We start from the raw sequence: 72,089 nt of genomic DNA on the forward strand, positions 1-72,089 counted from the left end.
GTCCCATTTTGGATTTCACATGCTTTCCTATTGGGCCTTTGCTTCCAACAGGACCTGGCATGATGCCCAGACACAACCCAATTGGCCAATACAGCACCACCCACCTGTGGGAACTGGTGCTACACACCAATTTGGTCAAATGTTGAGTTCTGGGCCCAAATGTGGTGAGGCTGAGTTGCTAAAGGAGGCCAATCTGACCCATGAATTTTGGTCACGTTTGGTGACATTAAGTATTGGCACCCCTATTTGAGGCACTTCCCAGTACAGGATTTGGACCAAACTCCCAGAGTACAATCACCCGGTGATCCTGAGCACAACCATGTTAGCGGCTAATGGTTAGCATGTTGCTAATTGGAAGTAGCTCTAGGAAGCTCGGACAAATTTCTGCTTTACAGAGTCTGTACCTCCTTTATACAGAATGCTCCACAATAAGTTTGGGCCTCGTCACGTAAAGCATCTCCAAGTTAGGAGGTGTCAAACATCCAATGCTTTTCAATAGGGGCGAAACCCCTTATACTCCCTAGAAATGCAGGCCCACATATGGCTACAGTATATTAAAGTTTGAAATTCTACTTCTGCTTTGTTAAACGATTCAGTGTTTAGAATGAGTTAGGAAATGTTTGGTGCCTTTCCCTCAGTTTTTTCTTTCTACTAATCATTCAGCTATTGTTCTTTCATGTTCAAATTCTTCAGCTCTTTCAAATTCTTCAACTTTTTCAACTTCTTCAACTTTTTCAACTTCTTCAATGCTTTTCAGCTATTTTTTCTCTTCTTCAAAGATCTTCTGCATCTTTTGCTTAATCATTCAGCTATCTGCATTCACAGTGCATTTTCGCAGGAAATGCAAATTTTTCTAGTTCTTTATTCTTCTTCTTCTTAGTGTTTATTCTTCCTAATGCGTTTTTACTGTTTAAAGTTTGATTCGCTTCTCCTCCTACAATTTTTCTCCGATTTCAACCATTCAACTTTTAAACTATTCAGCTTCTTCTGGAATGGATGGCTATGTCTTTTTGTACTTTTAACTCTTCAACTTTTTAAAATATTCAGCTTTTTCTGCAAATTTTCAGCTTTTTTTTCTCCCATAGGAAATGAATGTAATTCACTAAAATTCCGCTCATTTCAGCTGCTTTTTGACAGCTTACTGCTTCAGCCTACTTTCAGCTAGAAACGCCATTCAACTTTTAAAATGTAGTGATATCTTTCAGCTATTATGGTCTATTTCAGCTTTTTCATATCTTTTACCATTTTCATATAGTACCTCCTTCAAATAATTTTGGCTTTTCAAGAAATTCAGCAAATAACATGCGTTGCTATGGTCGTCAAGGAGGCAGTTATAGAGTGCGCACTCTAGAAATTCAACAAATTCTTCTTCTCCGAACAACTTCTTCTCACTCGCTCAATTTTCAACCTATCCACATAAATTATACATCAAAACGTAGGAATTTTTGTCTGGATTCAGGAAATGTAACCCTCATTGGTGTAGCATTTATAGATTTTTCGCAAATCACCTCAGAGCGACACAAACCCGAAATCTCCCCCATTCATTTCCTATGGAGCGGTTTTGAAAAATGACGTCTGAAAATCCAAAACATCACACGTTTTTACATCGTCGCTACTCCTAAACCGTTTGATGTACAGGCATGAGACTTTCACATATGAATGTCCGAACCCTTCTGGCACTCACAAAAAAGGAATTTTGTGGATAACTGTTACGGTTTTTCCGTAGGAACAATTTGTTCGGGAGTAGCGAATTTGCAAAATCCTGAAGACGCTTTGGACCTCCATCACCCCAAATGATCCACTTTTTTACATCGTCGCTGTGCCTACACCAATTTTTGTACAAACATAAAAATGAGCAACATAGTCCTCAAAAGCCTGCTGATACTCACAGTGAAAGAATTAATTTGATATCTGTTATACTTTTTCAGCTAGAGCGATTTGTTCGGGACCGTTTTTAGAGGATTTTGGAAATTTCTTAAAAATTTCCTTTAGATCATAATTTTTTACGCCTTTATTAAACTTTTTCCAGCAAAAAACGATAGCTTTTCTTCTTCCCCTATCCGTTACGAACTAAACGCAGAAAAAATTAAGTCTCTACCATTTAGGGATCAGGAGATATGGAGCGTTGTGCGAGGCAAAGTTCTCCATTATAACCCAATGGGACTTATTGTGAACAAAGTGTCTGCACTTGAGTAGACTGGCCGCTGCAGGTGTGTCAGTGAGTTTCCATGACGACGGAACTCTGAGGGCCAGAGGGAGAGGATCAATTGAGATAGAATGGCAACTTTCGACGCTCACCGCAGTTGCTGTGATTAATGTAGGAATCTGAAATTCGCACAGTCACTTCCTCTTGACATTTTAAAATTTTCAAGTGACTTTCAGCTATGTGTCATTTTTCTGTCCAATTTTGGATTTCACATGCTTTCCTATTGGGCCTTTGCTTCCAACAGGACCTGGCATGATGCCCAGACACGACCCAATTGGCCAATACAGCACCACCCACCTGTGGGAAATGGCGCTACACGCCATTTTGGTCAAATGTTGAGTTCTGGGCCCAGATGTGGTGAGACTGAGTTGCTAAAGGAGGCCGATCTGACCCATGAACTTTGGTGACCTTTGGTGACATTAAGTATTGGCACCCCTTTTTGAGGCACTTCCTAGTACAGGATTTGGACCAAACTGACAGAGTACAATCCCCCGGTGATACTGAACACAACCATGTTAGCGGCTAACGGTTAGCATGTTGCTAATCGGAAGTAGCTCTAGGAAGGTCGGACAAACTTCTGCTTTACAGAGTCTGTACCTCCTTTATACAGAATGCTCCACAATAAGTTTGGGCCTCGTCACGTAAAGCATCTCCAAGTTAGGAGGTGTCAAACATCCAATGCTTTTCAATGGGGGCGAAACCCCTTAAACTCCCTAGAAATGCAGGCCCACATATGGCTACAGTATATTCAAGTTTGAAATTCTACTTATGCTTTGTTAAACGATTCAGTGTTTAGAATGACTTAGGAAATGTTTGGTGCCTTTCCCTCAGTTTTTTCTTCTTCTAATCATTCAGCTATTGTTCTTTCATGTTCAAATTCTTCAACTCTTTCAAATTCTTCAACTTTTTCAACTTCTAACACTTTTTCAACTTCTTCAATGCTTTTCAGCTATTTTTTCTCTTCTTCAAAGATCTTCTGCATCTTTTGCTCAATCATTCAGCAATCTGCATTCACAGTGCATTTTCGCAGGAAATGCAAATTTTTCTAGTTTTTCTAGTTCTTCTTCTTAGTGTTTATTCTTCCTAATGCGTTTTTACTGTTTAAAGTTTGATTCGCTTCTCCTCCTACAATTTTTCTCCGATTTCAACCAGTCAACTTTTAAACTATTCAGCTTCTTCTGGAATGGATGGCTATGTCTTTTTGTACTTTTAACTCTTCAACTTTTTAAAATATTCAGCTTTTTCTGCAAATTTTCAGCTTTTTTTCTCCCATAGGAAATTAATGTAATTCACTAAAATTCCGCTCATTTCAGCTGCTTTTTGACAGCTTACTGCTTCAGCCTACTTTCAACTAGAAACGTCATTCAACTTTTAAAATGTAGTGATATCTTTCAGCTATTATGGTATATTTCAGCTTTTTCAAATCTTTTACCATTTTCATATAGTACCTCCTTAAAATAATTTTGGCTTTTCAAGAAATTCAGCAAATAACATGCGTTGCTATGGTCGTCGAGTGGCAGTTGGTAGAGTGCGCACTCTAGAAATTCAACTAATTCTTCTACTCCGAACAACTTCTTCTCACTTGCTCAATTTTTAACCTATCCACATAAATTATACATCAAAACGTAGGATTTTTTTTCTGGATTCAGGAAATGTAACCCTCATTGGTGTGGCATTTATAGATTTTTCGCAAATCACCTCAGAGCGACACAAACCCGAAACCTCCCCCATTCATTTCCTATGGAGCGGTTTTGAAAAATGACGTCTGAAAATCCAAAACATCACACGTTTTCGCATCGTCGCTACTCCTAAACCGTTTTATGTACAGACATGAGACTTTCACACATGAATGTCCCACCCCTTCTGGCACTCACAAAACAAGGAATTTTGTGGATAACTGTTACGGTTTTTCCGCAGAAACAATTTGTTCGGGAGTAGTGAATGTGCAAAATCCTGAAAATGCTTTAGAGCTGCATTTTTCCACATGATCCACTTTTTTACATCATCGCTGTGCCTACACCGATTTTTGTACAAACATAAAAATGAGCAGCATAGTCCTCAAAAGCCTGCTGATACTCACAGTGAAAGAATTATTTTGATATATCTTATACTTTTTCAGCTAGAGCGATTTGTTCGGGACCGTTTTAAGAGGATTTTTGAAATTCCTTAAAAATCCCCTTTACATCATAATTTTTTACGCCTTTAGTAAAATATTTCCAGCAAAAAACCGATAGCAAGTCTTCTTCTCCAATTCGTGAAGAAATAAACACAGAAAGAATTACGTCTCTACCATTTACGGATCAGGCGATATGGAGTGTTGTGCGAGGCAAAGTTCTCCATTATAACCCAATGGGACATATTTTGAGCAAAGTGTCTGCACTTCTGTAGACGGGCAGCTGCAGATGTGTGAGTGAGTTTCCATGACGACGGAACTCTGAGGGCCAGAGGGAGACGCTCCATTGAGAAAGAATGGCAACTTTCGACACTCACCGCAGTTGCTGCGATTAATGTAGGAATCTGAAGTTCGCACAGTCACTTCCTCTTGACATTTTAAAATTTTCAAGTGACTTTCAGCCATGTGTCACTTTTCTGTCCAATTTTGGATTTCACATGCTTTCCTATTGGGCCTTTGCTTCCAACAGGACCTGGCATGATGCCCAGACACGACCCAATTGGCCAATACAGCACCACCCACCTGTGGGAAATCGTGCTATTGACCATTTTGGTCAAATGTTGAGTTCTGGGCCCAGATGTGGTGAGGCTGAGTTGCTAAAGGAGGCCAATCTGACCCATGAACTTTGGTCACGTTTGGTGACATTAAGTATTGGCACCCCTTTTTGAGGCACTTCCCAGTACAGGATTTGGACCAAACTGACAGAGTACAATCACCCGGTGATACTGAACACAACCATGTTAGCGGCTAACGGTTAGCATGTTTCTAATCGGAAAAGCTCTAGGAAGCTCGGACAAACTTCTGCTTTACAGAGTCTGTACCTCCTTTATACAGAATGCTCCACAATACGTTTGGGCCTCGTCACGTAAAGCATCTCCAAGTTAGGAGGTGTCAAACATCCAATGCTTTTCAATGGGGGCGAAACCCCTTATACTCCCTAGAAATGCAGGCCCACATATGGCTACAGTATATTAAAGTTTGAAAATCTACTTTTGCTTTGTTAAACGATTCAGTGTTTAGAATGAGTTAGGAAATGTTTGGTGCCTTTCCCTCAGTTTTTTCTTCTTCTAATCATTCAGCTATTGTTCTTTCATGTTCAAATTCTTCAACTCTTTCAAATTCTTCAACTTTTTCAACTTCTTCAACTTTTTAAAATTCTTCAATGCTTTTCAGCAATTTTTTCTCTTCTTCAAAGATCTTCTGCATATTTTGCTTAATAATTCAGCTATCTGCATTCACAGTGCATTTTCGCAGGAAATGCAAATTTTTCTAGTTATTAATGCCATCACACAACATTTAAATAAATTATATCATGATATTATTTTTGGGTGATTTAACACACTCATAATGTAGAGAAATACTTTCTCTTACCTGAGAGTACTGATGTGTGGAAGTGCCTGTAACAGGAATTCATACAGACTGCTGCAGACCGTACCTCCTTGAGCCCAGTAGAGACAGACATTGACCTTTGCAGCAGCTCTCTGTGTGATTTTCACAGCGCGTTCAAAAAGCTGTTTTTTACCGACAACTGGAAGATGCAGGTTGTTTTTACACAGATGAAGTAATGTTATATATTCTCTCTGCACTTCACTGAGAAGGACAACCATCCACAACTGCTGAGGCAGACTGTCATGCCTGTAATAAAAATGAAAAACAGTATATAAGACAATATCATTTTAGTATTGTATTAAAAAACAGATCATGTATAACTTTCACTTTGAGTATAGGTCTTAATCATGGGGAGTGAATATAAAACAAAACCTGTTAGGTCATACCATTCAACATTTTGAAGGCATCCAAAGAACCGTTTCATTCCTTGTTCTGATACAGTCACATCTTCAAGGTTCAGAGTTATCTTCCGTTCTTTTGACTGAGTGACTACAAAGGCCACAGCACAGCAAGAATGAGGGTCCAGATCCTCTCCACTGAGGTCCAGATAGAAGTCCAGTTTGTTCAGAAAGTAAATACAGGCTTTAGAGTTTTGGGACTCATACAAACACTGGCATAGAAACAAGGTGTCGACATAAACCTCACTGTCATCAGCTTTGGTGGAAAATTTGTCAATCATCTCTTCCATGAACCAATTAGGTGTTTCCTGGAGCTGCTCAGCTGGAGTCAGACAGCTCATCAAACATGGACTCTTCTCAATCAACAAACGACACATGAAAGGGATCAGATGTTTCATGTGTTTCATCTCCTCAGTGAGGCAATGCTGGAAAACCTCCCTGATCTTATCAGAATTCTTTAACAGCCATAGAGCTGCAAAAAACTCCTGCATGGTGTAATGGAGAAAAGCATAGACAGTTCTGGTTTCAGTAAGAGCCACTTTTATATCAAGTTGTTTCAGGAAGGAAAGGATGCAGCTGTCATCACAGGAAAGTTTTTCCAGGTTTGCAGTTTTTCTTTGAGTTGCATAAAAAGCAGCTTCGGCCAGAGACAGGATTTCATTTGCCTTGGTTTTGATGAACTGATTGAGATTCTTGATCCTGGTTTTGTTGCTGTTGATCTGGAGACAAATCCGAACAATGTTGATGCATATTTCAGTTACAGTTCTGGGCTGCAGAGAGTTTCCTGATGAAAAGCTGGCAGCCACCATCAGTGCATACATTGGGACATGACAAAGAGTCATCAGCTCCACGTTACTCAAAACCTCCCTGTGATCATCACCCAGGGTTGTAGACAAATATGTTTTTATTGTCTTCTCACTGAAGCCTTTCACCTCCACTCTGAGCCAGTCTTCAGGACAGAGGTCTTCCTCATCATCTGGTCTGCAGGTAATGATGATTTTTGCATCAGGCAGCAGATCTTTCTTCACAAATTTCTGCACCACCAATGAAGAAAGTTCAGTGACTCCGTCAAAAATCAATGTAACATTATCAGAGTTGTTCTCTATATCCTGTAAGACCTCATCTTTGCCTTCATCTGGTTTAATGTATCCATTAAAAAGAAGATCCTCCAAACCCATGGTTGGTGGGATGCTGCTTATTTCCCTCATGTCAAAGTAAAACATGTAATCCAAATCCTTGTGGTCTCTTTCTGTCCACAGTCTCAATATTTCATGGCTCAGTGCTGTCTTTCCAATTCCAGGTTTACCAACCAGGAGAATATTTTTATCTGTTTTTAGAAGATCAATGGGGGAGGGTTTTGGTTTGTCCTCTGGAAGGTAAGCCCTGAACTTTTTAGGGCGACTCAGTTTGCTTTTCTTGCTTTTTAATTTCTTTATTTTGGATGGAGAACTTTTCTCTTGTGTGTCCAACACAAGTGAAGTGTACGATAGATCAGGACTCTTATTCTCCATAAATAGATTCCTGCTGGCCCTCCAGAACTCATTGGATAAGTTTTTTCCTTTTGATTTCAACTTTGATTGATATCTGTGGCACGGCCTTGGTCCTGAGATGGAAGGAACAAAAGGTACATTTATTAAAATAATTTAGCATTTGAGTTGTAGCTCTCAGAAGAAACATTTTTGATATAAACACACTAAAATACAAACATATAGACAGGTCTAAGATGATACCTGATAAAAAATATGTGTAGTGCTTAATCTTTCCAACCAGGATAATGCCCTTAGTTCAACTATATCATATTACTTCCCTTAGTAGATTGTTACTTTGTTATGGTGCAGCTTTGCCTTCTGCACCATGGACATATTCTTGGCATTCTCCACCCACCATACACCTCAGTCTCCACTCCACCTTCTAATCACCTACACCTGTCAGCCACTAATCAAGCCAGGACTCTTTCTACCTGTCATCACTCCTACTTAAACCTCCCTCAGTCAGCTCTTCCCTGTCTGTTCGTCTGCTCATTACTGCTCATCTCATCCCTTCCTTGTCCTGCCCAGTGCTCCAAGTATTCTCTCTGCCGTGCTATTGGTTTTCCTGCTACTCAAGCGTTTTCCACTCCTCCAGCTCTTGCACTCAGTATTCATCTGCTCCAGCCCGGTAAAGACCCTGGTTCTCATCCTCCAACAATTGGGTGTCTCTTTTTTTTCAGTGCATTACTGAAAAAAACCTCAGACCTTAACATGTGGATTCACTTTAATGCTAACACCAGCTGGTATTAGTAAATGGCCATAAATACATGAATAAATGAATATAAGCGCTATTTTCTGTCGACAGATTAGCATATGCAAATTAGCCCCCCTATTGCAGGCCTGTACGATACTCAGGAGCAGTGTGGCCAAAAATACTGTAACATGTTCCCTCTATTGAGCTAAAATAAAAAGATGAGGACTCATAAACTCCAGAATAATGTCCATGTCTCTAAGTGCCACCTCCCACAATAAACTGCAGAAATCCAACAGACGTAGTCGACGCGGTCAGAACAAGACGTTGCTGAATCCCTTGTTGCCAGAGGAGCTGCCAGGCTGTACCTGGTCACCTGAACCCATCTGGTGCAGCAGCGTCTTGCTTCTGTTTCTCCCTGATGTCAGCATCTCGCCCGCTTCTGTCAGATGCAGCAACGTCTCCTTTTTGCTTCTGTTTGGCTATTATACTGCTTTCAGCAGGAAACACCTTACTTAAATTTAGCGGTTTATACTCTAATTAGCTTACACAACAGTCCAACCAGTATTTACCCAAAAAGTCTTAACTTTTTTCAAGTAAAGTCGCTTTTTCTTTCCAGTATTTTCTCTTGATTCTCTCCTTCTCCTCCTCTGCCGTGTTTTTTTCTTAGACCCTCCTCCCAGGTAATCAGAATCCAAAATTGATCGGTCATTCATTTACATCTCCAATCTCTGAGAAATAATTGAGCAGTCATGGTTGCTTTTCCTATGGAGCACATGTCTTCCACCTGTATTTCAAACAATGTCTAATACTCTGCAGTACCCCCTGCTGGCATGTTCACTTACTGCATAAACTGACAGTGCAGTTCAGCACAACTACTGTATGTCCTGTTCATTACTTTGCCTGCTGACAAAAGTCTATAAAGTTTTTGTTCTTTTACGATCCTAATAAATCTAAATAGGGATACATATATTTTCAACTAAATTTAAATATAAATACCTTGCATGTATTTTGCATCCATTTCTACATCTTCTGTGAAAGAAAAGCAGCTGATCCAGTGGTTCAGGTCAAACTTTTTAGCCTCAGTTGAAGCTTCATGACTGTTCTTGAATACAGGATCGGGCCTCTCCAAGGTTCTTTTCCTCGTTTCGTAAATAATCTTCAGTAACTGATAGCAGGCTGCTTCACCTTTTTTAGTGACTGAACACAGTATTGCTCTGGTTCTATCATAGTCATCTTTCTCTGCCTTTAATTTGCTGACCTCTTCATCATGGAGGACTCCTTGCTTATACAAGTTCTCAAGAATTGTGGAGAGATTCCTTAATCCTCCAACAAGATGAACTCTAGCATTCCTCAGATACTCCAAGGAAGACTGTGATGTACAAGCCATGACTACAGATGTCTGTTTTCAGACAAACCCCGATTCACCGATCTGAAAGACAAAACAACAGTTTAAAGAGTAGTTTTGGAAGGAAACACACATGAACACAGGACAATGTATTGAAGACTGAATGTCGTTATAGACTTCTGCACCTTTGAATGCTACAAGAACAACTAAGTGGACCCTTCTTATGGTACATCCCACCAAGTAAAAGCAACATTTCTTATCTTCTGAGATCATGGATAACTTCAGTCACAGCAAGTCGTTAAAAAGGTGAAGGGAATAAAGAGCCAAACGGAACAGCAGTGTCATAAAAGTTTTTAGATATTATTTTGAAAAAAATGTGCCCTTTGATGGATTGGGACCTGTCTGGGGTGTATTCTGCATCCCACCCTCTGACGGTTGGAAATAAGCACCAACTGCCCTAAAATTGTGGTAGAACCACAGTGTTGTTAATATTGGACCAAAGTGCAGTATTTGACACTTGATAACTCTATTCTACTGGAGCGCCTGGAAAACTGGGTTGACCTTTCTGGTACAGCATGTGACTGGTTTAAATCCTATTTGAAGGACAGCGACTCTTTGGTGTCATTAGGTAACATTAATTTCCCTCTTGAGGCCCCTCCTATTTAATATCTATCAGTTCCCAGTAGCTCAAACTACAGCAAACAATATGACGCTACTATAACTATATAGACAGCCCACAGTTCTATATTACTTTGCCATCAGGAGACTATAAACACATTCATGCACTGGGTAAATGCATAGAAGAAATTAATGCATGGATCACTTATGTCAGTTACCTAAAGCCGGGCGTACACTGTACGATATATTCAATCGTGGTACTCATGTACAACTCAAACTGTACGATCAAACCGCAGGGTTTAAAATTTCACTGCTCACGATATCTGTTCTTACACTGTGCGGTCCGACTTTCTGATTCGACTTGACTGCTCACACAGTGCGTTCAAAAACTAGACGTCGGACTCATCCCCGTAGAGAGATGCCACTACTCGGACTCATCTACCCGGAAGCCAAACGTCAACAGTAGAAGAAGAAAAAAGCGGAAGTGTTAATTCTTACTGTTAAATATGAGGCTTACTAGAACGAAATGCGCTGCCTTGGCAATTCTACGAGTTGCTCCTCCGTAGTTTGACTCAATGTCACGCGTACCGCCGCCATGATTCTCTCCGCTCCTATGTTTTTGTTTCAGAATACGAAGAAGAATTTCCTTGTTTACGCATGCGCAGTGCACGAGGTTGGGAGAAATCGGCTCGTAGACGTTTGTAGCTCTGCTTTAACAGCAGGATACACTCACGATCACCTCACGAGGGCTGACTGAATTACAGACATTTTAGATTTTTATCCAACTGTCTGATTCCTGATGGGGAGGTGGCCGTGAGAGGCGAATCGCCCCTCGTTACCCCCTGCATACTTTACAACGCAGGACGCATGATCAAGCTGAAACTCGTCCCGTTCCAAAAAATTCTCGCACGACTGAAGAATTGGCCCAAAAAGGGCCCCGCTTTACAAGTCTGAGTTAATTACCTTGTATCTGCAATATGTAACCTTTTAAGGAAAGGGATTTAGGTGTCTTTTATACAGATAACATGTCCAAACAGCCATGGCTCGGCATGTTGGACATGTTACTGAGGCTGGTTGCCGAGGCAAAAACGTGGGCGTGGGAAGAGTTCGGAGAGGCCATGGGGAAAGACTTCCGTACGGCTTCGAAGCGATTCTGGTCCACTATCCGGCGTCTCAGGAGGGGGAAGCAGTGCAGTACCAACACTGTTTACAGTCGGGGTGCTGTGCTGCTGACCTCGACTCGGAACGTCGTGCTTCGGTGGGCGGAATACTTCGAAGACCTCCTTAATCCCACCAACACGTCTTCCATTGCGGAAGCAGAGCCTGATGACTCTGGGTCGGGTTCCCCCATCTCTGGTGCTGAGGTTGCTGAGGTTGTTAAAAAGCTCCTCCGTGGCAAGGCCCTGGGGGTGGGTGAGATTCGCCCTGAGTACCTTAAGGCTCTGGATGTTGTGGGGCTGTGTTGGTTAACGCGGCTCTGCAACATTGCGTGGACATTGGGGGCAGTTCCCCTGGATTGGCAGACTGGGGTGGTGGTCCCCCTATTTAAAAAGGGGGACCGGAGGGTGTGTTCCAACTACAGAGGGATCACACTCTTAAGCCTCCCTTGTAAGATCTATTTGGGGGTTCTGGAAAGGAGGGTCCGTCGGATAGTCGAATCTCGGATTCAGGAAGAGCAGTGTGGTTTTCGTCCTGGCCGTGGAACACTGGACCAGCTCTACACCCTCAGCAGGATTCTGGAGGGGGCATGGGAGTTTGCCCAACCAGTCTACATGTGCTTTGTGGATCTGGAGAAGGCATTCGACCGTGTCCCCCGGGGGATCCTGTGGGGGGTACTCCGGGAGTATGGAGTACCGGACCCTTTAATAAGGGCTGTCAGGTCTCTGTACGACCGGTGTCAGAGTCTGGTCCGCATTGCCGGCAGTAAGTCGGACTCGTTTCCGGTGAGAGTTGGACTCCGACAAGCTTGCCCTTTGTCACCGATTCTGTTCATAACTTTTTTTGGACAGAATTTCTAGGCGCAGCCAAGGTGTTGAGGGGATCCATTTTGGTGGCCTTAGAATTGCATCTCTGCTATTCGCGGATGACGTGGTCCTATTGGCTTCATCAGGGCGTGATCTACAGCTCTCACTGGAGCGGTTCGCAGCAGAGTGTGAAGTGGCCGGGATGAAAATCAGTGCCTCCAAATCCGAGACCATGGTCTTGAACCGGAAAAGGGTAGAGTGCTTCCTCCGGGTTGGGGAGGATGTCCTGCTCCTAGTGGAGGAGTTCAAGTATCTTGGGGTCTTGTTCACGAATGAGGGGAAGATGGAGCGGAAGATCGACAGGCGGATTGGTGCGGCATCTGTTGTGAAGCAGACGCCGCACCAATAGAACCAATAGAACGTAGATCGATTTACCGGCCGATCTACGTTCCTACCCTCATCTATGGTCACGAGCTTTGGGTCGTGACCGAAAGAATGAGATCCCAGATACAAGCGGCTGAAATGAGTTTTCTCCGTAGTGTGTCTGGGCTCTCCCTTAGAGATAGGGTGAGGAGCTCAGTCATCCGGGGAGGACTCAGAGTAGAGCCGCTGCTCCTCCACGTCGAGAGGAGCCAGTTGAGGTGGCTCGGGCATCTGGTCAGGATGCCTCCTGGACGCCTCCCTGGTGAGGTGTTCCGGGCACGTCCCACCAGGAGGAGGCCTAGGGAAAGACCCAAGACTTGCTGGAGGGACTATGTCTCTCTGCTGGCCCGGGAACGCCTTGGGATTCCCCCGGAGGAGCTGGCCCAAGTGGCTGGGGAGAGGGACGTCTGGGCCTCCCTACTGAAGCTGCTACCCCCGCGACCCGACCCAAGATAAGCAGAAGAAAACGGACGGATGGACAGACATGTCCAAACAGGTGTCATTAATACGGGTAACGAGTGGAGGGAAGAAGAGCTTCTTCAAAAAGTTACAGATCTCTGAGGGTCAGACATCTTGCTCATTTGTGGTTAATCAAATACTTCTTTTCCACCATAATTTACAAAAAGTCTTTAACATCTAATATCTAACTTAAAATTTAAAAATCCTACAATGTGATTTCCTTTTTTAATTTTAATAATAATTAATTTTACTTTATTGATCTCACAATGGAAAAATTCTCTTCTGCATCTTAACCCATCCCTTTGGGGAGCAGTGGGCTGCCATTGTGCGGTGCCTGGGGAGCAATCAGGGGTTAAGCGTCTTTCTCAGTGACCCAGAGTGCAGGCTGTGGGGATAGAACCGGGTACTTGCAACCTTCTCTGAGTGCAAGCGTGCTGCTCTAACCACTAGGGCACCACTCCCAAGAAGCAGGTTCTGTCAGGAGTTCTTTTGCACTCATAGTTGAGGTTTACTGATGATTAAAATTACAGCTCACCTTCTAAACAGAAGAACTTCCACAATCACTGGCTGACCAAATATTTTTGCCCAACTGTATTATTGTAACAAAAAAAACTGCTGCGGTTATACTGTATCTGCCAGAGTTAATTACAATAAAGGATTGTGACCATATAAAGGGAGTTTACTTGATACATTTTTTTTAAACCCTGAAAATTTTTTGAGAAATATCAATGTTGGATAGAAGCTTGTAGGAGAGAGGACTTTACTGTGGAAAATCTGACCAGAGACACCTCTAAATTTCATTGGTGGTAGGAAACCAACAATTGAATTTCCAACAATCGCAGCCTCTCTTCAGGTACATTTATTTGCCATTTTCTTAGCGGAATGAAAATTTCCTCATACAATTCATGACATCCCTCATCATTGTAATCGTAAACACATCATACATTGCACTCTTTTTTGGAAACTGTCTATAGCCCCATCTGCACTGCTACTCAAAAGCCTGGGGCTTTGCAAATCACAGGTAGCGTATCCATACCCATCGCCCCAACTAATTTCTCGTTCCCGGGGCTTTGGTGCCTCAACCGACCCAGTACTCGTCTGCTTTCTTGGAGCTTGTTGAGGGGACAGGTTTGTGTGCAGTAAGAAAAACTGTCCACCACAAGGGTGGAGTAAGGAGCAGTAATGAGATGGGGAGTTTACAAACCTATCAATTTTATTACCTTAGTTTATCACAAAAGTTGTTTTAAGATGATTTTAAGTTAGAAATTTCACCTCCAAACGTCTTCTGTTCAGTTTATCAGGATTATGAGCCTCTTTTAATTCTACTTGGACTTGTCGAGACAGAGCACCTTTCAAAATGGTTTACGGTTTGACAGCTTCTGTTATATTTCTTAATGTTTATCTCGGTTAACTCCTAAAAAAAACACCTGAGCTATTAATTAAAAGTTAGTTCCTGAAGTTGACACTCGAGGATCTGTTTTGCTTGTGGGAGATGGGCGCCTGAAGACTGTGTGTAGGAATTTCACCCCTACCTGAACACTCTGGGAGTGGCCGCTCAGTCACTTATCTTAAAATTAGGCTCCTGGACTGTATCGAGCAGACAGATGCTTACAATGGCCATGGAGGGGGACTTTGGTCATTTACTACATGAAGCTTTATGGTAAAGTTGTAAGTGTTTTTCTCCCTTTGGAATTACAATTGTAATAAATATATGCATGTAAGTATTTTGTCTCTGATAATTGTTTTCTTCCTTTGCTGCCAAATCTCCGAACCAGGGGAGGCGGGCCGGACTTCACCCCTCCCTGGAATATCCTGGAGGGGTCTATTAAAATTAGGCTTTAGAATTTTTGTTGGTTTACCTTTCTTCTAATTGTTATTTCAGTGCAAAGACACCTGGTCAATATAATTGAAATGTGCTAACGGAGAGATTTGTCTTTTTTTGGGCATTCTCAGGTGCTGAATGGAGTCCCAAACTGTGCAGCAATGACATGAGGGGCTGATCCTGGGGACAAAGAGGAAAGGTCATTGACTTCTGCCTAATCCAGTCTGATTAAAAATTTGGACAAATATCACAATGTTTGCAAAGGCTGCAAATAGTTTTAACGTGGACATGTGATGCTACAAGGTTTTAAAAGAAAAACTTGGTTTTATTTTTAATTGTAATTATATAAAGACGACAAATTCAGTTTTCTTTTTTAAGTATTGAAGGGATTCACACCTGGGGTAATGGTGGAAGACCTTTTTCTGACTATTGGAGGGAAAACTGTGGTTAAATTTTTTGTTTGTAACTGTTTTACAGCATTTTTTTTTTCAAAATGTATGGACACTACACTACGGATAAAGAAGATGGTCAATGTTTGTTTTAGATTATGGGATTTTGAAAGAACTTCCTTTTGCAAAAATGTCGGCAGAGTGCATTCTGCTTTCAGAGACGAAGGCTGGAGATGGGGGTTCATGGATTCTAACTCTTCCTGTAAGGTTGATGTCCAGCTGACAAGAATTCAGACACAGGGGCCAGGAAAAGAACACTAAAAATTGATAACAAATGGCAGAGGCATTGGTGAACCTTCAACTGTCCTGTCAGCTACAGAAACTAAGATGAGTTCAGCAAACACACCTTTCACTTCAGATTTTCTTGAACACGATTAAAAAAACAAAATACACAATTGCGAACACCACATTTACTAGATATCTTGAAGCTTGTAAAGGCGCAGAAAAGAAACAAATAATTGTGATGTTGCTTGTATCTACCACCCCAGCAGAAATCAAGAAAGCTCCACAAAGTCAGACTGTCCACAGTGGAGCATCAGTCCCTGCAGCAGTGGACAGCCTCAAAAAGTACCAGCTAAATAACTCTGCAGACTTAGGTAGCTCAGATTGGAGGGATGAGCAGCCATCACACCTGACTTATACCAACACCTGTCCTGACTCTGTGCCGCCCCCTAAGGGCCACGAGAGTTGCTCAGGTCTCCCACACCAACCTGATCCACCACCAAATGTCAGAATTAACACCTTAGAATACTCTTGCTTAGATCATGATCATTCTTCCTTGCATCATCAAAGGTTGGTTCAAATGCCTCCATAAGTTCATGAACCAGCTTGATTCCCCAGGTGGTCCAGGTCCACCTCATATGTATGGTAGCCGTATTTAGCAACTGGGGTCCCTCGCTCGGGACGTAGAACATTTTGACTCAGATAATCATGATTCAAGCATTCATGATTATCTGCAGGAAGTAGAACATTGTCTTATTGACTTGCCCTTTCCCTCGTCTTGTGAGAAATTAAAGCTTATTTGGAAAACAACAGCTAAGAGTGTTAGAAAGGCATGTGGGTGAAAAATAAACGGCATCATGTTTGATCCATATTTAAAAATAGCTTAAAATACACACCTGTCTGCTTGACGCCAACTCGGGCCGATTGGGTAAATCAAGTTGAACACTGTTTTATTAATTAAGCAGAGCAGCATTATGATAGTTATGTAATACTGCCGGTAGATGGAGCCACATCTGATTACATCTGGTCATTGTGCCTGACACTCGGGTTATATTAATCCACAAAAGGACCATCAAAACATCATCAGGGTGGAGGCTTGATGTATATAACTTTATTTTATCATGATAAACGTTTTGTGGTCTCTTTTATAAGCATATAACGTGGCTATATGACTTTAAAATTAGCAACTGGCTATAATCTTGCATATTTACATTGTGTTCATTAATATATGCAGTGTCCCTTTATAAATAAATAAATACAATTACAAATCACCCTCCCCTAATTATGTACTGTTCATATACACTTAGACAAGTTACATTATATAGACACATAAACAAATTCTAGGCACTAATTGAACCCCATACAGTGGCATCAGAAGGCGTCTGAGGAGGGATTGCAGTTGGACTACATTTCAGTTTGTCTAATTCAAAGTCTGTTACTTTTTGTTTCCGTGTCCATCCAAAGCTTCTCATCTGTCTCCTTTGTTTTCTCTTTAAGGTTCAATGTTTCTCCTGTTGCAAGAACTCCAAACCATGAAAACCAACCAGTTTTTTTTTTAAAAACAACCATGTCTTCCTGATTTCTGGCAGCGTTTCTCTTTTTTCAACCGGGATATCGACCCTTGTTCTCGGTAGTTTACTTTAAAGTCTGCCTACGTCTTTGTGAGTTGTAGATACTAAGAACAAGTCAATTAAGTTTCTTCTTCAGAGGAGTTAGACACATTTTACCTGAAAATAATTATTAAAATCTTCTTAAATCCTACCTGTATGACCTTGTTCCGGTTTATTGTTCGCTCCGACATTTCCTCATCTAAATGCGGAACTCCACCTGTACATGTATTCTTTCAGTTTCTTTTTTCACTGTGACCCCTGCAGCATCCACTAGATGACGGCATTGCACAAGAAATCGACAGACTGACCCAGTAGTATGATTGATTGATTGACTGACGCAGGAAAAACGCACCAGTTAGCGAGTTGAATGCCTGAAATTAAATGATATGAACTGTGACGGTGTTAGGCTACTCCTTTAAAAACAGACCACAGCAAAATGCTTCCTGTTAATCCCGTTCTGTTTTTGCTTTACTGTGGATTTTTTTCACCCTAAAACATTTTAATCGGTTGTTCAATGAGGGTGTATAATTATTTATTTAGTTAGTTATATTTGAATATGTAAAAAATATATATAATTATTGTCATTGTTGTAATGTTATAAATAACATAAGTGAAAGATTAAAAATGACGTATAATATATTTTTTTACATCAAAAAATCTGTTTTTGTAACAGGTTTTGTTTTGTTTTGTTTTTTTAACCTTTAATAGTCACTTTATAATCCTAAATGAAGAATCTACATGTGACGCAGATATCGATTTACATGCAGTTTAAACTACACAACAGACCAAACATTAATCGACATGTAATATTAATGTCATAGTTCACCTGGTCAGAGAGGAACACTTTGATACTTTATTTATTTATGGCCAAGATCAGAAATCAAAAAGTATAAAAAGGAATCAAAAGATTTCAGTATTTTATTCTTGTATTTTCCGTCCAGGCAGAGAGACTTTTATAGTTTCCAGAAATATCTTGTCTTAATGATGTGAATCTCATTGTGATGTCTACAGCTTCATTAATGCGATGATCCACCAACAGGATCTGATCGCATCATAAAGTCGCTGTCTAAAGTTTTGCAACACATTGTGGTGAAAAGGTTTAATTCAACCGTACAGAACCTCCATTGTGTGGCGCAGCCAGGGTTGCGGCCTGCAGGGGGCGCCATATAAAGCTCCATCTGTATTAAAGCGCTGCACCATCAGCCGGTAACTCAGTCCTCCAGACACAGTCGCTCCTGCCGGCCTGCGCTATGGGCTGCCGGGCAGCTGCAGCCTGGCCTCTCCGCCTCCCTGCGCTCTCCACCCGGACACTGGCAGCGCTCCGGCCCGGAGCCTCCGCTGCGCTCTGGACCAGGAGGAACCTGAAGGTGCAGGCGGCCGGTGAGCAGGCGGGGAAGCTGAAGAGCGTCGCTGATCTGCCGGGGCCCAGCTGGTCCACCACTCTGTACTGGCTCTTTGTCAAAGGCTACGCTGACAGGGGCCACTTGCTGCAGGTAGGCCTGGCCCTGGCTCTCTGCGCGCTCTGATCCATCCAGTCCCAGAGTTTGGCAGGAAAGCGTCAACAAGAGTGACGTCATCAGCCGGAACAAAAAGCCTCTGATTGCTGGACCCAGCAGGTGGAAAGTTTGGCATCTAAACTGATCTGAGAGCAGCTTTCTGTATTTTGTTCCTGTCCTGATGTTATAGCAGGATAACATATTTTCTACTCTTTGTTTTTCTGATCACTGCTAAATATTAGTAATAAATATTATATATATTAAAAATAAATATTTTAGAACAAATAGAACAACAGATTAATGTTTGTTTCTTTACCCAGAAGTTATCAAAACGGTGAAGATGGGGTATATGTTGAACCGAAAGATTTTTATTAGATTCTCCCAAATTATCTCCAGAACATCAGATAATCAGAACATTGTTAAAATGATCCAAACTTCTTGGATTTTTATGACTAGTTAATTTCAAAGAAGCAGGATTTAGGCTGCAAACAGAGTATTTACATGTTAACGTCCACTGAAAGCACAGAACTGACACCAGAACCAAGCGATGATGCTAGCAGGCCTCATGAAGCTGATGAGAGAACATGAAGCCGGACTAATGAGCAGTGAGTGTAGACGGCCTCCAGGAAGAAGAGCTGGTGGAGACGCTCCTGCTGGGAACCATTGGACCACGTTGAATGAGTGAAGTGTGAGAAAACAGGTTTAATTCTCTGTCAAATAACTCTCATGTCACTTATGCATTGACTTTTTCAGTTATTCTCTGCCGCCAACTCCCTTTTTTTTCCACAGCAACAGCATTGTTTCTTATCGTTAATATTCTCCATATGCCTTCATTAAAGATTTTTATTTTCACTTGCGGGAAATGTCACTTCCAGGCTTCTTATTTCCTTTGAATAAATTGAATAAAATTAAAAATAAGGCACATTTTCACAGAAAATGGTTTGAATAGGGAATATATCTAATCGGTTGTTAAATCCAAACGGTCATTTCTGATCAAACACTTTTGTCACTTTTTCAGTTTCCTGGTCCAACCAAATAATACGCTGTTGGTTTATGATGCAATTCTCTGTGGTGCTTTGAAACGTCTGTCATTTCTACCTCAAAGTCAGGACCCTCTGCTCCATGCTTTGATCAAACTACCATTTATATTAATCACAACTCAATATTTATAAAGTTATACCTACTGACACAAAGATTCCCTGTCCTTTAAGTAGGATTTAAACCAGTTAAGAGCTGTACTAGAGAGGCCGACCCAGTTCTCCAGGCGCTCTAACAGAATGGAGTGATCGACAGTATCAAATGCTGCACTGAGGTCCAATAGAACCAGCACGGTGGTTCTTCCACAGTCTGTATTTATATGGATGTCATTAAACACCTTGATAAGGGCGGTCTCTGTACTGTGGTGAGCGCGGAAACCTGACTGGAAAATGTCAAAGCGGCTGGTCATAGTTAAGAAGATGTTTAATTGTTGAAATACAGCTTTTTCAATAATCTTACTGATAAAGGGGAGGTTTGAGATGGGCCTGTAGTTCTAGAGTAGAAGTTTGTCTAAATTGTTCTTTTTCAGCAGTGGTTTGATAATTGCTGTTTTTAGGGACTGGGGGAAAACACCTGACAGAAGGGACACGTTTATTATCTGAGTCAAATCAGACGCTATGACAGGTAAAACTTTTTTAAAGAAGGCTGTGGGTAGAACATCAAGATAGCAGGAGGAGGAACTTAACTGCTGAATAATCTGCTCTAAGCTTTTGTGGTTTATTTGGCTGAATTGGGACATTTTGTCAGGATAAGTTCCAGCTGAGTACGGCTTTGGTTCTGAACTTGGTATGGATGTACAAAGTGATCCTCTAATCTTTAGGATTTTCTCAGTAAAGAAGTTTGCAAATTCATTGCAGGCTCTGGTGGAGTGGAGTTCAGAAGCCACGGACACAGGAGGATTTTTGTTAACCTGTCGACTGTGGCAAATAAGACACGAGCATTATTAATGTTTTTCTTGATGATCTCAGAGAAGAAAGATTCTCTTGCATTTTTCAGTTGTAAGTTATATCTGTAAAGTCTCTCTTTATAGATTTCATAGTGAACCTGCAGTCTGTTCTTTCTCCACCTGCGTTCAGCTGTTCGACTCTCCCTTTTTTCACCTCTAACTTCTGGAGCATTTCTCCAAGGAGATTTTTTCTTCCCGGAAAAAGCTTTATCTTTAACTGGAGCAATGCGCTCAATGACGTCTGACACTTTAGAATGAAAGTTGGAGTCGTCGGATGATTTATTTCAATATTCTGAGCTCTCACATTGCTTTTGTAACATGAAAGAACGCTCTCAGTTCAGAACAATTTCTCTCTGCTGCTCTACATTTTTATGCAGTGTCAACAAATTTTTTAGAAGGATGGGTGAACAATGCTGGCAAAAACGATGAACATATCAGTTATTTCAATAACTCACACCATACCATCATTAATCACACATGTTGAATAAAACCAATTAGATCCATCAGATAATGACATTAAGCAGTTTCTGGATAAAATAACACTTCTTAAATGATCAGATAGTCAAACAATGACCCTGGATTCAAGGCTGACAACCCCTTAAATTCAGGAAGCTCCAAAAAGCATGCCCAATAAAAAGGCTCCAGGTCCAGATGGATTCCCTACTCAGTTTTATAAAGAGTTCTGGAATATTCTGGCACCAACGTTTCACAGAATGTTCCAGGAAACTCAGGAGAATGGCAGATTTCCAGCTAATATGAATTCTGCTACCGAATTCTGTTAAAAGTCTGTCAGGTTGCTGCGGCGGCTCTCTCCCTCTCACAGGCGGCTGACGACTGGGCGGTGCTGAGCGCAGGTGTTCAACATCAGCGCGACTGCGGAGACGGCTTTAAAAGGAAGCGGCTGACTGCACCTCTTCGCCAGAGTATTAGCCATTTGTGGTAGGAACTCACGGTCAGCGTTTTTCTAACGTCAATTCTCTCGACTAAAGCGTCTGTTTTGTGTCTCAGGTGGACAGCTCCGAATCACGTTTCACAGGGAACTGTCCAGTCCTGAAATAGAGCCGACATCCCCTCGTCCAGATCCGCTCTCCTGCCGAAAGGTAAACCAAATATCTCGCCGCCGCCTGCATCTAACCGGCGCGGTGTCCAGCAGCCAGCCGTCAGCACCGATCCGCAGTCCGATCACCGGAACCCCGCCAGCCCTCCACCTGTCAGCAGTCTCAGGAGCAACAGCCGCCTGCCCCGCTGCTCTCACCAGCAGCCTCCGGCCCCAGAGCCCCGCAGTGTCCGCTCACTCTTCCCGGCGGTTCGTCTTCCACAATTAATTCTTTCTCCCTCTGTTCCAGAACCTTAGTGTGTCCCTGCCTGTTCGCCGGGTCCAAAGGCCCTCCCGCGATCGTTTTCTGTTTAATTTAATAAACTTTATATACCGTCCTTCTGCCTGCTGTGTATTCTGCATGTGGGTCAAAAGACTAGGAACCATGACAAAGTCTTTCTCCTTTTCTTTCTCTCTTCTACTTTCTTATTGTAGTGTCCATATAACACGAAATACTCCCTGCATAGATTAGAATAAAGCCATTTACATGTATAAATAAAGCGGAGCAATATGGCGAAAGCGGTACGGCTCTACTTGTGAAAGCAAAATCTGTTGTGCTGTTTTTTGGCATTAAGACAATTGTTAATGGCAGACAGGACACTATAAAACGCTGCACTAGTGACGGCGAGGACAGGCGTTCCTGTAGACTACGAATGTATGACTCAGTGAGCCGCCCCTGTCTAATTGTGATTGGCTGGCAAATTGCCTTCAGTTGTTGATGTGATTGGTTTAATTGTATGATGGAAAAATCAAAGATATGAATAATAAGAAGTTGCGCCCCCCTCAGGTAATAAACAAAACCCAACTTTCAGTCCAGGGCGGGCACAGCCCCCGATGCCCATGCCACCGGCTCTGATGTTTAGATGTAACTTATCATTAGATATATTTGTTTATGCTGGAAACACTGAGCATTACATTTATATTAAACTGAATGACCTCATCCGTTCACAAAGTAGAAGCCTCGTGTCATCCTTCCTGTATCCTGATACACCATCTTGTTTGCTGGCCACACCTTGAATGATTAGCCCTAAACAATTACTACTAAACAATAAGTTATTCTTATGTTTAACCTTAACCAACTAAAGCATTGTTGGATATAGTCAACGTTTGGATTTAATGATGGGATGGTGTGAGTGATTGGATTCACCCATCCTAAAAAATTACCTGACACTGATTTTCTTGTAGGGGTATAATTTGTGCCAACCTCACTTTATTTTAACTATATCATATATGTAGGCTAAATTTATATTTTAAGTTAAAGTAAAGGTTCCATTATTTAAATAAAAAAAGGGCGTAGCCCTGACAGTGGGGGCAAATCCTAAAAAACATGCAAAGGAAGGAATGTGAGTGCAATGCAGCAAATTACACCTAAAATATATGAAAGCAACATTAGAGCTGGAAGACTCGAACTTTGATAGAGAATAAATTATTGCATTGTTGGTTCTTTTATTAATCTTATGGGTCTCTTACTACGGAGCAGTGCAACACTAACATTTCTGAGAACGAGACATACCGAGGCTTTGAAGGATTTTTTGCTTCCGTTTGCATAAAAACAAAGAGCAGTACAAAGAAAGTGTTCAGAACTCAGAGTCCCCTCGCTGTGTTATAAGAGCGATGTGCAGGCTGAATATATCCAGATATTGACAGCGGCAAAAGATGATGCTTGAAAATATATGAATCCAGAAAGGATAAGACAATTAATCGTGGTCTGATCAGCCTCTTCTGACAGAGATGTTATAGAGTATTTGGGCTCCAGCCTCTAAAGGCTCCTCCAGAACAGGACAGGCCTTTTCAAACACTTCCTTGCACAGATCTCAGCTAAAAAGTAGGAAAACCTCAGAGTTTGCCCAAACAACTCTGCTACTGAGCAAGGTTGTTTCACAGAGTAATTGTAATAATGTGACTCAGGCTTCTGGGCTTTCTGAAATGGAAAAGCCAGGTTATGCAGGAATTTAGCCCAGAAATTACACTGGATATCCACTAACTGAGCTTTCTTAACCGGGGGAGGAGGGAGTTACAAGAAATAATGAAAGCCCTGGGAATCCTGACAGAAAACAGAGCAGTCAAAACAACCTGAATGCAACTGAACACATTAAATTAAACCTATAAGACCATTTCAATTCCATATCTGCGTAACAATATCTTACTTAACCACTGCATCACATATCAGCACTGTTATGGTGGTACATTTATTATTTCAGCGTTAATCTCTCTATCCTATTGAGACGGATGAGAAATATGAGTTGGGCACGGCCGTGGTTTTCATGGTTTAACTTTGCAGATGGGCCGTTGGAGATCATCCTCCGCGCTCTTTGGTTGTTTTTAATGTAATAATAATAGTTAAATGTTGTTTTTAATATATGTCAGTATTTTTTCACAGGTATGTGTTAACAAAAGGCATGATTAGCGACATAATTAAATATACATTTTAAATTATGAAATATAAAAATGGCAGTGTCATGATAACACTGCAGCATGGGAGCCATGAAATAAACAGAGTGAAATAATTATATGCATTTTTTAATTTTATTTATTTTGTGAACCCATAGTGGGTCCAGACCTCCACTTTGGGAAACTCCTGCTGATTAAAATGCGATCATGCAAACCAGCTGAGTAATCAAATAACAACCGTGTGTTTCTCATTTCAAGCTGCGCTCCTTCATCCTGAACGATTTTCCTTGTTCTCGGTAATCTACGTTAAACTTTTTCTACTTCTTTGTGACTTGTAGAAAGAAGAGAACAATAATAATCATAGACATTAAAATCTTTTTAAAATCTTACCGGCGCGACCGTGTGCCTCACAGCTGCATCGTCCGTCATTTCCTCGGTGAAATGCGGAAACTACACCTGGACTGTGTAATCTCTGCAGCATCCACTAGGTGGCGGTATTGCACCAGCAAACCGAAGGACTGACTCACCTGGAATGTGAGTCCAGGTGAGTCCCCCCCCCCCCCTCCATTGATCAGTGGTGTTCAATAAAACTGTGGATGAAATTACTTTCATAGGGATGGAATGTTATTGTGATTTCCATGTGTTTTCATTTCTAGTATATTTTGTCAGATGGTTGTAGACTTGAATTAGTTATTTAAAGGACTAACTACCTTCCGGCTGGGTGTCCATGGTCTCAGCTGTGTTTTACTGGCGCCCAGAGTGCTTGGTGTGGTCCTGGATGTCCCTTCATCTTCATCACCTGTATTCAAGCATATTGTATAGCCAGACAAGCGGGGTTTAATAAGTGAAATGATCATGAATGTAGTTAAACTTCTTTAAGAAAAGAAGCTATTGCATTTTTGGTACATGCTAAAAATGTTCTATTGTACTTTAAAGTATAGATGTGGCTTGAATAAATACTATTAAAAATGATCTCACCTAAAGCAGGCTGTGTGTTGGCCTGTGTGGCACTGGTCCCTGGAGTACTACTGGATGTCCCTTCTTCTGCAGCTAGTAAACACAGAGTTCATCTATGCTGTTTGTTACACAATTGCATTTGGTCATTTCTATATTCCTACCACATAGTTGCATTGTACAAATACATTTTATCTGACCATGTAACTTGTAGATAAAATACAATTACTACCACCACCACTATTATTACTATTTGGCTGCTTGAAGGCTAAATAATACTACTGATTACAATAAGTAGTATTAATTTGATGAGATTATAAAAGTAATAATTGCTAATAATAATAATAATAACAATACAAATAACAGCAACAATAGTTGTGTACTTACAAAGTTCAGAGAGAGGCGAACATGAATGATCAGCAGGTGCTGGCCTCTGCAAATATTGTCTGAGTGCATCTGGCAAGAAAAACAAGAAAACATATACATTTTAGTATATTCCTGAACTGTGCAGAAGGGTGAACAGCACCACTATCACCATTGGTGCCACTAAACACTGAGCATGGAAACAAAGTCGGATATTTCAGGCAGTAAAAGCCCCGGTAAAACAGTGAAAAACCCATGAAAAACAGTCACTGACTCTCCTACTGACTTTAATTGGGACATTTTGGTACGAGTGGAAGGACAATAAACGTAGCGATTCACGTTTTGAAGGCTGGCCGCTGATAAAAGCACCTTGCTCTGAGAGGGGGGGCGGGGGAGGCGCAGTAAGAGCTGTGACGCACAGAGCCGCAGCGCAGGTAGTTAAAAAAATCAGAATAAATAATAACGAAACTTCTAAACAGACTAATTGGCGTTTTAGACTGTATCTGGTTAGCAGATCTGTTTTCTGATCCAGCGTTCAGCCATGACTGGTTCTGAATGTGAATAAGCTGAACCAGCACCGCAGAAGGCGGGTCTAGACTGAGCTCTGGATGGACAGAGCTGTGAACGGATCATACGGGTTTCATTATTTTTATGTTATTTTTTATTTTATTTGGTACAAACATTTACTCGCCATGTGGCAGCAAGCCCTCTGAAATTCACTCGCCAAACGGGAAATTTACTCGCATTTGGCGACTGGCGAGTGTTAATTTCGGACCCTGGTGAGCCCTAACGTAACGTGACCCCCCCCCCCCCCCCCCACAATTAGGAAATTATCAAATGATCGGCAATAATAATCATCAATTCAATGTAATAATGAGGTTGACAAGTAAACGTGTGGCTGTGGGGCGCCATAGGATGATCATATATTTAATAAACATGTTTTAATTCGCTCTTTTTTGTAATTCTATGAATAATGGGAAGTAAGCCTAAGGGCGACGCTAGAGGGCGCCCCCAACACATTTGTCACCCTAGGCAATGCAGTACCGCGCACGTGACGTCACCGTCTCAAGAGCAACGCCCCTTTTGCCGCTTAGGTAGGGCATACAGGTAGAGAAAGCACGGATAACCCAGCTATTACAAGCGCAACAGAACCAGCGATCTGACCGACTTTACAGCCGTTAAACTTTCCCAAGACGATGTCCCAGGCACACGGTTTACTGGTCGCACTGTCGAAGAACACACCAACGTTCAGCTCAAACGATGGCTTGAGGTTCGAGGGCTTAAAGAGACTGGAAAACTGGCCGAGTTGATGAACGGTAAGCTTTGTTTTTTTTTTTCTGCGCGGCGATCATGGCAGCGTCGGCCGTTTTTTTTTTGTTGTTGTTTGCAATCACCGTCCAGGAATGGGTATATGTTTAATGTTTGTCTCATTTGAAATGTTTTTGAGTAAGCTATCCTGGTAGCAGGCTATCATGTTAGCGCCTGCTACCATGATAGCATATATGCTGTCATGGTAGCAGGCGCTACTTTATTAACATGTCGGCCACCAAAATACTCTTACCTTGACTTGATGTCGCTGGAATTGGGTCAGGATGTTCTTCGGTTGGGCCCTTTCCTCCGACAAAATGCTTGCTACATATGTACTTGAATTTGGTAACTTTTTCCGGGTTGAACTGTTGTGTAGGCCGACCGCCCCGGTGTTCCAAGCGTACACATTTCTCCTTGGCACTCTTGAAGAAAACATCCTTCATATGCGGCCGATCAGCGTAACTTGAGTCGCTGTTGCACGTTCCATAGCAACAATGTTTAAAAATCATGGTCTTAGATTTGGAAAAAGCAGTCGTTTACCGAGTAAAACCTAGGCTAACGCACGTCTCTTTTACAGCGAAACAACGGCGGGTTTCAGGAGTTTGCCCCACTGCGTACCACGTGATGTGACGTCATCGTGACGTTGTGTTTCTAAAAATAGCTCGCGCGCGGTACCCCATTCAGCTCTTCTGCTACGTTGGGACAGCGGCAGGACCGGGTAATTAACTCTTGTTGCGCTTTTTTCCTCCATCATGGTACAATTAATATATATATACTATAGACAGTATATATTTTTTTTATTATACTCTTTGATTCGTGCCCTTCAAGATGAATTACCGTTTTTGATAAATAAGTTGCAGGATCGGCCAAACTCTGAATAAGAGTGCGACATATAGTCTGAAAAATACGGTCTTCCTAAAGAAGGAGCGGACAGGAGGAGTACTGACAGGACACGGGTAGAAGCTCTCCCCCGTCTTGCGTCCCTCGGCGTCCTCCAGCGCCACATACTGGCTGAGCCCGGTGTGGAAGCAGAAGGTGAGCGGCAGCGAACGCCTCATTCCCTTCCTGTGCTGGAAGCCCCCCGCCGCCGTCTCCACGTCCAGCAGCACTTCAGAGCGGTAGTGGTTGGAGAGAGACATGCTGCCCATCAGCCTGAGGACCCAGAGACACACGGTTAGACCGGGCCGGTCGATCCGGGGGGGGGGGTCGACACCGGCCGCGCACCCACCCTGGGATGACCAGCTTCTGGCCGTTGTGGATGCGGAAGGAGCAGCGGTAATCGTCTGGAAGTTTGCACCCGATCTGAGCCTCCACATCGTCCAGCTCCTGCTCGGTGGCGCCATCTGCAGGTCAAACAGAGAAGACGTCTTTGGCTAAAGCGACATCTGAAATCTGAATACAATGCAACCCAGAAATTACACTTTGAAAAACTTCTTAATAAAATCAAAGACGTCTTTGGCTAAAGCGACACGACAGCGCAGGACGGGTACGGAGTGAAGTTAGCTGGAAGAAAAGAACATGTTTTATAAATGGAAATCTGAACACAATGCAACCCAGAAATTACACTTTGAAAAACTTCTTAATAAAATCTTTGCTGTTTTCTCAGATTTCATTTTTTCAAAAATCTATTTTTACAGATTTTATATTTTAATTTCTCTTTTTCACATTGAGGTTTACAAATCTCATTCTTCTTAAGTTGCGTTTTACAGATCACATCTTGCTTGATGCGCACACTGACCACTAAAAACGTTGCTAACGACCAATAGGAATGGGTCTTTCTGCAGAGCAAAGCCCGCCCCCAGGGCAGCGAAAGTGATCTGTAACACGCAGTTTGAAAAGAACGCAATATGTAAAAGTCAGTAAAAATAATAATAATAATTTGAAAAAATTAACTTTGTAAAAATGGTTTTTGAAACAATAAAATTTGACAATGTAGAATCTGTAAAGCTTTGCTTGACAAACTAAAATTTGAAAATAAACCTAAATTGTTTTTAAACAATAAAATCTGAAAATATAAAATCTGTCAATCTTTGATTAAAAAAATGAAATGTGAAAAATTTAAATTTGTAAAAAATGTTAAGATAAATCTGTACAAAGAATTGAAACAGTAACATTTTCAAAAATAACATCTGTAAAAATAGTTTTTGAAACAATAAAATTTGAGAATACTAAATATGTAAAACTGCTTGAAAACAAATTTAAGTTTGAAAACAAATCTATAATTTTATCTTTAAAACATAATTTAAAAAAAATCCAATGTGAATTTTTTTTGACTATATAGAAACTGTAAAACTGCTTGAAAAACTAACATTTTATTGTTTTTAAACAATAAAATCTGAAAAACTTGGTTTGAAAAAATAAAATGAATAAAAAAAACGTTAACTTAAAAAAAATCTACATGAGAAAGAAGTTTCAAAGTAAAATTTCTGGATACATTTGTTTTTCCCATTTCCATTTACAAAACGTGTTCTTTGCCACCCATGGATGCGCTGCTGCCCAGATCAACAGCCCAACCAGGAGCTTTTCCTCCCTGTTTCCGTTACCTATGAGCGAAACGATCATCCGAGGACATCTCTGCTGCAGGAAGCCCTTCAGCTGCTCCCAGGCCTTCTTCAGCGCCGCGTAGTGCTGGATGTAGCGGCCCAGGTCAGAGTAGTAGTGTCCGAAGAGGCCGTACCAGGACAGGCCCCGCTGCGACCGGTCGGCGCTGCACACACCAACACACACACACACGGTCCGCCTCAGACTCCCGCCGGCTTAAAAACGCTGCAAAAGGATTTAAAGGGAGCTCACTCTGTCAGCAGCCAGTGTTTGCAGCAGTGTCGCTTCCACAGTGGGTTGTGCTTGCTCAGCTCGTTCAGCCTCTTGCTCACGTAGCTGCAGCTACACAGAAAATACACAAAAAAAGGCAGAAATACTAAAAATTTGATACGTAAACTACACAAAACCAACACTTCAGGTGCCTTTTATTATAAAACAACGACAGCTGGAATAAGCAGCATAACTTTATTACATCTAAGGGACAAAACAACACCACTGTGGGGGTCAGCGGTGTGGACTTTACATTTTATCATGATATATCATGATAACGATAAAAATGACGATAAAAGACTATTACCAGCTTCTTGTAATGTGGTTCATAAAGCTACATAAAGAAATTTGATTTTTTTTTAAATCACTAAACTGCACAAAGTAAGAACATTAAAATATATTTTTGTTAATAATGTGCCAAAAGAAGTGGAGAAAATGTCTAAAATAACAATCCTTACTAAACCGGCAGTTTTATTGGGGGGTTTCTGGCACTAATTGGATTTTATCGCTGCCAAGATAAACCTAAATTCTTATGATAAGGAACTTTTTTCCAATAACCATAAAACGATACAATAAAGGCTCTGCCCTATATCACTGTGTACTTTTAGCTACGTGATTTTATGTAGATCTTAGTTCTTTTATGACTTATTAGGTAAAATGAAGCAGGTAGGAAATGTTTTGACCATTCTGTCTGTATGATTTAAGCATGTCACTGTAACGAGGTTCAAGTGACATATGCTAATAGGCGCTATATAAATAAAGATGAACTAAATTGAGGTTAACTGGATTATTATTTGTGAGGCAGAGACAGTTTAAAGATGTGTTTTTTTCCTGATGAGTCTGTGTTTAATCTGTTAAATAAAACAGCAGCTTCATTCCAACATGGAGATACTCCTGCAGCAGGAAGTGTTATTATTGCTCTGATTAATATTTACTGACTCAAACTCCAATAAATGATCACAATCAGTCGCATTTCTAACGCATTAAAGCCAGGAACATTATTTATTTGGTCACGTTAGATATTCCAACATATCTCTGGTGTGTTTTATTCCTTCGTTTAGCTCAGATCAGGTCACTAATAGACGTAAACAAACTGCAGCTGTTAGCATGAAGCTAACTGTAAACAAGATCTTTATCTTCCTTTTTGACGTAATCTTATCACCTCAGTGTCACATGAGCTGCTCGGTTTTCATCTTTAATTTGTAACTATTGGCTGTGAGCCGCTGACATTCCTGTTTAGGCTCATATTTGAGCAGAAAAACAGAAGCAAAACCAGCTTTTACGTGTCGGGCTAACGAGCCGCGGGTTAGCCGCTAGAACCCGGCGGTCCGGCGGGTTTCCGGAAGCAATGGCTGCCTCCTGCTCGGTGTCCGCGTGCCGTCCGGTACCTACCGGAGCAGGTCTCTGAAGCTCAGGTAGGACAGGACGTGGAGCAGCGGGTCTGAGGGCAGCAGGTCCAGCTGGAGCTCCGAGGCGGCTGCCATCGTTAGCGCTGGTTCTGCCTGGACGCGGCGCCGCTGCAGCGCCCCCTGCCGGCGGGGAGCTGCAGCTTTCTACCACCGCGTTAAGACCGCTGGGAGGGCTGTGACGTCATTGATCTACTTTTTATTAACCTAATTATTATCAGGATCATTTTATGTAATCTTTTGCTACTGTTGGCCAAGTTTTATGTCCACAGACGTAAGACGGTTATGATTAAACCCTCATGTGTCTCTTTTTTAAAGGAAGCGACAACTTACTTTCCCTCCAGTAACGAAAAAGTTATTAAATCTTTATCTTTATGTTCTAAATTCAAAATATTTATATTGTCTCAATGGCTGCTGTTATGTGTACCTTTACTTTATTGCTATTGCTATTATTTTTTATTTTTTTGTTCAAACCCCTAGCAATTGTTCACTGTTCATTGTATTTATTTACATTTGATTTTATACTAGTTCTCTTTTTATGTTATAAAGAATATTCCAATAATATTATTTAAAAAAACGGAGTCAGGATCATTATCTGGAGCAGAGGTGTGCAAAGTGCGGCCCTTGCTGAAGCTTTTTGGGCCCGTAACCTTATTCTGGCAAATGGAGTAGCAGCAGATGGACTTTATTTATAATTGTGTAAATACAACATGTTGTATTTTCAGTTTCCTTAAATAAAACAAGTTGAAGCAGTGAAATTTATATCTTCTGGGAGGAATATTTCTCAGCAGAATAGAAATCATTTCCAGACTCGTCTGTCCTGTATTAGTTATACCCATCAGCAGTCAAATCTATTAATCAAATAAATTTTGACTTTATGTGGAAGCAAAATAAACCAATCAATAAATAAATGAAGAAATACTTTTAAAAAAGTCATAAATGTGTGGTTCAACAGAAAAAAGATTAGTAAAAAGTTCAATAGAATAACAGTTTTGTTTCCTTTTGCATTCTATCCATGTACGTTAATATCACAGTCATTAAATCCTCCCAACCAATCACAACGCAGACACAGGAGAGTCCAGAGAACATTTTATCACTATTATTATTATTTATTTATTTTTTGGTATAAAGATGGTTAAATAAATGGTTGAGTGTTCATTCAGTGTTGTTTAACTGAAAATAGATAATTAAGTTTCAGCCTAAAATGGCTTAATTTAAATCCCATATTAAACAGGTTTCCAGAGTTTCCTTTTTTCACCTCCGGAATATCGCCAGAATTAGAAACATTCTGTCCAGGAGTGATGCTGAAAAACTGGTCCATGCATTTGTTACTTCAAGGCTGGACTATTGTAATTCTTTACTATCAGGAATTCCACAAAATGCAGTTCAAAGCCTTCAGCTGATCCAAAATGCTGCAGCAAGAGTTCTGATGAAAATCAACAAGAGGGATCATATTTCTCCAATTTTAGCTTCCCTTCATTGGCTTCCTGTTAAATCAAGAATAGAATTTAAAATTCTTCTTCTAACATATAAAGCCCTTAATAATCAAGCTCCATCATATATCAGAGCTCTGATTACCCCGTATGTTCCTAACAGAGCACTTCACTCTCAGACTGCAGGTCTGCTGGTGGTTCCTAGAGTCTCTAAAAGTAGAATGGGAGGCAGATCCTTTAGCTATCAGGCTCCTCTCCTGTGGAACCAACTCCCAGTTTTGGTCCGTGAGGCAGACACCCTGTCTACTTTTAAGACTAGGCTTAAAACTTTTCTTTTTGACAAAAATTATAACTAGTGACTCATGTTACTCTCAGCTACCTTTATAGTTTTACTGCTATAGGCTTAGGTTACTGGAGTATATCAGGATCTAATTTTCTCACTACATTGAGTTCTACTGTTCTTCAATTATGCATTATGTGTTGTCATTTCTGCTTTAACTTTCTGTTCTCTCTCTTTTCTCTTCATAGTAGGTACACCTGGTCTGGCGTTCTGTTAACTGTGACATCATCCAGAGAAGACAGCTCACCCGCTACTACCATCTAATGTAGAACAGATTACTAGATCAATGTGTGCTTCTGTGCTTTTTTGTTTCTCTTGTTGTGTCTCTGTTCTGTCTTCTGTAACCCCAGTCGGTCGAGGCAGATGACCGTTCATACTGAGCCCGGTTCTGCCGGAGGTTTTTTTTTCCGTTAATGGGTGGTTTTTCTTCCCACTGTCGCTTCATGCTTGCTCAGTATGAGGGATTGCAGCAAAGCCATGTACAATGCAGATGACTCTCCCTGTGGCTCTACGGTTCCCCAGGAGTGAATGCTGCTTGTCGGGACTTTGATGCAATCAACTGGTTTCCTTATATAGGACATTTTTGACCAATCTGTATAATCTGACCCAATCTGTATAATATGATTGAACTTGACTTTGTAAAGTGCCTTGAGATGACATGTTTCATGATTTGGCGCTATATAAATAAAATTGAATTGAATTGAATTGAAATGGCCAGGACTGCACTTACAATTTACGTTTAGAATTTTTTGATAATTATCAATACAAGTTAATGATTTCTAGTTTATGGATAAGATTATTTTCTATATAGTTCTGCCCTACCGTCAGCTTTTGAAACAAAAAAGGGAAGCCAAAATCACACTACATTAAGTAAATTAATCAAACAGTTTAAAGAGGAAGGATTGAAAACTATTGGATTTGACAGCCTTAGGTCATTTTTATTGCTTCACGTCTGAAGTAAAATATTTGCAGATCTGTGTAGAGTTAACCTCCCTCTCAAATGTGATTTGACATATATAAAAAAAAAAAACAACTGCACTGAGAACTTTTTGGTCTCCATTCATGATTACACTAGCTCCACATTCAATGAAATTTAATTTTAAGAAAACATATTTTATTTTAATACCAGTGAACCATATTGATTCGTTTGTATTGCTTTAATGTGAAATAATTGCTTTAAGGTGAATATATCTAAAAACTACCTTTAGTAAAGAGCTGTAATTACCTTCTGGGTCCAGTAGAGGGCAATAACGGTTTAGTTTGTGTCTCCGCAGCTGAAACTTCAACATTATTCTGTCCGTTTCCAGGATAGTTTAACATTTCATCAATATTGTCCTACATTTAAAGGGGAAATCTCAACATGACAGCATTTGAAGCAGAGTTGTAGAGCTTTATTTCAGCTTTCTGCTGGAGTTGCACCTTAACGTCAGTAGCTCTGAGTGTCTGTGGGGCTGTTTTCAAGCCTGTGGAGCTGCTTCTAATTCATACTAACAGAGAAAATGCTCATTTCAAGTCAAAGGAGGCAGAAGAGTCGGGAAATAACTAGGGCTGGGTATTTTGACCAAAGTCCTGAATCGATTTGATTTCGATTCATACAGCTCTGAATCAATTCATTTCGATTAAGTTTGATTCGATCTGCTCTTACAATAATGAAAGTTGTATTTTTTTCACTTCACATTAAACACAAAGTGGAAACAAAGTACAGACTTGTAAACAAGACAGTTTAAACATTGTATGTAAACAAAACTGTCTCAAAAGTGCAAATTTGTATAAAAAAAGTATTTCACTTTAACTACAACACTGCAATTTGCATAAAGGCATTTTCTCTTTTAAGGGCCAAAACAAAAAATAAATAAATAAATACAAAGTAAGTTAAACTGCTAAGTCAAATTACTGTCTCTCTTTTCACTTCTCATTAATTGTTAGATTCTAATGAAGAAAAATAAGTTAATTGACATGATCTATGCTTAGGCAGCTCCTTTTTGCAGTGACAATGTCACCAGCTGTTGAAAATACGCTCTCCGATGCAATACTGGACCCTGGGACACAAAGATAATGCTTTGCAAGGCGAACCAACAGTGGATACTCCCTTTCGTTTAACTTCCACCAGATCAAAGGATTGTCATTTAGCCCACACTGCAAAAATAGAACTAGAAATAAGTAAAATGTTCTTAAAATTTGTGTATTTGTCCTTGATTTGAGCAGGTAAATAAGATGATTTGCCAATGGAATAAGATTTTTGCACTTAAAACAGGAACAATTCATCTCCATCATCTTATTTCAAGTGCAGGATGTCTAATTATCTTATTTTAGGGGTCAAAATACTCATTCCATTGGCAGATAATCTTATGTATCTGCTCAAATCAAGGATAAATACATTAACTTTAGGAACATTTTACTTATTTTTAGATCTGTTTTTGCAGTGCAGCAGGATTTTCCGCTTTGTATCTTCTAATTTCATCTTCAGCCCTTATTGCTGGAGTTTTCAGTCCCTGATCTTTTACTGTTGGTAAATAGACTGTCCCAAGGAGAGACTCCAAGCTGCTGGATTTCTTTGGCTTTTTGGGCAAAGTATCCTCAGCTTCTTTATCAGTGTCATTGCCATCATCTTCCGTTGAATTGGACAGAAAAAAATAAATAAGATTGAGCATAATTTAACTCTTAAATTAAGTAATGTTCTTTCTAATTCAATCTTTTAATCATCTATGAAAACATTCTTATTAAATAAAATCATTACTAAACACTTACATCACGTGCAGCAGTGGCAGCCTCAGCCTGCAGCCTGGAGAAGGTGTAATTTTGTTCTGAAGCAGACAGGAATGGAAGGGCCTTAAAGCAAGGATCCAGCGCGGACGCTGCATACAAGGTGACCTTTTGTCCATCATATCTTGAAAAAATGTGTTGTAACAGTTTGAGTGAGGATAAGTACATGATGGAATATGAGTCACTGACTGCTACAACTAAAAATATGCACATAAAGGCAAAAAAAATACATAGATACCTTGTCCCCAAGTTATTCTTTACAGCAGCCTTTAAATCCCTGACTACAGCGCTGTCTTCTAGGCTGGGGGTGAAGGCATCCTGAAGCAGGGCGAGCAGTGGGGTGATGATGGACAGAGTTGGCTGCTTGTCCTCCAACATCGCCAACGTAGCTTCTTTCATCGGTTTCAACACCCGGACCAACTCCTCAGCAGTTGTTACATCTTCCTCTGTTAGGGTGCACAAATCCTTTTCATTCCTGCGCACGTCTTGAGAAAGGAGAGTAGCAAAGATGGCTGGTTGTTGCTCCAAAAAGCGCTCCAGCATGTCCAGTGCACTGTTCCATCTTGTCACAATGTCAGGTGTTAGTTTGTGCGGTGGTAGTTGAAGCAGCTTCTGTTTTTCTTTCAGTATGTAGCTTGCCGTTGTACTTCGGTGAAAGAATGCTGCCATACGTCTCACACGAGCAAGCAGACGTGACACAGCGGGGATTTTTAAACCTGCTTGTGAGGCTAAGTTCAGTGTGTGCGCGAAGCAGACGATCTGCATCAGCTGCGTTATTTCCACTGCACGAACCATATTTGCAACATTGTCCGTAACAACTGCTGGTTGTTTGCTGGTCAGCCCCCATTTCTGTATTGCCCCCGTCCACATATCGGCTAGATTTGCAGCGGTGTGGCTCAAAGTAACTTCAGTTGTCTGCAGCACATAAGACGCGAGGCGCAACTCGTTATCGATGTAGTGGGAAGTCACCGTCAAGTAGGACTGAGTTGACAGCAATGTCCATGTGTCACAAGTTATGCCAACTCTCTCTGCTAACTGCATTTTCATTTGGATGTCCTCTTTCACTCGTGTGTACATCATGGGCATAACAGTTTCGGTCATATGTTTGCGTTGCACCATAACGTAGTGTGGTTCGACCACATGAAGGAGCCGCTTGAGGCCTTAATTTTCCACTACCGAGTAGGGGCGTAAATCTTTGCACACAAAAGTTGCGATGGCCTTTGTTATCTTAATGGCCCGTAATGGCTCCTTAATGCAACGGAGTCCCTCAATTTAAATTTTTTAGCTCCTGAAGGTTTGTTGTTGGATGTTAGCTTAGCATGATACCTTGTCAGGTGATTTCGGAGATTTGTAGTGTTTCTACAATAACTGACCTCCACTTGACAGATCTTGCAAACCACTTTAGTTTTATCCAGCACATTCTCTTTAGTTATTTTAAATCCAAAATGGTTCCAGACGTCAGACTTCAGTTGTGAGGGCTTGCTGAGCAGTGCGTTACTTGCGTCAGCCATTTTGCATTTGCCCACACCTGCTCTTGAACGTCAATGTCACTCAGGTATGATACAAGGTATGATAAAATTGAATAATGTTTTGATTTGGACTCAGAAAGCTGAGGAGCCAATTGTCCAACTTTAAGAAATATTAGAATCTGCGATTGAGTTGACTCTCCCTGACTACTATTTACTATTTTTCATTGATGTTTCTGTAACAAAACTAGCAGTAAATGCAGTTTTGTTTCAGAACAGGGGGGAGTAAGAATAGTGTTACATATCAGTAATGTTGGATAACACAGAAAAATATCACCACAATGCTTACAACATGCAGCAGAAATAGCCAGATTGATTAAAAAGACTGCTTTGTTCGTCACGGGATATATATACTTTATATGGTTTGACAACTCATAGTGTGGTGGCTTATATAAATTCACAAAGTTTGACTTTGATGTTAAAGAGTGCAGGATCTTTGACATTATGATGGTGACTATGTGTTATAAGAAATATTATTCTGAAGTCACTATGGCCTCACGCCACTCGGACGTGGAAGGCCTGCAGACCTGATGGCTGTGTATAAGATCCACTGTTTGCTGATTGCAAGGCTGAATGCTGCGTAGAATGATTATTGTCTATGATAGACTGTCTTTGTTATGTCTCTAGCCAAAGCCACCGTGCAGTATTAGGGGAATCCGGAAAGCGAGACAGGGGCAGAGACAGGGCAGACGCAGACTGCAGCGGGACCATGGGGTGTGATTACTTTCCATCTATGTGAGCTCTGCTCTGTTTCTCAATAAAAGTGCTGGAACTTTATCACCGCCGTCTCCTCATTTAGTAAAGATGGGAGCTCAGTTACTATTGTTTAGAATTCCATCTAGAACTCCCATAACATTTGGCGTCAACGAACAAGATCTCCGACCGACGAGCCAGGGAGTCCAGGGACAGGAGCTGCTTTGGCCAGCCCGGAGAGGTTATCCGGCCTCTGGTACCCCGAATGGATTTTCAAGGGATGTGGAGGAGCTCTTGGTCTCAGAGCGTCTCTGGGGCGTCGGCGCGAAGATCCGAACCTTTCTTTCATGAGACGGTAAGGAGATTATTTTTCCAGCTCTTTAAAAAACAAACGCAATTGCTCAAAAATGCTTGCAAGCTTTTAAAATTTAAACCCCAATTAAAGAATACCTTAAGAAATTTAAACATTGAAAAACTGTAAACCTAAAAGGTAGTAAAAGTAGAAGCCGGTTGAAGTAATGAATTATATTTAACCCTTGAGGCAAAAAAAAAAAAAAAACAGGATTCGCAATACAGAACAGTGACTGGGGTTTTAACATTAAACTAAAATTCAAAATTTAATTAAAATGTGTTTTCAGCTGAAATACGGACTCTCATGCTGGGAGGAGGAGGGGCAGAATGATTTTCACCTGGGGAACAAGACCGGGCTGAGCGATTTGCAACTGGTCGATGGAAGTCCTTCTGTACAGAGGCTGCCCACTTGTGTAGTGGGTGAAAGCGTCAGGAATGCTTAATTTCCTGACTTCTGTGAAGACGTTCGCAGATTTGAAAGGAGATCTTGATCATTATACCCAAACGATCATCAGATGTGAGGCCTTTCGTTTTAGTTGGTCGATCTCGCAGAGGACAAATAATAAAAAATGTTTTTTTAAAAAGAGTCTGAAAGCAGAGTAGTCAGTATAATGGGTTAAAGTCAGTTCCCAGGGTCAAGCCTTGCCTCAGGGTGACATGTTTGATTTCATGCTGGAAAAGTAGGGCCCGGAAGCATGACATGCATAAATGATTGGATTAAACATGCAGATTATTGAGAAATTAAGAGGAAAAAAAGAAAAGCAAAAATTGAATAAAAAGAATAAAAAAAGGAAACGGAAACGGAACTAAAAGGGTGTTGCACTGGGGAATCGTTTGCAGGGTAGGGTTGGGAATTGAAAAGATTTTCACGATTCTGATTCCCTTATCGATTCTGTGAAACGATTCCATTCCTTTTTGATTCTCTTTTCGATTCCAATTTGGGGGAAAAAGGAGAACAAACAGTTTGATGATGAGCATCAACTTTGTTTACTCAACTATCACATGACCTTACAAACTAAGAAGGTCAAGATGTCCACAGCAAATGTGCAACTGGAGTATCATTTATCTTTGTTTAATTTGTAACCCATTTTACTTAGTTATCAAAATAAATAAATTGGTTAAAAGGAAATCAATCAAATATGTTAATGTGGTTAACAATTCATTAAAAACCTCTGTAATATTTTATTTCATTCAGTGTGTTATTTCATGAGTTATTTTGTGTTTAAAATGCATTTGGACTTTTATTTTGAAGGGCACGTTGCTGCGTGACCCAGGTGACCAGCAACCACCAATCAGATTGTTCAAAGGTTTTTTTTCTTGGCTGGAAGTGTGTGGTTTTTGCGGAGCGGGCTAAAAGAAAAACTTTGAGAGAGGAAGGTGAAGAACTGTAAGTGGCTAGAAGCCAATTTTGTTGGATTTTGTGGAGAAGATATTTTCCGTACTCAATCTGTCCCTGTGTGGAGACGATTAGTACGTTGGAAAATGGGACTTGGCCATTTAGAGTGGGTTGGAGAATTATTCAACTGACTGGAAACCACGAGGTTGAAGCAAGATGGCGAGCCACCCTGTGATTTTCTGAACTGTGCAACTACCAGAGTAATAGCGCCTCTATTGGACGGGGCAGATTGCTTCCGAACTGGTAGGATTCATCCACTTTCTGCAAAGCTGCAGCGGACTCTTGGTGAACCCTGAGTTGCTTATTGCAAAAAGAAAAGCAGAGAGAGAAGAGGACTCTCTTTTCTTTTGGTCTTGTACCAATTTATTCAGTCTTTTGCTGAATCATTTTAGTTTTATAACCTTTGTATTTTTTTAAACAAATTGTAAATGGTATTTGTTTGTTATGCTATTTACTTTTTGCATAAATGTAAATGAGTACATTTACTACGTGAATCCTCAAACTCGAAAGGTAAACTTTACTGATGTGAATTAGATCAGCCTGATTGTTATAGATAGATTGTTATGGGAGTTCTGAACAGATAACTGACTTCCGTGAGTTACTGAAGAAGGAGACGGTGGAGTGATATAGTACCAGCACTTTTATTGAGAAACAGAGCAGAGATATCATAGATGGAAAGTAATCGCACCCCATGGTCCCACTGCAGTCTGCGTCTGCCCTGTCTCTGCCTGTCTCACTTTTCGGCTCCCCCTAATACTGCACAGTGGCCTTCCCATAAGACAAAACAAAGACAGCCTATCGTAAACAATCAGTATCCCTCAGCAGCTGCAGCATTTGGCCTTGCAATCAGCAAACAGTGGATCTTATACACAGACATCAGGTCTCCTGGCCTCCTCTGTCCGAGTGGTGTGAGGCCATAGTGACTTCAGAATAATAATTCTTATAACATTCCTCTCTTTTTTTGATGATGACGTCAGCATCAAAACAAAACAAGATGACCCATCACTTGAAAATGTGAACAAAACACAGAGGACCCATTTCTGTAAACTCGTAAAGTGGGACCCAAAGGGTTCCCGTGTTGGAACCAGGCAGTACTGGAACTTTTAGTACAGATCAACATGAATGCTTCATAGAGGTTTAACACATAAGATCAAAGGTTTAGCTTTTATCCACAATTTAAGGTTCATCTAATTAGGTAAGGCCTGTTTAAGGTACCTATAGGCACATTATTTTAATCTTACATTAGACTAGGTAAGCTAAGCCTGTTCAGTAACCAAGGTCGAATCCGTCTACTCTTCCCCACCCTGAATACCCTCCTACTCCTTTCTCCACTCACCCCTCCGATGGCCAATAATCCACCACTCCAAACTTACAACACCAGGAGCAAAGGCAGGAGAGGTTCAGTGCGGGCAGGGGAACACCAGAAAACGCTACCCCCAGGGGTAGTAAAAACTGGTAAGCCCCCCCACCCCCTCAGGGAGATGTGCTCTCGGCCAATCTGAGCCTGGAAACCCTGTATTGAATCTAAGTGTTAACGTTACCAGCTAATATTAAAGGATCTTTAGAGCCAATCTGATCCTGGTTCTTCCTATATCAAATCAAAAGGTGCATAAACCATGGATCTTTGTGTGTCTGAAGCAAACAGTTTCCTTTTTTCCCTATACAACCATATTGATCAACATGATGCAACATTACAGTGTAGATGTCATCACACCAACAGTCAAACATGTGAGTCAGTGGAACAGAGCAGTTAAAGAAACAGTAACACAATATGAGAAGAATCCGAAATGTCAAGAACGCAAAGTTAAGGAAGCCTTCAGGCCATACACGGCACAAGGCAGTAATTAATCTAATCGCGCTTAGGGTCTCTTCAGGCAACTCCTCCCATTGAAGAATAAGGAATCAGAGTTTTCTGGCTTCTTCATCCCCAGTCGTCTTCTTGTTTCCCCCTCGCAGGCTGGACAATTGAGCTGGATGGTAATGAATGTTCAGTTCTGGATGGGGCACTTAGCATTTTATTTTGCATTTCTCTCTAATAAAACACTTTGTGAAGATGGTCTGCAGACACGAGTCCTTGTTTCCACTGGGGAACAGAAACAAGGTGTAATTAGTGCTCTTATCAAAATCCCCATTCATGTGCCATTTATTAAAACATCCTCCAAGCACTTTCACATTCAAGATATTTCTGTGCACAATTTTTTAGCTCCCAGAGCTCTGCGATTCAATTGTTAGTTAAAAGAGTAATCTTTAAGTTCAAATGTATCTGCAGTAAATTCATAGTAATTCTTAACAGAATGTATTGTGTGTCTTAACTGTTGTTGTCTGACAGTAGTTGAAGTTCTCTGCAACATAATTTCATCAACATATTCGTTTCATGTCATTTCCCGTTTTATTTTAAAAACCCAACTGAGAAAAATAAAGCCTTTCCATGTGAAAGCCTTTTCCCTCTTTCTCTCTCTTTTTTTAAAAAAAGAAAGAAAAGGAGTTGCTGTTCTGCACAGAGAAGACAAAATATTTATACCATTCTGTTACTGTTCAAGGATGCCAAGGTTCTACAAAACAAAGCAGTGAGCAGGAGAGCTTTTTGAAAACGTTCTAACATTGTTGAACAACTAAAGCTACTTAAGCAAATTAATCCTAAAATAAAGTAAACCTTACATTGTGTACATTGTGATTATTTATTTATTTATCTTCTTCAACTGAGGATTAAGGACTTTGATTAAGAAGTTCTTGGATGAACGCGTCTCCGCGTTCCTATTTGTCTAGGCCTCGGTAATCTGATCTATGTTTTCTGAGTGCCTGGTCAGGAAGGGTTAAGGTTCTTTGAAGCTTTCTGTTTTCAGCAACCCTGAAAACCCAGAACCCTTTACGGTCAGTGTTAGGTGTCAGATAACCTGCACAATACTACCTCGTCATCTCTCTGGTTCCACCCTGGTTCTACCAGCTGTGTGTCACATCAGCTGCTGTGACCCTCACACCTGCAGGTCGTCCTCTGATCAGCAGTGGGTCCTATATAAGGGCGGAGCCTCCACCTGTTCGGCGTCAGATTGTTGTCTAACCCCTAGTGTCTCGTCCGATTTCCTGAACCCTCGCCCGCTGCCTTGGACTCCCTGGTGACGACCTCCTGCCTGCCCGACGACTGATTCCTGGATAGCCCCAAACCCTGACTGACGCCACGGATCTGACCCTTGCCTACCTGACCAAGAGTTGCCGATCAATACCATCTAACCGTGCCAACTGCTCTGTTTCTGAGTCCATCCGTGCCTGAAGTGCGTGACAGTACAATCTGACCAAAACAATATGGACCCAGCTGAGCAGATGCCTACTCCCTCCTCAGAAGCCCAATCCCTGAGGGACCTCATAGCACGGCATGGGAGAGCATTGGGACAGAGCGAACACAGGCTCACTGGACTGGAGACAGCAAGCCAGACCATTCACGTGGAACTCGCACAATTGATGGCACAGGTAGCACACCTTACGTCTTTGCTTACCTCTGTTTCAGCCCAACAACCGCCTGAAGTTCCCCAGGCTCCAGCCCCCGAGGTTCCTCACAAGCAACCGGCTCCACCTTCCGCCTTCCCTCAAGCCGCAGTTCCTTCTATGAACCCCCGTGGAGCACATGTTCAAGATCCACCTCCATTTTCCGGTGAGCTCTCCAAATGCTGAGGCTTTCTGCTACAATGCCAAATGGTCTTCAGCCAGCAACCCTCGGCTTTTGCATCAGACCTCTCAAGAATCTATTATGTCATGGGCTTGCTGTGGGACCAGGCTCTTGCATGGGCACTTGCTTTCTCTTCTGCCAAACCTCTGACCAGCCTCACCTTTGCTCAGTTCGCCGTCAGGTTTTTGATCATCCTGACCATGCTGGAGACGCGTCCAAGCGTCTATTAAAACTCCGCCAAGGCTCCCGAAGTGCCGCTGAATTTTCAGTAGAGTTCCGTACTGTGGCCGCTGAATCCGGATGGAACGACAAGTCTCTCAGAGGAGTATATTATGACGCTTTAAATGAAGCCTTAAAAGATGAACTCTCCCTCAAAGAGGAGGCTAACGATCTAAACTCCCTAATAACATTGTCGATCCGACTTGACAACAGGCAGCGTGAGCGACGCCGAGAGCGGAGCGGGCGACTTCCTGTTTTTCGGTCAGTCCAACCGGTCATCGGGGTCCACAGCGCCCCCTCTGTCTTGTCCCCTGAACGGCTGCCGACCCCAGAGCCCCCTGGTGAAGAACCGATGCAGATTGGAGGTACGCGTCTATCGGCTGCAGAAAGAATGAGGCGTCTCCAAGCTGGTGACTGTCTTTACTGTGGCAAGTCCGGCCACAGAGTAGTCAGCTGTCCACTGCGGCCAAAAGACAGAGCTCGTTAGAAGTGGGGAGTCTAATGAGCAAAATTGAGTTTCCCCAATCTTCAAGTTGTCTTCAAGTTGAAACTATGTATTGACTCCAACTCCCATTCACTAGCAGCCTTGATTGACTCTGGGGCAGAAGACAATTTTATTGATGCTGTATTGGCAAAGCAGCTGCATATTCCTATTGAACCTCTCAGTTTCCCATTGTCTGCTAACGGTTTAAATGGCAAACTATTGTTTTGTGTCACCCATTAGACGGTTCCTTTCATGACAATCACCTCAGGTAACCACAGGGAGTTAATCAGATTTAAGATTATTCCCAACCCCAATTTTAGTATTGTGCTGGGACACCCCTGGCTGGGGCTCCATAACCCTCATATTGATTGGTCCACAGGGAGGATAATTAGTTGGAGTTTGTTTTGTTCGAGCAATTGTCTTTGCTCTGCCCTGCCCAAGTTAGACACCAAAAACAAGGTTGAAGAACCCCCGGATTTGTCACAGGTCCCTTCTGAATATCATAATCTTGCGGATGTTTTCAGTAAAACTCAAGCCCGGTCACTGCCCCCACATAGACCATATGATTGTTTCATTGACCTCCTCCCAAATGCTCCACTTCCCTCCAGTCACCTCTACCATCTCTCTAAACTGGAACTCGAGGCTCTGGAGAATTACATAAATGAATCCCTGGTGGCCGGTCTAATTTGCCGCTCATCATCCCCTTTGGGGGCAGGGTTCTTTTTTGTTAGCAAGAAAGATGGCACCTTACGCCCTTGTATCGACTATAGGGGCTTAAATGACATTACTATTAAGAACAAGTACCCGTTACCTCTCATGTCCTCAGCATTTGAACTGCTTCACGGTGCAACTGTATTTTCAAAACTAGACTTACGTAATACATATTATTTGGCTCGCATCCGTGATGTGGACGAATGGAAGACCGCTTTCAAGACTCCTGTAGGGCATTTTGAGTATTTGGTGATGCCGTTTGGTCTAACTAATGCCCCAGCTGTCTTCCAGGCTCTAGTTAATGACATGCTAAGGGACTTCCTCAGCCATTTTGTGTTTGTCTACCTAGACGACATATTGATCTTCTCCAAGCCCAAGGAAGAACACGTCAGTCACGTTAGGCAAGTCCTCCAACGACTGCTGGAGAACAAACTGTATGTCAAGGCTGAGAAATGTGATTTTCATTGTTCCACAGTGCATTTCCTGGGGTTTATTATTGGAGAAGGACAAATTAAATCAGACCCAGCCAAGACCAGAGCAGTGGCGGAGTGGCCAGAACCCAGAACCCGCAAACACCTTCAGCGTTTCCTAGGTTTTGCCAATTTTTACCCTAAATTTATCAAGAACTATAGTCTCGTCACCCAACCATTAACCAAACTCACATCCATCAAACAACCTTTTGTGTGGTCACCTGAGGCAGCTGCAGCCTTCAAGGCATTACCTTGAGTGAATCGACCCCGATTCACTCAGAGAGGAAACTGAGCCCATCCTGCCTACCTCTATTGTGGTGGCTAACCTCTCCTGGGAGATCGAACAGTTGGTGAGGCAGGCTCAATTGGAACAGCCAACTCCCGCCGACTGCCCCACTGACCGACTATTCGTTCCTGAAAAGGTTCGATCTGAGGTTTTGCAATGGGTCCACTCCTCCAAGTATGCCTGCCACCCTGGGGTACAACGAACCATTTTCCTCTTAAAGAGGCACTTTTGGTGGTCGTCAATGACTCAGGACACCAGTAAATTAGTTTCTTCCTGTACAGTCTGCAGTCGTGGGAAGTCCAGCAACAAATCACCCTCCGGTTACCTGCAGCCACTACCTACCCCAAGCAGACCCTGGTCCCACATCTCATTGGACTTCGTTACTGGTCTTCCTCTTTCCCAAGGAAATTCAGTTATTCTAACCGTAGTAGACCGTTTTTCCAAAGCTGCACACTTCGTCGCCCTTCCCAAGTTGCCCACTGCAGCAGAGACTGCCAACCTCCTGATTCTCCATGTGGTCCGGCTCCACGGCATCCCACTGGACATAGTTTCAGACCGAGGACCTCAGTTCACCTCCAGGGTGTGGCGAGCTTTCTGTCAGGCTATAGGAGCCACAGTTAGCCTCTCTTCAGGTTTCCACCCACAAACCAACGGCCAGACGGAGAGGGTGAACCAGGACCTAGAAGCAGCCCTCCGTTGTATCATCTTGGACAAACCAACTTCTTGGTGCCAGACCTACCATGGGTAGAATATGCCTACAACTCTCTCACCAGCTCTGCTACAGGTGTGTCACCGTTCGAAGCATCATTGGGCTATCAACCCCCTCTATTTCCCTCTCAAGAGCGAGAACTCGCTGTCCCCTCAGTTCAGCATCATCTTCGTAGGTGTCACAGGGTCTGGCAAAGGACACAAGCAGCCCTCTCCAGATCTGCTGAAAGAAACAGCCGCCTCGCAAATCGCCACAGACACCCATCCCCTGATTACCAACCTGGACAGGAGGTCTGGTTGTCCACTAGGAACTTGCCGCTAAAAGACACTTCCAAAAAACTCTCACCCAGGTTTGTTGGACCCTTCACTATAGACCGGATCATTAACCCCAGGACCGTTCGCCTAAACCTCCCTAGGACGATGAGGATCCACCCATCATTCCATGTCTCCCAAATAAAACCTGTCATGTCCAGTCCCTTATCTCCTTTTGCCAAGCGACCCCCACCCCTAGGATCGTTGATGACGCCCCTGCCTACACGGTGCGACGGTTATTGGATGTTCACCGTCGTGGAGGGGTTTCCATTACCTGGTGGACTGGGAGGGTTACGGTCCAGAGGAACGCAGCTGGGAACCCCGTTCCGCCATCCTAGACCCTCAGCTCATTCGGGACTTCCACAAGCGGACAAGATGCCGCCGGGCGCCTCGGAGAGGGGGACCTGTATCATCAGCTGCTGTGACCCTCACACCTGCAGGTCGTCCTCTGATCAGCAGTGGGTCCTATATAAGGGCGGAGCCTCCACCTGTTCGGCGTCAGATTGTTGTCTAACCCCTAGTGTCTCGTCCGATTTCCTGAACCCTCGCCCGCTGCCTTGGACTCCCTGGTGACGACCTCCTGCCTGCCTGACGACTGATTCCTGGATAGCCCCAAACCCTGACTGACCCCACGGATCTGACCCTTGCCTGCCTGACCAAGAGTTGCCAATAAATACCATCTAACCGTGCAAACTGCTCTGTTTCTGAGTCCATCTGTGCCTGAAGTGCGTGACACTGTGTCAAGTCCACAACAGCTCCAGACCACAGCAGCTTGTCCCTGGGTGCTGTACCCCAGGGGTCTCGACACCCCCCTGTGTGGAACGTCTCTCATTGTAAGGATCTCACCTTACGTCCCGTTCAAGATGTTCTTTACACAATAGGAGTTCCAATGTGGGGTGTCATTGCTGCTTTAATGTTCCTCAGAGAAAACCTTCATTCATTGATATCACCTTCAAGCTGTTACCCTTTTATCATTACAGCCTCCCAGCAATCCTGACCAGATTCAAAATGTCCCCATAATTTAATCTAATCTTGAAGTAATCTTACTTATTTTCTGTATGTAAAACGATAACCATTAAATTATCCTGATCTAAAAGCCCTCAGGTTAACAGTTAGCTAAAACTCAGTGTTATGTGTTTTTTCCCTTAGGATGTTTAATTGGTTAAAAAGACTATTGAGTTATTTGTGTTCTAGTTGAAAGATATTAAATCTCCATAAATAGTGTAACCATTTTACACTGATGCTTTAATCCCAAATTTACCCATGTTAGTTAGTAGGATGTGTGATTATGCTAATTTTATTGCAACCTTATCCATTTTAGCCAGTAACCTTTTGTTACCGTTTTATTGATGCCTGCCGGACTGGCAGAAATCTGCTTACTCTAAGATGTTCATTAAATTAAATTTAATTTAAAAGTTCAGATTACTCTACTTATATGGTGAAAACTAATTAATTGATTTATTAATTCAACTGTTGATATAATACCCACTTAATTTGTTAAGTATGATTCCATCAAGTTGCTTCTTTAAAAGTTTTCACCTTTACATAATCCTAATGTGTTTTATAATGTGTGTTTTGTTTAAATTGTGTATGAAAAAATCTGAAGTGAAATGCATGAAGTGTAATGATTTAGACTAAGGACCCAGTATTCAGCCAGACAATTAAGTAGAAATTAATTTATTCGAAGTGATGATGGGGTGGATCCGGCAGGCAAAAAACAATCCAGGCTGGGTACAGAGCAGAACATCCAAGCAAAAAACTAACAGGAACTGGGCAGAGTCAAAAAAGCAAACAGGTCAGATACAAAAATACAGAATGCTGGAGAGCTCTTACCCAAGGGCTGGAGAACGGGTGAGTAAACATGTGCGGCATGAGAAATGGGGACAAGAGATGTGACGTTCTGGCAGGGAAGCAGCAAAAGAGACGGACTTAAAAAGGCAGGAGAACAAAGGAGAGAAGGAGAGCCAATTAAAGAGACCAGGTGGAAGTAATCAGAAGGAGAAAGAGTGGCTGAAAGACTGACAGGAATAGTGGCAGGGAACAGGACAGAACTAAACTAAAAGCTTGCAGAACCCTGACAAAATAATATAAAACAAAGACCAAAATCAAACCCAAACTATTCCATAATCCAAAAGTAAGACAGAACCTAAAATCATGACAGAACCCCCTCCTTAAGGCCGGATTCCAGACAGCCTAAACAAGACAAACAAGACAGACTAGACCGGGTGGGTGGATGGGGGTACCAGGATGGAGGGACAGACATATTACAAAAACAAAACAACCCTGACAGGGCGAACGAAAGAAAACAGTTCTACCAAAACCTAAAACAAAACAACCCAGACAGGGTGAACTAACTACTAACTGAAATACTTCAAAATCAGTCTCTAAAACAGAGTCTGGAGTCTGCCTGTACGGGCAGGCCCTGCCCTGCCCGTACAGGCTACGGGCAGGGCCTGGCTACAGGCTACGGGCAGGGCCTGGCTACAGGCTACGGGCGACAGTGCTTTGAAGCTACGAGGAGCTAGCACTGGAGACAGTGCTTTAACGCTACGAGGAGCTGGCACTGGAGACAGTGCGCTAAAGCTACGAGGAGCTGGCACTGGAGACAGTGCTTTAACGCTACGAGGAGCTGGCACTGGAGACAGTGCGCTAAAGCTACGAGGAGCTGGCACTGGAGACAGTGCGCTAAAGCTACGAGGAGCTGGCACTGGAGACAGTGCGCTAAAGCTACGAGGAGCTGGCACTGGAGACAGTGCCCTAAAGCTACGAGGAGCTGGCACTGGACACCAAGTCTTTGAGCTGCGGGGAGCAGGCACGGGACACTGAGTCTTTGAGCTGCGGGGAGCCGGCACTGGAGGCTGTGCTTTAAAGCTGCGGGGAGCCAGCACTGGAGGCTGTGCTTTAAAGCTGCGGGGAGCCAGCACTGGAGGCTGTGCTTTAAAGCTGCGGGGAGCTGGCACTGGAGGATGTGCTTTAAAGCTGCGGGGAGCCGGCACAGGAGACTGGGCTTTAAAGCTGCGGGAAGGGATCACGGAGATGAGCGGCTGAGATCTCGCGAGAGCTGTGCGTAAGTAAAATGGAGGCGTTCATGTAATTCAAATCAAACAAGCTAAGGTAAGAACGAACCAATAACTGAAAATAATACAAAGTTAAAGCCCAAACATTTACAACTGTCTTATTTTCTACGAGGGAACAAACTGGACGAAGAGACCGTGACGAGCCTGGAGTGCTACCTGGACGAGTGATTTGATAGCATTGTGATGGGGAAGGCCCAGAAGCCTACGGCTGCTAGCACACCGTCACTTAAGCGCACTCGTTCTAATTCCACCAGTGCGTCTTCTTCATCCACTTTGTCTCCTGACAGGAACTTCAGTGACATCTTAGAATCCATCGACAAGAAGCTTACCAGCCTTGACGCGCGTCTCGCGTCAACGACGCGCTGAGGGGGAAGGTTACGGAGCTGACCGAAGGGATTATACAGCTTTCCGGCGAAAATAAGAAAATGAAGGAATCCATTCTGGACATACAGTCGCGAAGTATGAGAGATAATCTCGTCTTTGCAGGCATTCAGGAGCAGCAGGGAGAGATAGCAGAAGAAACGGTCCGGAACTTTCTCCAGCAGAAGCTAAAAATCCCGGCGGATCAGGTAAAAAACATCACTTTTCATCGAGTCCACCGGCTCGGAGGTAAGAAACCCGACAAAACCCGTCCTCGCCCGATCATAGCTAAATTTGAGCATTATAAACAAAAAGAATTTGTTAGAAGTTGCGGCAGGGAACTGAGAGGGACAGACTTTAGTGTTAATGATCAGTTTCCTAAGGAAATCCTAGATCGCAGGCGAGTGCTGTTCCCAATCAGGAAGAAATACATGATGGACGGCGTTAAAGCCACCATATCGGTTGACAGACTTTATATTAATGGACAGTTGTTCAGGGATCAGAAGATCACCCCTTGGCTTTATTAGTTACACCACAGGTGGACTTAAAGCATGTTTCAATGACTTAAAATAAATAAATAAAATAAATAAATAAATAAGACGCACAGATCGGTACACGGTGATAAATTAAATACACGCACAGCTCAAGAGCACGTTGGTGTTCACGGTTGGGTACAGAAGGCACGGGCTATGGTTTATCCCTTTTCACACTCTCTTACTCTTTGCACTTTTTTATTTTTTTGTGTATTTCTATCTTATTTGTCTGCTTCCTTCCTGATCATCAGTCAATCACAAGCACATCATATGATGCTACCTGGGTCTATGTATGACTATTTTCTCAAGGGCATGCACCTTCTAACTTCTCACTCACATCTATGGCGAATGTAAAGTTTGTGACATGGAATGTGCATGGGGCTGGCACCAGAGAGAAAAAAATGAAGATCATTGACCAGCTTACTAGATTAAAGGCAGATGTTGTCTTATTGCAAGAAACCCACAAATCAGCTACAAATGCAAGTGAGCTTAATTCACCTGAGTTCCCTAATGTGTTTGCGGCCTGCTATAACTCTAGACAGAGAGGTGTAGCAATCTTAATCCACAAAAACGTTAGTTTTAAAATATTAGATAAAACTATAGATCCTGAAGGTAGATACATAATAATTAAAATAGCTATCCATAACCAGAAGCTATGTATTGTCAGTATATATGGTCCAAATGTTGATGACCCCTCTTTTTTCCACCAATTCTTCCTTGCACTTTCAAAACACGGGGATTGTTCACTAATTATAGGAGGTGACTTCAACTTTGGTTTAAATAACGATATAGACAGGTTGAATAAAACAGGGACTCAGCGTAGTTGGCAGTCAGTAAGTGTAGTAAAACAATACATGAGTGATTTTGGTCTTTGCGATGCATGGCGTTCTCTTCATCCTAATAGTAAAGAATACACTTTCTTCTCAAATGTTCACCATTCGTATTCTCGTCTGGACTACTTTCTAATAAGTAGCTCACTGCTGTCGGTTGTTTCAGAGACGATAATTCATCCTATTGCTATCGATGATCACGCTCCTGTTACTCTCACCTTAATTAATAAAAAAATAACCACACAAAACAAAAGCTGGAGATTTAATACATCACTGCTTAAAGATGAAGAATTTATAAAATTCATTAAAGAACAGTGGGCCTCATACTTAGAATACAATGATCAACCAGGTACATCGGCATCGATATTGTGGGAAGCTGGAAAAGCAGTGATGAGAGGTAAAATAATTTCTTTCTCATCTCATAAAAAGAAAAAAGAAAACAAAAAGATTCAGGAATTAGAAGAAAAACTTAAGTTACTAGAATTATCTCAAGAAGAAGGGAAGTTAGGTAAAATCCGTGAAGTAAAATCAGAACTAAACCACTATATTGAAAAGCAAAATAGATTTCTAATACAAAGACTCCGAATAGAAAATTTTGAACATGGCAATAAGTCAGGAAGCTTTCTAGCTAATCAGCTTAAAATAAATAAGGAGAAAACTACTATATTTGCAGTTACAGATTCAACTGGTAATACAGTAAGTGAACCAGAGTGTATAAATAATACCTTCCGTGATTTCTACAAATCTTTATACACACCACAGATAAATCCATCAGAGAAGGATATTAAGCAATTTCTGGATAAAATTACACTTCCTAAATTATCAGATAACCAAAGAATGACACTGGATTCCCCGCTGACAACAGCTGAAACCCAGGAAGCTCTTAAAAGCATGCCTAATAAAAAGGCTCCAGGTCCAGATGGATTCCCCACTGAGTTTTATAAAGAGTTCTGGAATATTCTAGCCCCAACGTTCCACAGAATGTTGCAGGAAATACAGGAAAAAGGTAGATTTCCAGCTAATATGAACTCTGCCACCATCAGCCTTCTGCTCAAGCCAGACAAAGATCCTGTGTTGCCCACTAGTTATCGTCCCATATCCTTAATTAATGTGGATATTAAGATAATCTGTAAAGCTTTTGCAAAAAGATTAGACAAAGTAACTCCTCTCATAATACATCCAGATCAAACTGGTTTCATCAGAGGAAGGCAGTCATCCACAAATACACGCCGATTACTTAATTTAATTGATTATTCCTACAGTAAAAACATTAAAACCAATATATTGTCTTTAGACGCAGAAAAAGCATTTGATAGAGTAAATTGGAAATTTTTATTCGCTACTCTTCATAAATTCGGTTTTGGCGATTTATTCATAAACTGGTTAAAAATTCTATACAATCCTCCAACAGCCTGTGTCAGGACAAATAATCAAATCTCTTCCAGTTTTTGTCTACAGAGGGGCACCAGGCAAGGATGCCCTCTTTCTCCATCACTTTTTGCCATCTTTATAGAACCTCTAGCTGCAACAATCAGACAAACAAAAGCTGTAAAAGGTATAAAATGCATGAAAATAGAGCACAAGATTAGTCTGTACGCGGATGATGTATTACTTTATCTCCAGCATTCAAATAATTCTCTTTTACAAGTAATTAGAATACTAGAATCTTTCTCTAAAGTATCAAATTACTCGTTAAACTGGTCTAAATCTACGGTACTGTCAATTAATTGCTCTCTCGAAAACTCCCTAGATTTACAAATGCAATCAGGAAATATTAAATATTTAGGTATTACTGTGTCAAATAAATTAACAGATTTACTTAAACTTAACCATGCCCCACTTTTAAACAGGATAGAAGAGGACCTTGAAAGATGGAAATCGCTTCCAATCACACTTATAGGTAGGGTAGCTTCAATAAAAATGATGGTCCTACCTAGAATTAATTATTTATTTTCAATGGTCCCCAATAAACCATCATCTGACTGGTTTAAATCTCTAGACTCTGCCATTTCTAAATTTCTTTGGAAAGATAAACCCCCACGTATTAGCTTAAAGACAATACAGAAGGCTAAAGACAGGGGAGGATTAGATCTGCCTAACTTCCATAACTATTACTTTGCAAATAGGCTACAATACATCTCTAAATGGATAAAAAATAGTCTTTTAGATGAGCCTTGGTTAGATATAGAACAGGGAATGTGCAATAATATCATGATTTCAGATCTGCCGTTTATTAGCTCAAATATAAAACGGCATACATGCTTCAAAAATATCAACATTAGTTCTACTCTGACAGCATGGTGGGAGTTCCTCAAAATGACAAAGTCATCCCTTATCCCATGCAGTCGTACACCTATCTGGAATAACCCTGATATCCTACAAAATAATAAAATGATAAACTTTACATACAGGAAGAATAAAGGTATTAAATATCTGGAACATCTACTTGACGGAACCGAGTTCATCAATTTTGCTAAACTAAATATGCAATATGGCATTAGTAAAAATAAATTCTTGGAATATGAACAACTTAAATCTATAATTAAAAATAAATATAAGCATATTAATGGTGGTTTACAAGTCCCAACTAATATAATAGAGTTCTTAGATCTAACCCCCCCCCCCCAAACTACTGTCTAAATCATACAGGACACTGACTAAAATAGATGATTCGATATCTCTTCCTATAATGAAGTGGGAAAAGGATTTATCAGGCACCTTTGAACAAAATTTCTGGGCTCAGACATGTCTAAGAACTTTCAAATTGACTAGAAACACCAACTTACAACTAATACAATACAAAATCCTTCACAGAGTACACTACACAGGACAAAGATTATTCAAGATGGGTCTGGCACAATCTAATATCTGCCCACACTGCATAGGCAATCATCCTGATAATTATTTTCATGCGTTATGGTTATGCACACCAGTCCAGAGGTTCTGGACACAGATATGTAAGGACTTATCAAAGTGCTTGAGCTGTAAAATTACACCTTCCCCATCAGTTTGCCTGCTCGGTAATTTTGAGGAAAGTCCTCTGAAAAAAGAAATAGTTTACATGGTTTTTACTGCTTTATGTATCGCAAAGAAAACTATCCTCATGAATTGGAAAAGTAAACAAAATCTCAGTATCAATCAGTATAGAGATCTTTTGTTGGATCATATTAATCTAGAGACAGCATCTGATTCCACATCTGATTGGTCTCTTTGGGCTCCTCTGATCAACACCATCACTTAGTGGAATAGGGGGCGGTGGGTTGCTTCCTGCAGGGCGCAGTGGCTGGATGGAGGGGTTCCTGGGGCCCTGGGGGCACTTGGAGTAGGGCGCCTGGTGGATCCGGCTCCGGGGTCTGTTGCCCCCATCTGGGAGGAGTTTGGGAGGCCTACGGGTGGCCTACAGCAGCCGCTTGCGGCGCTCTTTGGGAGCTGCGTGTTGACGGACGTGGGTTACTGACCTGGTAGCTGTGCTGCCGCTGGGTGGGGCCGGGGTGGGTCTGGGGGTCTGGGGTCCCTGGGGCGCGCCGCACTCGGGCTCGGGCCCCGGCGGGGCCTCGGGGGTTCCGGTTACGGGGGGTGTGCCGCTTTTGGTGTGGGCCGGCGCGCGCCCGGGTGTCCGCCCCTGCACGGGGCCTCTGGTGCGCTGGGGGGCCTCAGGGCCCGTTGAGCTGGTAGGGGGGCATGGTCATTAACATCTCTGGGCAGATGCTCTTCTCCTTCATTGGATAGGCACTCTGCCAGTGGGGGGAGGGGGAAAGGAGGGGGAGTAGGGACCTACCCAGCCTGGATGTCTACTGTCGAATTTATGGTGAGTTGTTTGAACGTTAGTGTTGGGGAGGGATTAAATCTACGGGTGGGGGGGGGGGGGGGGGGGGGGGGTTGGGGGGAGTTGACGTTCTGGTGGGCTTGTGTCCGGCCCCCTGTCCCGGTCCTGGTCCGTGTCGTCTTCCGGTGCGGGTTTCACCTGGGGGGTGGGGTTTGGGATGGCTCGTGCGGGCCGGCCGGCTAGGGTCCCCCCCTCTTATTATTATTATTATTATTATTATTATTATTATTATTATTATTATTATTTATTTATTTATTTATTTATTTATTTATTTAGTTTAAGTAGGCTTGGTGGGTGGGCTGGGGGGGGTTGAGGTGTTGGTCCTGGTGGGTGGTTGGCTGGCGGGCCCTGCGGCCTCTCCCTGGCCCCCGGGCTACGGTGGTGCCGCTGGCGAGGCCCCCTTCTCTGGGTGGGGCTTTCGGGGAGCGGGGGTGCCTATTGGAGTCAGTAGGGGAGCTGGCTCCCTGGGTTGGCTTCCCAGTCATTTGCTCCCCATCCCCGGACTCCTCCCTCTGCCTGCTCCATCACGCCGCCACACATGTAGGTCCTGAGGGAGGGGGCGTTACTGGAGGTTGCCACTTTCTGGTGACGCCCCTCTCCCCAATTTTATCATGCATCTTAGACACTTTCACTTCAAACATTTTTCACATCGCACACTCATATAGGCCATGGTAGGGGGGGGGGTGGGGGGGAAGACGTCTGGGGGGGGGGGCTTATGTTGTGTGGGCCTCACCTCGGACGGCTCCCTTCACCTCCTCTCCCACTTAGACATTGAGGGTTCTGGGCAGTCGCCCGGAGGGGGTGCGCTGGCAACAGCTACCTTCCGGAAGGGGGGTGGGCTGTGCCGTGCATCCCCTTCGGCGCTCCCAGTTTTTAAACGCACTTGAGAACAACATGCAACAACACAACATTTGAGCAGGCGTAGGGAGGATCGGGGTCTTCTGCACACCCCCGTTCGGCAAGGAGTCTGGGGCCTGGAGGAGGTGCGGGCCACTGTGTCCGGGGTCTTGGCGGGGGGCTGCGGTGGGTAGTCAGCGGCTTGCCAGGTCTGGGGCTGATGCCTCCGCTCCCCCCAGGAGGGGCGGGGGGCAGGGATGGCAAGGGTAAGGTGGGGGGAGGGAGGGGGTTTATTAGGTATTTATGGGGAGGGGGGGGCTCTGGCCGGGTGGCTCGTGCGGGCGTGTTGGCCCGCCCTCTTGGGGGGGCCCGGTCCGGGGGGTGTCTGGTCTGGGGCCGGGGCTCGGGCACAAGCAGTTGTATAGTCGATTTGGGGTGACCCCCCCCCCCCTTTTGGTCAGTGTTGGATGTGAGTGTTATGTAAGAATGTGTGTACAGCCTCTTTTTTTTTTTTTCTGTGTGTGGTGAGTGGGGCACAAGGGAGGGATGGGGTGAATGAGTTTTCCTTTTTTTTTTCCAGGTATGGGTGTGGTCCGCTCCCTCTCCCAAGAACATCTCAAGTCTCCGCTAGGTGCGGAGCCTATCCCTCCACGTCCTGCCCTCCTCCACTTCGCTGGCGGGCGTCTTGGCCCCCTGGCGCATTGCTTGGCTTCGGGTTTGGGGCGGGCTCCCGGGCGTGCGCCGGCCCACTCCCGGCGGCCTCTTCGCGGGGCCTGGCCCCCCGGGGGGCGGCCGGGGCCCCCGTTGCGGGGGCGGGGCGCCCCTGGGGCCTCTGGCCCTCAGGGCCCATGGCCGGGACCACTTCAGCGGGGCTAGCTGCCGGCGGAGCCCACGGGCTCGTCTCCGCGGCTCTTGAGGGCGTCGGCATTGTGGTGGCTGGGGGATTTCCTCGGGGTCGTCTCTGCTCCTTCCTTGGGGGGGGTTGCAGATATCCTGTGTCGGCCCCTCCTGGGCGACCTGCTTTAGGGACCCCTTTGGGAGTCCGGGGTTACGGGTCCCCTGACGCCTGCCTCTGTGCTCGGGGAAGGTGGGTCTTCGGTTCTCCACAATCACTATCAAGCTATTTCTGGATAATCTTCACCTAAACTAGTGCACTTTCACATCTCCCACAGGTGCTGGGTCCCAGGTATTAAGTGTTCACTTATATACAGTAATCTTATAATTTATTTATTTATTTATTTATGTTCTTTCACTTTCTTTTTTCAAATATCACATTACACATGTCAGCTTACATAATAATATATATGATTTAGCAATGGCATCTAGGTGTTATTCGAGTGTATCTGTTGCTTTATGTCTGTTGGTTGTGCTGTTCTTTTTGTGTCTCTTTCCAGGTGATGGAGCAGACAAAGAAGGTTTTATCATTCTCTCCCTTTTATCTCCTCTTTCTTTCACCTCTACTCTTTTTTTTTCTTTTCTTTCACTTTTTGTTCTTCCTTTACTCTCCCATTGTCATGTCCATATAATTTGAAATTCTCCTTGCAGGAATCATAATAAAGCTATTTACAAGCATAAATCAAGTGGAGCACTATGGCGAAAGCCGTTTGCTCCACTTGTAAAAGCAAAATCTGTCGAGCTCTATCTGGCATTGAGACATCAATTCCTATTGCCATATTGCTAGACAGGACACTGGGGAAAAAAATAAATAAAAAATAAATAAATAAATAAATAAAAAATAATAATAAAGCTGCGGGAAGCCGGCACTGGAGCTGAGATCGAGGGCGGGTCCTCCAGGGCCCCTTCTTGGGGCTTGGGCAGAAGCGGTTGCTCCTGGACCACCTCGTCGCCCGCTGGCGGCGGACCCTCCTGGGTCTCCTCGGAGCGCGCTGGCGGCGGACCCTCCTGAGTCTCCTCGGCGCCCGCTGGCGGTGGACCCTCCTGGGCAGGAGCCGAGGCGTCAGCCAGACCAACCGCTCGCCGGCGTTTGCGGCGGCGGGACGGCTGCGGCAGAGCGCTCCTCCCTTGTAGGTGGCATCTTGGACCAACACCAGGGGGACAAAACGCCAGCCTGGAACCCTCAAATGAGACCCTCTGCACATTAGCCCTGCAGGGGAAAGAGCTCCAGGACCACAGCAGGCTCATCACAGAATAAAAAAAAAGGCAGGGAAAAAACAACAAAAAAGTGAACGTGCTGGTCTGGCGATGGGTCCTATGATTGGCCAGAACGTACTGTAATGATTTAGACTAAGGACCCAGTATTCAGCCAGACAATTAGGTAGAAATTAACAGGATTTATTCGAAGTGATGAGGGGGTGGATCCGGCAGGCAAAAAACAATCCAGGCTGGGTACAGAGCAGAACATCCAAGCAAAAAACTAACAGGAACTGGGCAGAGTCAAAAAAGCAAACAGGTCAGATACAAAAATACAGAATGCTGGAGAGCTCTTACCCAGGGGCTGGAGAACGGGTGAGTAAACATGTGCGGAATGAGAAATGGGGACAAGAGATGTGACGTTCTGGCAGGGAAGCAGCAAAAGAGACGGACTTAAAAAGGCAGGAGAACAAAGGAGAGAGGGAGAGCCAATTAAAGAGACCAGGTGGAAGTAATCAGAAGGAGAAGGAGTGGCTGAAAGACTGACAGGAATAGTGGCAGGGAACAGGACAGAACTAAACTAAAAGCTTGCAGAACCCTGACAAAATAATATAAAACAAAGACCAAAATCAAACCCAAACTATTCCATAATCCAAAAGTAAGACAGAACCTAAAATCATGACATGAAGTCGTGTCTGCAGAACTCATCTGTGTTTTTTGTCGAAGGTTGTCCGATTCCTCAGCCATAGTCCTTCATTGTCCATTATTGTCCGTTCTGGCTGGAAACGCGCAGAGACGTAAAAAACGCACGCTCGCGTAAAATACGGGTTGGAACTGTACGTTATTGTACGGACGATAATTTGCCTAATCGGCTTGCCATAAGTTCCACTGCCGTACACATGCGCATGTTTCGATAGATACAGACATTAGAGGCAAAGTAGAAGCTCGCGCATGAACATGTCCAACCAACAACTCAGATCTGAATGTTGTTTCAAAATAGCAAACCTGGTTTCATTTCTTAGTTATGTCCTGGATTTTGTAGCATTTGTGGACGCTACGTCGCTACCTGATCAAAAAAATAACGTCACTACAGGAAAGTTACTTGATTCATAAAGCAGCGATGCTACGGTCAAGCTACTGGAAGATGTAGTTTAACTAATAGCTTCGCTAAATGTGGCGGTGCTACTGCCCATCACTGGTGGGAGGGACGTACATATAAAGTGTACATATCATGGGATTGATGTATATATAAACTGTACATATCGTGGGATTGACTCAGCAAAAGGGATGTTAGAAATTTGAAACAATCCCATTTTAAGTGTGTCTTTGGTTCAAACTGGGTGCAACTTTGGCATATAAGCCAATTTTTAATGAGTTTGTAATGAATAAATAAAACATTGTTTCATGAGGTTCAGCATTTGGCCACCACTGTTACAAACTGTAACCTGCCCTACCAAACATTTAGAGATGTTGCCTAATGTCTGTCAGGGCTCCAGCAGGGGGGGCATTATTCCAGCACTCTTATCCAGCGAGAGGCACTCATCCTGGGGGAGAGGTCTCTGACCACCCCCCCCCCCCTCCCCAGCCTGGAGGTGGCATTTTGAGATATTTTTCTAATTTCAAAATAGGAGTTTCTGCTATTTCTGTGTGCCTGTGTGCTTGCCTCAGCAAAAGGGATGTGTTAGAAATTTGAAACAATCCCATTTTAAGTGTGTCTTTGGTTCAGTCTGGGTGCAACTTTGGCATATAAGCCAATTTTTAATGAATTGTTAATGAATAAATAAAACATTGTTTTATGAAGTTCAGCATGTGACTACCACTGTTACAAACTGTAACCTGCCCCACCAAACATTTAGAGATGTTGCCTAATGTCTGTCAGAGCTCCAGCAGGGGGACATCATTCCAGCACTCTTACCAAGCGAGAGGGACTCTTCCTGGGGAGAGGTATCTGACTGAGACCCCCCCCCCCAGCCTGGAAGTGGGAGATTGAAAGTTTTTTTTTAAATTTCACATTAAGAGTCTGGAAGCTATATTTGCAAACGATTTTAATAATTATTTTGACATTATATTATAATAAGTGCAATTTTTTGAGTGCTTGGTGCCTATGGTAAGGCAGGTGGGACTTATGGTATGGTGGCTGGGGCCTATGGTATGGTGGCTGGTGCCTATGATATGGTGGCTGGTGCTCATGGTATGGTGGCTGGTGCCTATGGTAAGGCAGACTTCCAGAAGGGGGGGCTCCAGTCAAGCACTCTGACCCAGCAAGAGGCACTTTGTTGGGGGAGAGGTCTCTGACTGAGACCCCCCCCCCCAGCCTGGAGGTGGGAGATTGAAAGATTGTTTTCTAATTTCACATTAGGAGTCTGGAAGCTATATTTGCAAACGGTTTTAATAATAATTTTAACATTATATTATAATAAGTGGCATTTTTTTAGTGCTGTCTCCAGCATGGGTTGGATAGGAAATCAACAGGAGTAGCTCTACTCAGCCTTACCAGGGGCACGAAAGCCAGGATTTTCTTCTAAGTCCCCAGCATGGGGTGGAGGGGAAATCAACAGGAGTAGCTCTACTCAGCCATACCATAGGCACGGACACTTAGTCTCTGGAGCGAAGAGAGCCTTAGCCATTGTTTATCAGAGCTCCAGCAGGGGGGGCATCATTCCAGCACTCTTACCCAGCAAGAGGCACTCTTCCTGGGGAGAGGTCTCTGACCAGTCCCCCCCCCCCCCAGCCTGGAGGAGCAATATTTGCTAATGGTTTCAATAATAATTTTAACATTATATTATAAAAAGTGACATTTTTTGTTGAAAAATGTACATACCGCGGTAGGTCATGTACATATAAAGTGTACATATCGTGGGAGTGACGTACATATAAAGTGTACATATTGTGGGAGTGACGTACATATAAAGTGTACATATCGTGGGATTGATGTACATATAAAGTGTACATATTGTGGGAGCGACATACATATAAAGTGTACATATCGTGGGATTGACGTACATATAAAGTGTACATATCGTGGGAGTGACGTACATATAAAGTGTACATATCGTGGGAGGTGACGTACATATATAGTGTACATATCGTGGGAGGTGACGTACATATAAAGTGTACATATTGTGGGAGTGACATACATATAAAGTGTACTTCCAATAAAAAGTAAAAAACAAAGCAACTGGACTTGTTTTCCGTAGTTGAAGACGTTTTGCTTCCTCTCCTGGAAGCTTTCACAATTCAGAAAGTCTGGAGTAATGTGGAGTAACAAGCTTTATACTATTACCAAACAAAGGCCTTGTAATGGCTTAGATAACATGCAAATTCAACCGTAACGGGTCCACCCCTTAGTAATGGACGGTCGTTAAAGCCATTAAGCCAGCAGATTGGACCGAAACTGGTCCACTCCTCTGTAATGAGCCGTTAGGGTTGTTATTGGCTTGGCTTAAAGGAACAATGTTTTGATCGCCCGAATGAGGATGAGAGTTAAGGTGACAATTGGCCAGAAATAATCCTATAGCTGTGTTGTACGTTTTTGAGAGTTGGAACCTAAGGCCTCCTCTGTTTAAGGTTGGTTTTTCTCTCTTAACGTAGATGGCTTCCTTCACACCCTTTTCAAACCATCTGTCTTCTTTGTCCAAAATAAGAACATCTTGGTCCTCAAAAGAGTGTCCTTTGTCCTTAAGGTGTAAGTGAACAGCAGAGTCTTGTCCCGAGGAGGTAGCTCCCCTGTGTTGAGCCATGTGTCTGTGGAGAGGTTGTTTGGTTTCTCCAATATAAAGATCAGATTCTTCACCAGCATATAAAGTGTACATATCATGGGAGTGACATACATATAAAGTGTACATATCACGGTAGGTGACGTACATATAAAGTGTAAATATCGCAGTAGGTGACGTACATATAAATTGTACATATCGCGATATGTGACGTACATATAAAATGTACATATTGCGGTAGGTGACGTACATATAAAACGTACAAATCAGAGGAGGTGATGTACCTAGAAAACATACATATCGTGGCAGGCGATGGACAAATGAAACGTACAAATCAGAGTAGGTAATGTACCTATAAAACGTACATATTGCGGTAGGTAATGGACAAAGGAAACATACATATTAACATAGGTAATGGGCCGATGTTGGGAGTCTATGGGCCCTGTACGGCTGGTCCACGTTTCGGCTGCCTGGCCCCTCCCAAAACATGCCAATTCGATGGACGCGTGGCTTCGGCCAATGGGCGAACCTTTCCCGTTTTTCCCCTCCTGCTCGCCGCCGCGACAGGCGCCATCCCCTCTCTGACAGGTCGGTGGTGCCGAAGGCCGGATGCCAGAGGCAATGAAATGTATAGGCAATGAAACGTATGGGCCCTGTACGGCCGGTCCACGTTTTGGCCGCCTGGCCCCTCCCAAAACACGCCACTCCGACGGACGGGCGGGCTCTACCAATGCGTGAACCTTTCCCGGTTTTCCCCTCCTGCCCACCGTAGGCCGTACGGCCCTCCCCCGCAACACGGCCGTACAGGCCGTACGCCTCGCGACCCTTCCCACAGGCGCCACACTGTGGATGGAGCCATCGCTGCTAGCGGAGAGGGGCTCCAATTTGGGGGGCTGAGCGCGGCAGCGGGACGGCGGCGGGGCTCCGCGCGGCCTCCGGCCGGCACGCTCGGCAATTTATAAGGGGCCTCCGCCCGCCGCCGCGCATCCCTTGGCATTGGGGCCGTATGCCCTGGAGGGTCGCGTTACGCCTGCCTGCTCTGAAAAATCTGGTTTTGGCCCTAGGGGGGGCCAAACAGACAGACAGTCTTTTATCCGACGAACAGACAGTTCGTCGGATATTATCCCTTACATAACTTACTGAATATGAAACTGATTTTCACACGTTTTTATTATAATTTTTTGCTCCAAAACCTAAACAGCTATCACAACACATCGTTCAGTGTTCTACTGAACATGTGTTTTTGAGGTTTGTACAGCACTAGTGGCACATTTTTTTTATAGTAGGCTGAAAGGAACAGGGGTATGAGAGAGGGGGAGAGACATGCGGTAAAGGACAACAGGTCAGAGTCAACCCTGCATCAGCCACGTCAAGGGCCAACGCCTCCATACAAGGGTCGTGTGCATCAATCACTGCCCCACCAAAGTTTTTCTATTCTTTTTTAAACTAATAAAGTTCATTCATTGGCGACCTGGAAGTTGCTTTGTTTGTGCATAAGCAAAGGAGTTCATATGAATAGTGCTACCAGTACAAATCGGGTAGTAACACGGTGTTGCTGTCCCCTCGTAAGTGGTAACTGCAGCTAATATAAAGCTAGATGACCTAGAATAAATACACCTCTTGTTTGTTCTTTCAAAATATAATACCAGTGCTACCAAAAATATTGTCACCAGAAGCAGCTGAGCTCAGCAGCTGAAGGAAAAACAACAAGCCTAGTAAAATTAATGGTTTGTTTTTGTTTATTTTAAACACAATTAGCCTCTGTATGGCGCAATCTACCATTTCAATAGGATGCTGCAAAAAAGCTAGCTGCTGTGCTATAAATAACTTAAGATGTTTCTATTTATGCTAAAATTTTATTTAAGCTTAATATTGGAGGATAATTGTCAATATTCTTGTTTTGAAAGTATAAAAAAAATCAGAACCTGTTACAAAGTTTTTTTGTTAATCTGAAAACAATAAGATAACCTTCATAGAGTATTAAAATAAAAGTGTAGGTATATTTAAAATATCTGTATCCAGCTGACTGAATAAAAAAAAACAAAAAAAAACAAAGAGCATTATTAAAATCTTTATTGGCTCATTAAGCACCCAAAAACGTACATTTTAGTAGAAACTCAAAAAAACTCAATCAACAAATCAGGTACATCTAAATTACCCTGTTGTTTCTTTGAGGACTGAATTAAAAATAAGCCCCACAGTACAGAACCTTGATATACCTCCCCAAGTAAATTAAATTGAACTCAATTTTATTTATATAGCGCCAATTCATGAAACATGTCATCTCAATGCACTTTGCAAAGTCAAAATCCATCGGATTATACAGATTGGTCAAAAAAATTTCCTATATAAGGGATCCAGTTGATTGCATCAAAGTCCCGACAAGCAGCATTCACTCCTGGAGAAGCGTAGAGCCACAGGGAGAGTCGTCTGCATTGTCCATGACTTTGCAGCAATCCCTCATACTGAGCATGCATAAAGCGACAGTGGAAAGAAAAACTCCCCATTAACAGGAAGGAAGTCCCAATAAAGTACTTTAAATTCAAAGGAAGCTTAAAGTTAGAACATAAAATATGGTGTTAAATACCCCACTAAAATAAGCAGAAAAAATATTAATGGTGAACATTTTTTGTTGAGATTTAGGGCTGAATTAAAATTTCTTTAGAACAAACAAAATCAAAATGTATTTCTTCAGAAAATAAGAAAACTAAGAGAAAGAGAGAGAGAGCAATATGTTAAACAGCTCTTTACCTCCAGATACAAGGATGGATGTTACAGAAAACTGCTGTGAGATCAGTGTTTAGTGGAACATCCAGCTGTAAACTGGTTTAAACAAAGCCTCTAATGGAGGCAATGGAAAATTAAGTTTCTCTGCAGTTTACAGTAAAGCATAATTTTATTTGTGTAACATTTCAGAAAATGTAATTTAAACTTAAGGAAGAAGCAGCAGAGAAAATGACCACCACCTCTTTCATGACATTAAATCTGAACTAAAATGATTCCCTATGTTTCCATTTCCACACAGTTAGGCCCAGTTAAAGTACCAAACTGGTTTTCTTCCTGATCCTTCAGTTACTGCATGGTTTCTTTTGAGATTTCTGGACTGAAATATTGAAACTAGAAGAAAAACAGATCAAATAGACTGCTGACCCCCCTCACAGTGTTTTCAACCAATACGACTATTTGATGATCCTGAGAGAAGTTCTTGATAAACCAGGAGAAAGGCACTTCCTGTTGGTCACATGACCAGCTGACTGAAAGCTGCTTCACCAGACTTCAAATATCCTGTTGACCTTGTAAGGAGTTTTGTTGAAGATGTTGTTGCTGAAGAGTCTAGAAACAGAACAAATCAGAGCAGATGTGACTCATTCGGACATGACAACATTGCTTGAGCTGCTGGGAGGTCAGCCAGGATTCCTCTGAGAGAAATGACGGAGATCAGGTACCAGAGTTCATCTTCAGCAGACTGCTGTTCCAGGATACTTTAGATCCACAAACCTCATCTTTGGATCAGAAAAAAAAAACTGGAACCTGTCTCTGAACAACTGAAAGTAAAACTGAAATTGCAGAGTTTAAGAAGTTTTTTTACGGAATGGTACAACAGCCTAAATACAGCTACCTAAATATTTATTATAATTAATAAATGATTATCTGTGTCTGCCTTTAGGGTGGGTGTGTAATCAGATAAAGCACATTTTTGGGTAATAACTAGTGAGTCCTTGGTTACAGATACAATTTGGATGATTTTACATCACATGGGTGTTTAGCTTTTACTGCTTGCTAGCTAAAACATTGACTCGGGGGATTTATGGTAAGAATAATCCAGTTGAAATTTTAATTGTTTCAAAACATTAAACGTCAGGAGAGCTATAATGAGAAGTTTATGTTGCAAAGGTGTCTGAACAGAAAAACCTTAGTGTGGGTCCATCAAAAACAGTCGTTAGTGGCTCAGTGTGGTAATAAATGCTCTAGGTGGGCGTGGCCTATTAGCCAAGGTTTTAATTTTTTAAAAAATGTAAACCTTGGCCAACTAAATATTTCAAGATGAACTAATGAAAGTTTGCTCACCTCACAGGACCAATGGAGGGGTTGATGGAGACCAGCTGGAGTAACGGAGCAGTGGAAGCATCGGTGATCTGATTGTGACTCAGACTGGAACACAAACACAACATTCTGCATTATGTCCGGTTCTGCTGGGAACAAGCAAGCATTCAGAACCACAGAGAAGAGCAGCAGGCTCCAGATGACCAGCTGCTCCACTTTGGATCAGAACTGAGGAAGTGTTTGTGTTTGTCTCCCACAGTAGGGGACGGTGTGGGACACTTACTCCAGGACCTGGACTTTGTGCAGATGTGCGATGAGTTGGAGCAGCAGCTGGTCTGTCAGCTGGCAGTGACTGAGGTCCAGCTCTGTTAGACCCTCAGAGTGGTCCAGCATCAGGACCAGAGATCCACAGAGCCTCTGATCCAGTGGGACGTGACTCAGATCCAGTTCTCCTCCCAGGGCTCTGCACAGGGACACGGCCCGTCTCACTGTGTCCCTCTCACAGTCCACAGGAAGCAGGGACAGCAGCTGGACCAGGACCGTCTTACTGACTCTGAACAGGAGGAACAGAGCAAAGATCATCGAAGTGAAGAAGCTTCAGCTTCATCTTCAGCGGCGCTCTTCCTCACCTGAGACGGACCCTGTCCAGGACAGGAAACAGGAGGTCCAGCCCGCTGTCCTCCACCTCGCAGTCCCTCAGGTGGAGCTGTGTGTCCCTGCTGCTGCGTCTCAGGATGCTGGAGACGGCCCTGCAGTCGGCAGCCGTCACCCTCAGAGGCTCAGGCTGATCCTCCTCTGGTACCTCCATGCAGGAGGAGAGGGACAGGTCCAAGCTGTGCTGCAGAGTCCTCAGCAGGTCCGACGCCTCCTGCTGGCCGTCAGAGGCAGCGCAGCAGCGGACGAAGCTCAGCAGCTGCTTCCTGTCCACGCTGGTGGGAACGGAGAAGAGAACCAACCAGTTAAAGAACAGGAGGGAACGTTTTATCAGGGGAAGGAGCTCTAATATCTGACCTGAGATCAGAAACTGAGCGCAGCATCCTGAGGATGGACTGTGTTCCCTCTGCAGGGATGGAGCTCCACAGCAGCTTCAGCTTAACTCCATCACCGTGTCTGAGGATGAAGAGCAGAGCAGCAGCATCCTCTGAGTCCAGCTCCGTGCAGCTCAGGTTGATCACATGACCCAGTGACCTCAGCAGACCGGGGATCATGTGACTGCTGCCAGCTCTGTGGATCTCTCTGATGGACGTCCTCACAAAGCTGGGGCTGGGCCTGAAGGCAGGCAGAGGAGAGACACTTTGTTTAGTTACAGGAACCAGAGGCTGCAGATGGAAGATCAGACCAACTATTCATGAGAAGAAGACTAAACCTCCACCTCTGAAGCAGCAGCCTGTGCAGGAAGGGCAGCAGCTGTGCAGCTCTGTCCTGTAAGCGGTTCTTCTTCAGGTTCACGGTGATGGTCTGAGCTGACGGCTGCTGCAGCAGATAGTGAAGGACCTCCCAGCTCAGCCTGCAGGAGCTCAGGTCTCCACCAAGCTTATTCAGGAAGGACAACGTCAACTCCTGGTCCTGGACCTCATGGAGGAGGACCACCAGCTGCTGGAGACTCTCCTCACTCAGTCTGAGGAGTTCACAGATTAAATCCTTAATGAAGATAAATGAGTCCAGCTGATGGAGGAGAGGAGAGACCTTTACCTGACTGTGAGAGGAGCATCATGAAGCAGCAGACTGAAGAGACTCTGAGCAGGGAGGCAGGACTCAGTCAGGTCCAACCGTCTGACGGTCCAGAACCTCAGCAGAGACGCCAAACTGCTGCAGAGCTTCAGAAAGACTCTCTGTGAAGGTCGAGCATCGGTGGAGACCACAGAAAGCTCTTCAACAACCAGAGGAGAGGCCACCCTGCCTCTTCTCACCCACAGAGACAGGAACAAGGCCACGCTGCTGGAAAGTCTGAAATCAGAAAGACAGACATGATGGAGATTGTTATGTAGAATATATAGTCGTTTTTATGATAATAGTGTACTGTATTTTTAAAGTTACCCGAATTTTAATCATTAAACAGTGACTTGGGATGGGGAGTTTTGCAGACTATTTGAAAAACAATGACTTCATTCCAGCTCCAGTAAGGCTCCAGGTGCAGACCAGTATGAGAGTTATTTATGAGGGATTTTGCAGAATAGTTTACAGTTTGAAAACTTTCTCACGGTTCTCAGTGTTATCTTAGTTAAGTCCTAGAAACAGACCAGGGCTATTACTTACAGCTTCAGAAAGCACATGTGTGCTGGAGACTGAATGCCTGCAGGGATTCTTGAGGTGTTGTTAAAAAGACATGTTTGGGGTTGTACGAAGAGACAACAGCTTAAACTGCGCAGAAGACACTTCTGGGGGGTAATAGGCTACATGAGGTCGATGGTAAAGTTTGTAAGTGCTGTCTCCCTTTTTGGAATTCTAAAATGAAATAAATATATGTTATAAGTATGTTATAAGTGTTTAGTGTCTGATAATTGTTTCTTCCTTTGCGACCAAATCCTCGGAGCGGGTGAGACGGGCCGTGGTGAAATGGAGCAGGAAGCAGACCCAGAATCTTAATACAATCAAGATCTGATGGTTCAACACGACTGCAGGTTAGTGGTGAAAAGGAGGTTCCTGCCTGAGACTGTGGAGGTGTGTTGTAGAGCCAAAGAGGACGGACCCTCCTCTGGCAGACATCTTGTTGGCTTTGAGGACCAGATCCACTTTAGATCCACACAGTTGCAGAACTCTGCTCACAGATCTGCAGGTTTTCCTGCGTAACTCTCCTGTTAGCAGCAGGTTGAAGTCCAGGAGCTGCAGCAGAGACCCCAGCTGGTGGACCTCCTCTCTGGATCTCACTGATATGGACGAACAGACACTCTGGAAGAACCCTGGAGCACAGCTGAGAGACAGAGAAACCAATGACATATCAGACAGATGCAAAAAAAACTGTATTAAATAATAATGTTAAATAAAACAATACTGTACCTGAGCTGTGAGATATAAGGCAGACACTGTAGGAAACTCCTCACTTCACTCTCTTCCTGTGAGCAGCCTGTCAGCACCACTGGTTTCTTCTCTGGTTGGAGTCTCAGAACTTCCAGGAGGATGGAGGTCTTTCTCTCTGAGAGGTCTATGGTCCAGACTGCAGGAGCTGACTGGAAAACTGACTGTAATGATGGAAGGAGACTCAGACCTGTTTTAGTCTGACGGTCCTTCATCTGGGAGTACAGATCCAGCAGGAAGTCACTCTGATATTTAGAACCAGAGTATCTTTCATTAAAAGGGAATGTTTGATATCTGCAGACTGATGCTAACAGCTGCAGCATCTTCTCTCCTGTCTGCTGTTCTCTCTCTGCTGCTGCACAAAACAGATTCACTAAGAACCAGGTTTGTTCAGGAAGATATGAGCTCTGAGGAACAAACCTGGAACAAGAAGAAGGAAACATTTAGTGATGATTTGGTCTGAGCTGCATACTGCTCATTATTCTGTGCACTGTTTTTCTCCTGCATTGTTACATTCTGATCACTGCTGCACTTTATATTGTAAATGTCTCATCCCACCTGTAATCTTATATTGTTGTGAGCTGTATATAATGAAATTTTGTTCTATATGCACTCTGTACATACAATATGACAATAAAGTTGTCTAAGTCTCAGTCATTGTGTCTCTAGTGGGGGTTGGTACTAAAACCTGGTATCAAAACGGCCCCGGGGCCTCAACAGACGGTCCTAGCGGACCAACAAGCTTCCACCTTATCGTTCATCTTAACCATATTTTTAAAGTCAAACTAATTTTTTCAGGGAGACTCCAACAGAAACATTGTTTTTAATATTCTCCACTTTAAGGGGACTGATGGGAGGGGCTAACGTTCTGCTCTCACATGTTCTCCTCGCTTACTTTCATCAATACTGTTGCCAATTTAGCAACTTTTCAAACCCTTCTAGTGACTTTTTATTCAAAAGAGACAAGCAATGGATCTAGTAATTTTTTCCGTGTTTTTTGAGACTTTGGCAACAAGTAAAGCTACAGATTGCTCTGAGTTTACATCTCTTCATCAAACCATCAGCTGTGAGTTCCTCCTGCTCTGAAAGCTCAGTCAGTCAGTGTCACTGTGCTGCTGCAGCAAACTCAGCTTGAAGTCTGTTTCCCAAAGAAAACGAGTAACTTATCAGCAAAGTTTCCACAGAGCAGGATGTAAATATTGTAACAAACTTGATGCTAAACAAACTCTCAGAAGTTTTCTCAGTGGCTCTTTATTAGCCAGATGTTACACAGTCTACTGTAGGCCGTAGCCAAGGCCAAAACAGGAGAGAATGATCTCAGCCTCAACACCAGAACAAGTGAATTCTGGGAAAAAAAGAAGAACCAATCACAGTCAATCAATTCATTTCCATAGAAACCGGGTAGCCAGAGTAATACTGCATTTAAAGACACTCAGAATTTAACTGAAGGCACTTAGAGTTATAACTAGAACAACCTCAGCTTAACATATTAAACAGAGATCATTACAATATATTATAAATCTTTAACAGGTAATGATATTTATTCTCTGAAATTGTTGCTCTTAAATAGATCCCCCCTGTAACTGATTCACTCACAGCCTCTCATTGATTCAGCTCATCACTGACTGTCTCTGCTCTCTTTTGGTTAAAATTGATAATATAAAAAATTATCAATGTAGTTTGTATTCAGATAAAATATTATTTAATACTTTTAATTATTTTATAGGTATGTTTTGTCGAAACAGAGTTTTTATAATGTTTTGTCTCATAAATTTAGATATTTCTCTCTTAAAACATATGTTTTATTAAAGATATAGTGTTTCAGCATTTCTTACATGTCAGATCATTTATAAAATGTATTTATTGCTCTATTTCTGAAAAAATATATTTTGTAATTTTATGTGTGGTTTTGTTCAAAACCTTTTAAAAAATAAACCAGTTAATGATCATTATTTTTTTTTATTTTTTATTTTTTTTACCTTTTTTTTTTTACAAAAAGTATCAATAAGGGTACCAATAAAATGCTGGATCAATAAAGGATATCGTTAAGAGTAATAGTATAAATAAATCCTTAACGATATCCATCCCTAGTCACTAGAAAAAACCCTTCAGCTGAATTTCCTGCTGGCCTCTGTCAGTCTGCCCCAGGGCAGCTGTGGCTACTAGCATAGCTCACCACCGTCAGGGTGTGAATGGCTGACTGACTGTAGTGTGAAGCTCTTTGGGGTCATCAGACTAGATAAAGCACTATAAAAGTACAAACCATTTACTATTTGATAAACACAACTAAATAAAATACTAAATGACTGCATTACTGTACCTGAGCTGTGAGATATAAGGCAGACACTGTATGAAACTCCTCACTTCACTCTCTTCCTGTGAGCAGACTATCAGCTCCACTGGTTTCTTCTCTGGTTGGAGTCTCAGCACTTCCAGGAGGGTGGAGGTCTTTGTCTCTGAGAGGTTTATGGTCCAGACTGCAGGAGCTGACTGGAAAACTGACTGTAATGATGGAAGGAGACTCAGACCTGTTTTAGTCTCACGGTCCTTCATCTGGGAGTACAGATCCAGCAGGAAGTCACTCTGATATTTATCATCTTCATCATCCATGTATTCATCCTCTACAGGGAATGTTTGATATCTGCAGACTGATGCTAACAGCTGCAGCATCTTCTCTCCTGTCTGCTGTTCTCTCTCTGCTGCTGCACAGAACAGATTCACCAAGAACCTGGTTTGTTCAGGAAGATCTGATCTCTGATAATAAAACCTGGAACAACAAGAAGGAAACATTTAGTGATGATTTGGTCTGAGCTGCATACTGCTCATTATTATTCTGTGCACTGTTTTTCTCCTGCATTGTTACATTCTGACCACTGCTGCACTTTATATTGTAAATGTCTAATCCCACCTGTAATCCTATATTGTTGTAAACTGTATATAATGAAATTTTGTTCTGTATGCACTCTGTACATACAATATGACAGTAAAGTTGTCTAAGTCTCAGTCATTGTGTCTCTACTGGGGGTTGGTACTAAAACCTGGTATCAAAACGGCCCCGGGCCCTCAACAGACGGTCATAGCGGACCAACAAGCTTCCACCTTATCGTTCATCTTAACCATATTTTTAAAGTCACACTAATTTTTTCAGGGAGACTCCAACAGAAACATTGTTTTTAATATTCTCCACTTTAAGGGGACTGATGGGAGGGGCTAACGTTCTGCTCTCACATGTTCTCCTCGCTTACTTTCATCAATACTGTTGCCAATTTAGCAACTTTTCAGACCCTTCTAGTGACT

General features: G+C 42.8%; 2 protein-coding genes across 2 annotated transcripts; both read right to left on the minus strand.

Annotated features, from left to right (window-relative positions):
- Positions 1-24,978: 24,978 nt before the first annotated feature.
- Positions 24,979-31,243, minus strand: LOC118557944 (F-box only protein 3-like). The gene is made up of 8 exons (XM_036128456.1): positions 31,097-31,243; positions 29,687-29,776; positions 29,437-29,600; positions 28,122-28,236; positions 27,841-28,045; positions 25,610-25,678; positions 25,247-25,318; positions 24,979-25,067 (listed from the first exon to the last, which is right to left on the minus strand). Exons 1-7 carry the CDS (start codon positions 31,186-31,188, stop codon positions 25,247-25,249), a joined length of 807 nt encoding a protein of 268 aa, XP_035984349.1. The 5' UTR covers positions 31,189-31,243; the 3' UTR covers positions 24,979-25,067.
- Positions 31,244-64,179: 32,936 nt separating this feature from the next.
- Positions 64,180-71,134, minus strand: LOC118557940. Its single transcript, XM_036128452.1, has 9 exons — positions 71,113-71,134; positions 68,425-68,688; positions 67,470-67,724; positions 67,150-67,395; positions 66,789-67,046; positions 66,407-66,706; positions 66,061-66,330; positions 65,802-65,885; positions 64,180-65,066 (listed from the first exon to the last, which is right to left on the minus strand). The coding sequence occupies exons 2-9, from the start codon at positions 68,481-68,483 to the stop codon at positions 65,000-65,002; spliced, it is 1,539 nt and encodes a 512-aa protein (XP_035984345.1). The 5' UTR covers positions 68,484-68,688; positions 71,113-71,134; the 3' UTR covers positions 64,180-64,999.
- Between the last annotated feature and the right edge of the window lie 955 nt (positions 71,135-72,089).

This window comes from Fundulus heteroclitus, chromosome 24 (assembly GCF_011125445.2).
Source record: "Fundulus heteroclitus isolate FHET01 chromosome 24, MU-UCD_Fhet_4.1, whole genome shotgun sequence".
Classification (NCBI taxonomy): domain Eukaryota; kingdom Metazoa; phylum Chordata; class Actinopteri; order Cyprinodontiformes; family Fundulidae; genus Fundulus; species Fundulus heteroclitus.

Excerpts from the sequence above, each read along its gene's own strand:
- LOC118557940 (XM_036128452.1), bottom strand. The coding sequence starts at position 68,483 with ATGTCTGCCAGAGGAGGGTCCGTCCTCTTTGGCTCTACAACACACCTC. Across the intron at positions 67,725-68,424 it reads ACACACCTCCACAGTCTCAG|ACTTTCCAGCAGCGTGGCCT; the intron begins GCAGGAACCTCC and ends TTCTGATTTCAG. Across the intron at positions 66,331-66,406 it reads CTGGACAGGGTCCGTCTCAG|AGTCAGTAAGACGGTCCTGG; the intron begins GTGAGGAAGAGC and ends CCTCCTGTTCAG.
- LOC118557944 (XM_036128456.1), bottom strand. The coding sequence starts at position 31,188 with ATGGCAGCCGCCTCGGAGCTCCAGCTGGACCTGCTGCCCTCAGACCCG. Across the intron at positions 28,046-28,121 it reads CAGAAGCTGGTCATCCCAGG|GCTGATGGGCAGCATGTCTC; the intron begins GTGGGTGCGCGG and ends CTGGGTCCTCAG. Across the intron at positions 25,319-25,609 it reads TTCGCCTCTCTCTGAACTTT|CTGCAGAAGAAGGGACATCC; the intron begins GTAAGTACACAA and ends TGTGTTTACTAG.